General features: G+C 38.4%; 2 protein-coding genes across 2 annotated transcripts; both read left to right on the forward strand.

The window, feature by feature from the left end:
* Positions 1–7,071: 7,071 nt before the first annotated feature.
* LOC107802111 (ethylene-responsive transcription factor 5-like) lies at positions 7,072–8,384 on the forward strand. The gene has a single exon (XM_016625554.2). It carries the CDS (start codon positions 7,307–7,309, stop codon positions 8,267–8,269), a length of 963 nt encoding a protein of 320 aa, XP_016481040.1. The 5' UTR covers positions 7,072–7,306; the 3' UTR covers positions 8,270–8,384.
* A 36,928-nt stretch (positions 8,385–45,312) lies between these two features.
* Positions 45,313–53,167, forward strand: LOC107802110 (plasma membrane ATPase 1-like). Its single transcript, XM_016625553.2, has 22 exons — positions 45,313–45,514; positions 46,225–46,329; positions 46,537–46,656; positions 46,765–46,863; positions 46,954–47,091; positions 47,187–47,321; positions 47,692–47,871; positions 48,073–48,279; positions 48,403–48,522; positions 49,037–49,156; positions 49,398–49,520; positions 49,828–49,932; positions 50,015–50,159; positions 50,269–50,433; positions 50,510–50,748; positions 50,824–50,856; positions 51,000–51,081; positions 51,414–51,574; positions 51,737–51,943; positions 52,065–52,250; positions 52,359–52,537; positions 52,697–53,167. Exons 2-22 carry the CDS (start codon positions 46,270–46,272, stop codon positions 52,791–52,793), a joined length of 2,901 nt encoding a protein of 966 aa, XP_016481039.1. The 5' UTR covers positions 45,313–45,514; positions 46,225–46,269; the 3' UTR covers positions 52,794–53,167.
* Positions 53,168–72,089: the final 18,922 nt, after the last annotated feature.

The following is a 72,089-nucleotide window of genomic DNA, read 5'->3' on the forward strand; positions in this document are numbered from 1 at the left end:
AGGAAGCCCCTACATCACTGGCTTCTCCAACATCATTAATCACCAAAGTGACTGCGGTTGGCTCAAGCGCAGCTTTCTTCACCCTTTTATTCTTGCTCTCGGCCGAGGAAGAATGCCACATTTTTGGTTGCGCGATCTCCGGCCGAGGACTCGGAGAGAAAACCCTTGTACCGGGAGCAGATCTGGTGTCGCCTGTTCGGGTAAAGGCCTCCTTTAGCAACCTCACAACCTCTGCGGTATCATCCAAGACATCCTCCTCGGGGATAGTACCAGAGCCCTGCGGAAGGCCTGAATTCAACGGAAAAAGGAGTTAAACAATTTTCTTATACAAAAAAATGAGATAAAGACAAGATTAGTTTCGCGAGTCAACTTCCATGGTTCTTGGCCTTTCACCCGTATTTGGGGGCTGATTCTTTCCACCGGTGGGTCTCATACGTGGTAATGTCCAGGATCTTCTGAACCCACTGGTCCAAACCTTCAACCCTTGGTCGTGTCCACCGAGTTGCTGAAATAGTAAAGAGATAAGGATCAGTAACAACACAAAACAACCTCTTTTCAAAGAAAAGACAGGCTTTCAACTTACGTGTACAAGTCCATGACTTAGGGAACGATGGATTCATGGCCGGGATGATATCCCTAGTGGAAACAACAATAAACCGCTACATCCATCCTCGATCGTTGTCGTCATCCATGCTGGTGAGCAAAGCATGGTGGTCATATTTGCTAAAGTTTATTACTCCCCCACGAAAAATTATGGGGGAGTAGAGGTTCATCATGTGAGCCAAGGTGAGCTCTTCCTTCGTCTCCTAACACAGTCACCGTAGACAAGCCACCGTTCGCCATACTAAAGGGCCCACCTATGCCAAACAAATCTGGTATATGTGGCACAACTTCAAAATCAAGGGGCCAGTTCCACCTCTCAAAGAAAACGCACCCAAATTAAATGGGTACGTATAAACGTACATAAAGCCCTTTTTAGGGAAGGTTACTCGCTCCACCAGTTCGGGAGCGATGATGTTCAGATCATGACAATCACAATCCTCCTTCACAATAGGAATGCTAGAAAGACGGATAGACGAAGGGTACACGCCAACCGCCCATGTACGAGAGCTTTTAGAAGGAAACTTCTCTTCGAAGTCCTTTGCGATGTTGAGTCTTCTGGGAATGATAGACCGTAGGAGGGGCAGCATTATCGGTGTTTTCTTTATTTTTAAGAGAACTTTAGTTCTTGGATGAGGAAGCCATGGTTAGCAGAAGGAAATAAGGGTTCTTTGAAGAAGAAGAGTGAAGGCAAGAAAGAGTTGAATGCAAAGAAGTTGAGAGAGTTTGAAGAACTATAAAGTGTGAAAGAAGAAGAATGAGGCGTATAAATAAAGAAATAGGCGGCTAAAATCATGGCCATGATTACCTCGAGAAATAGGAAAAATATTGCTAAATCGTGGAATGATGCATGTTCGGGGCATTAAATACAGGGAGACATGCGTCTAATCAAGCGTCAGAAACTTTTCAGAAGGGATCAGAAAATTTCCCGCCAAGAAAGATATCTTCACCAACTTTCCGATGACACAAAGATGTTCCACCGAAAAGCAAGGGAACTATCTGTATAGGGTAGAGTCGGTTCATATTAAATACTCGAATAATAGAGTGACAAGTAGAACCGGGGATAGACGGAAAAGGAGGCAAGTGGAAACCAAGCAGTTTCGGTTGGCACCGGACAGACCCCGAAAGGAATATTGCTAACGAGGACAAATGAATATTTGTCACCCGATGACATTCAATGAAGAAAATTCCTCAGTATTACATACACTATTCGTTACAGAGAATTTTGGCATTCATAGCCTGCCGTTACACATTCATCAATGGCCCCCATAATTATCATTTAAGAGGCGCTTGATCCTAGGACCTTATTACTTAGGTGAAGCTATAAATAGTGACTTCAACAACCATTGTAGGGGGACGAAAATTTCTCACAGGCTGACACTACACATTGTTCTAAGCTCAATAATACTTTATTTTCTATCTTTTGATATTCTTATTGCTGTCTTCGGAAGCCTTGCTCCCGGAACCAAACTATTTGTTGTCTTATCTCGATTTCAACACTAAGTTTATATTTTATTTAATTTATTTATTATTTTGGGATCAAATCAATTTGCTTGTTTATAAACCATGTTGGTAAAAAGGCATAGTTCGTCTTGTTACAACATCAAAACTCAAACAAGTTACCCAAGAAGAAATGGAGTTTCATCAAATCTCCACCAGCTTGAAAAGAGGGAAGATATAGATATTTTGCTTTCATCCGGTCAAGATTAGATTTTGATAAATTAAACAAAAATCCTGAAAGGTTTGTTTTTAACCTTCTTAAGTAGAGTAATTGACACCTATTATTTTCTCTGTTTGGGTCAAAAACAAAATGATATGATAAGTTTGAGATTTACCGCTAACGATAATTCTTTACGTGTCCCCTGGACTAAAACAATATCTCAAAGGACGTCACATTATTATAACATAAAATGTTGGAAGAATTAATTATACTAACCTAAGCGTGAAGTCATCTAATCACGCGACCGTTATTATGTATATGCTATCCCGATCAGATAATGGGAAAAATTGCTTAAGTTAGGTATTTGCGATAATGACTTTTTCTTTTTTTAAACTGCTATTGCTCTATTGACACCTCAAATAAACAAAATTAAACTAAATATGAAGAGCACTGAGATCATTGTCCGCTCTTTATTGAATCCTCAAATGCTCATCCTGAGTATTTGAGTATTTCAGTCAATTTCAATATTCTTCATGTATTAATATTTCTGCTATTCAAGCCGACACATTTATAAAAATGGCTAGAATGAAGCAATGTACGTACTCGTGATATAGATTTAAAAGTTGAACTAGAGATTCAATTATATCCTTTTTAGTAAAATATGTTGTCGTCTTATTTTATACGTCACTTAGTTATTTCTATCTTGCAGATTGTTGTGTGTCACATAGGTGGGGTGTGGATTTCTTGGTCGCCTTATATGGTCTTGGACAATCCACACCTCATGATCTAGCTTTTTGAATTGAAATAGGTCTATGGTCCATTTTCTTATCATGGTATCAGAGTCATATGATCCCTATTCAATTTATTATTTATACGATATTATGGCCCATTTTATATTATTCACGCTCTAGATGTTCCATCCTAGTGATAAAAGACATGTGGTGGATGTCAATTTTCTTAGTTTCTTATATGGTATTGGACAACAGATACAGATGACTTCGTTTAGTGACCCACTTCAGCTTATGAACAATAAGACTTGGTAAAGCTTGAAACTAAGTTTGTACACACTATTAATTTGTCAATTCCGATCCCTAGTTGGGTGGAGACAGCCTATTTTTCAAACACAAAACCCTAAAAATAATATGCGCAGGCCTCCCTGCATGCGATTTTGACGAGGTAAACGGGATTTGCTCCTTACAAATAATTGAGGAAAAAGCACCGCAAGATGGTCGAGAATGCCATGTGCTACTTTTAATTAAGAAACCTTCTAAGCCAGTACCTAATCATCATAGGTTAACGTAAATCATTATTTAATGAGAGCGGCTGTGGAATTCACCATTGCGAAGACTCAAATACTTACTTTACATTAACATAATACGGACCAATACACGACCATTTGACTCCTTCCTTTTCGTCAAAAACCTTATTCAAAGTTTAAACAATTAGCTCAGGGAAAGCGAAAACATTTTTTTACTAATTAGTCAATACTTAAGACAATCTAAATTATTCAGTTTTCAGAGGCGATAACCCTTCGGCTTAGAGTATGCATTTTCACTAAACCTATCTATTAAATTAAATGTAGTAATGTTCAAAATTTTAAAAAGGAAACTGCCATTCTATGCCTCCATCTGATGTAGGATTGATACTATTTGTTATTGGTAGCGACAAACTGTGTAGCACTGTGGTAAACTTGCACTGTATCTTTGAGCTTTGATGGTATGATTCTTTGACTTCTTTCATGTCTAGCTAGGTTATTAAATCTTAACCATAACTTTCTATGTACATGCATGTGTACAAAATCAAGTAATTCAATCTTGGTGAAATTGTTATTCCCAATCACTTTCTTATCAATAACTATTAGTGGTTTCATATTAAATGAGAGGGAAGAGATGTAACCAAAGCTGACAAAGCAAGAACTTACCGTTTGAATGTCTCCCATACCCTCAACTAGTGATGGCAAAATAGATAAAAGAAAATCACTCATATTATCCATTAAAAATAGGTTGGATAATAAACTTTTTTAAAACGGGTCAACAACAATAATAACAACATACCTAGTATTATTCCACATCGTGGAGTCTGGAGAGGGTAGTGTGTACGCACCCCTACCTTGTGAGGATAAAGAGGTTGTTTCCAATAGACGGGTCAAATATGGATAATGAGCTTTTTTAAAACGGATCAAATATGGATAAGAACCATATTATCCACTTAGAAAATGGATAACTAATGGGTTTACTTTTATATTTATAAAGCATCAAATTGGGGGTTACTCAAGTATGGGAGACTAGAAATTCTCTCAAAAGTGATCATACTCAAGAAATCATGGATAATATGGATATCCATATCCATATTATCAGCTGGTTAACTCATTTTTATCCGTATTAAATATGGGTTGGGTCCAATAATTTATCCGTTTTTGCATTACTCGTTTTCGACCCGTCCTATATCCGATCAGATTTGACCTGCCCGTTTGCCACCCCTACCCTCAACAAAGCACCAAGTTTATATTATAGTAAATGTGATTTAGTGGTAATTGATTTCTATATGCCTTCTAGTGAGTCCATAATTTCATTAAAGGTCATAAAACCAGTAACTTCTGAACTATATAATAAGACTTTGTGAAGTCAAATCCAAAAATAACCAACGTTGCGGAATTACGTACACTTTTTCAATTTCTTTTGACCTAGTCCTTGGATATGTTCAAGTGTGAACGTTTATCGTCATACTTCTAGTCTTCTAGACCAACAAATTTTTGCTGTCTTAAAGCACAAGAATTATATTCCTTTTCATTAAAAAGTTTCTTCCGTGTAAACATATCTATAAAATCAAGATTCTTCCTACATTTGCTTGCTTGTGAATGTCAACTTGTGCCATTCCAGAAGCCTTTTAATTCATTACCCCTTCAAATAGAGGCGGAACAAGGATTTAAAATCTGTGAGTTCGAGATTCTAAATCCTTTAAGTTGTGTGGTTCTAAATCAATAATTTATACATATTTAATGAATTAATCAAGGCAAATACATAGTTTAGACCAAAACTACTGGATTAAGATAACGTAGCTTCTACTTTCTCTCCACCCCTACTTTCAAAAGCAAGGAAAATTAACCAATCATGAACCAAATAAGGTCCTCCTGATAATTTCTATCTAGCCGGTTCCAATTAAAATATGTCATATTATCATCTATGCTCATGATGAGCTGATATATATTTGATAATGGAAAAATCGATCCATATTTATTGTCCTATTTCTGAGACATATTAACAATCATGATCAGAATTCTAAATTTTGTATTAGACAAATTAGATAATTGCCGGTAGTTTACAAACTTTGATCGCAACTTTTACATTAAAAAGATGAGATTCCAACTACTTATATTACAATATATAAGAATCCGACTAGCTAGCTAACAAACTTTCACTCAAATACTATAATAGAACATGAACATTAGTACGTAGTCAGTTGAGACGATTTTTTTTTTTTTTTTTTGGCATTTTGAATTCTATGTTTTTTAAGTTTGTTATCCTTCATATTTTACCAACAACAAAAAATTCAGTAATTTTTCATAAAATTGGGTGCGAGGAGGGTAAGATGTACACAAGTCACAACCTTACCCCAGAGGCGGCTCGATGATATTGGAGTCCTAAAGCCAAGCCGTAATATAAGGCCTTAAACTTGTTTAATAATTTTAAATATTTTGTTGAAGTTTATTCCTTTTACTTTTTGAAATGCAATTTCATCTTAACGATGTAACTAACCTCTTTAATCTTTGCTGAGACATTACTAATTTTTGATAAGATTTTATAAAGTTTAATTGTGACCTATTTCTTTTCACATGACCGTCAACATAACTCACTGTATAGCATTGCCTCCTAAAGTAACAATCATGTGAAAATTTGTATGTACAGAGATGATAAATAAATTAACTATAGCTTTTTACGATCTAATTAGCTTGAAGCGTGCCCACCAAGATCTTGCAACAAAATATCTTACAAAGTTAGAGTTGTAAATAAAATTTATTCAAGTTAGAGTAAGAAGAACTAGCTAGAAAGTAATTGGAGATTTAATTGCCTTTCACTTTCATTTGAATTTTCTCAACCAACTCCGGAAAAAGACAATACAAAATATAAAATTATGTTATTAACGATTGGTGACAAGGTAGCAAAAGATGGTTGAAAAAATTTCTTATCACTATTTAATAATAAATATATTAAATATTTAAATTACATATAAAAAGAGTAGCTTTTGGGACCTTTAATTTTGTGAGGCCTAAAGCGGTCGCTTAATTTAGTGGCTTGGGGGTTAAGCCGCCTCTACCTTACCCCTACCCTGGAAGGACAGAAAAGCTGTTTCGATAAACCCTCGGCTAGAGAATGGATGAAAAAAGTAATGACAACAAGTAGGAATAACCGAAGCCAAGATCCTTCACAGTTTACCGTCGATACAAAAGTAGATTAATAACCATTAAAAGAATTTTTAAATAGCATCATATATGTATTTTACTTAACTAGCTATGATTATAACTTATAATAGTCTATAGAAAATAAAAACATACTATACCATAAAGCAAATTATTGCTTAATAATGACTTAAGCACTTACTACTTTTTTATCCAATTGTTGGAAATACCTAGGAAAGAAACGAAACAACAGTACAAAGTACAAACTAACAACTGAAAAGACAAGATGGTTAAGATTTTACCTCATGACAAATATGAACCGTTGATCTTATTTTTCCTCGAAAACCCCAGCTGATCCAACGCTTCAGAAATAAAAGAAGACTTTCTCCTCTGAAAACTATTACAAAGTCGCAACACATTTGACCGAAGCTTCGTTCGTAGAGACCTCAAGCACCAGAAATGAAACTTCCAATATGTAGCGACAAAATTATCTTTAGACGAATTCCTTATCTTCAATTCGTATATATATCTCCACTTCCCTATCCACTCTCCATTGAAAAATTCAGTCTACTCCTACAGCTTCTCTCAATTTCATTATCTTTAATTTCTCAATTTTTGAAACTCTCAAGTTCATATATCGGACCTCTGTAATGGAATGTTTTGATGAATATTTTGCATTGGAAAAAATTAGAAACCATCTTCTCGGGGATTTCTCCCCAAAAACTTTGAAATTTGGGGCGGAATTAACGAGTAGTAGGACGTGTAGTGATATTATGACGGAGAGTTCTAGCTCTCAGTCGGAATCTGCTAGTTCAGACTCTCTTCCCTTCGATTTTCTCTCCGATTCATTCGATTTTGAAGCTGATTTCTTTCAATTTGGAAATGATGTTTCAAATTCGAGCTCGGAATCGGCAAATTTAGTGCATAATTCAACCAATTTCGTCAAATTCGAATTGGAGCCAACGATTTCGAGCTCCGATTACGAGAAATCTCGAGTAATCATTGACCTTACCTCACCTAAGTTGAGTAACGTTAGTGATCGGAAACGTTCATTTAAAATTGATTTACCGCCAGTGAAGAAATTTGAGTGGATCGGTTTCGGTAATTCGACGACTCAGTCGACTTCAATCGTTTCGGTGACTATGCAACAGAAGGGGAAAACTGAAGAGAAGAGGCATTACAGAGGAGTGCGACAGCGGCCGTGGGGAAAGTACGCGGCGGAGATCCGAGATCCGACACGCCGTGGTGCTAGGGTTTGGCTTGGGACATTTGACACCGCAATTGAAGCGGCAAAGGCTTACGATAGAGCCGCATTTAAGATGCGTGGAAGTAAGGCGATATTGAATTTTCCGTTGGAGGTGGGGAAGAACCTGTCGTATTCAAGCTCCGCCGTGGACGGCGGCGTGAAGCGGCGGAGAGAATCGGATGAATGTGGAGAAGAGAAGGAAGTGAAGAAAGTGGATAGGTGTAAGGAAGAGGAGTCATGGCCATTAACTCCGTCAAGTTGGAACTTCCTCTGGGAACAGAATACTAACGGAATGCTTAACCTCCCGCCTTTATCACCGTTATCTCCTCACCCGCCATTGGGCTGTTCGCAGCTTATTCAAATCTGAAGTGACTAAACAATACTTCAATTTTATGAATTTTGAAGGAAACATTAAAAAAAAATAGTATTTTGTATGCATCAAAATCAAACAAATTATATGATAAGTTTCTCAACTCTAAAAAGTAAATTGTTGATTTATTTTATTTCTGATTTGTTGTACAGTACTCACTTCAGAGTCCGACTAATCCTAACGCACATGAGAAGTCTAACTACGGGAGGTAAAACGCTCTCAACCAATTAGTCTATGTTTGTATTATACGGAACAAATAATTTGAACTTGGGTTTATGAAGAAAGTGCCTTGTTCATGTTATTGTGTTAAATCTACTGCCTCAGTACGTATTGAGAATGTTGTCAATTGCTCTCGAACGCTGCAATCTAGTTGCATATGCTTGCTTTAAATTTGTTAGGTTTCTTAAGTTGCTTAGCACGATGCAACCAAGTATTTGCTTATAAGTTCTTGGGATCAATAAAAATGATAAAGTAGAGAAGTTTAAATTAATTGAAAGCTAGCTGTAGCCTGTAAGTAAGTTTTAGTTTTTTTGTACAGTGTTCAGAACATTGGACACAGACTGTATTGAATAAGGAGCACTACTTGCCAATTTTCACAAAACTTAACCTTAAATGTATGATTCTAAATTGTAAAATCATCTCTTCTGAAAATGCAGTGAACTCAAGATTGGCTCTTTATCTCTTGCTATTTAAATTAGCAACTTTGCTAGTGATCTGCCTTTCATATTCGAATTGCTGGATCCATCATATTCGCTTAGTGACTTTTGTTTTTTGGTTGAATTACTCTTTCGCGTCCACAATATGTCATTATCTAATTACCTTTCAATTTTGGTCCAAAATGAGTGATATTTTCTCCAAATTTACCATTGTCTTATAAATATTCTATGCAATTTAATTAGTCAAATAACCCTCTTAATTAATATTATTAAGTGATTTTTTTAAGAAATTTACTTGCCATAGCTAAATCTAAGATCTATTTATGGATGATAATTACCTTTTAATTTAATTACTTTTTATAGCTATAATTTATCCATTATAGCTATGCCAAATACATAGAGTTATTCTACTATATCGATCTTTTCCCTTAACCCCCTCTCTCTCCTTTTTCCCTCTCTCTCTCTCTCTCTCTCTCTCTCTCTCTCTCTCTCTCTCATCTCAACCGTCAGATCCATATCTGAAAATCACGAAGTCGCGATAGGTCCATTACCGGCGGCGAAAACAATGGAGGAGGAAGATCGGGGGCGTCACTATATCTAGATCTAACGGAGATGCCTGAATATCCATGGTTTCTTCTCCTTCTTTGATCTCACATCTTAGTATATTCGTCTGGCCCAAAACTTATTCCTCCACCACTGCTTTTCCCGCCGCAAAAAGAAGCTGCCTCTTTCTCCTCCCTTTCACGCCGAAAAATTAAATACAGTGTATTTCGTATTTCGTCAGAAATTTGTATTTTGTATTTTCGCCAGAGATCCGACGGGATTTGATTGTATTCTCCATTTTTAAATATAGCGTAATTGTACTCTCGTCGGAAATTTGATCGGATTTGATTGTATTCTTTATTGTTTTAGTGTAAATACAGTGATATTTTGTATTTCGCCGAAGATCTGACCGGGTTTGATTGTATTCTTTATTTTTAAATACAATGTATTTTGTATTGTCGTCGGAGATTTAACTGAATTTGACTGTATTATTTATTTTTTAAAATTTTTTTAGTGCAAATATATTCAAATACAATCGAATACATTCAACCTTGCGACATCAAATAAGGTTGGATACAATATAACAGTATATTCAAATACACTCAAATACAGGTGAAAAAAATATATAGATGAACAGCGTATTCAAATACACTCAAATACAACACATTGTCAAAAACTAGCTAAAAATATAAATACATAAAATGTAACTACAGATTATTAAAATCTCCTTAAAAAATAGTCTAATGAAAGTTCCCTTTTTTAATGAGTGCGTTTGCTAAGAAGTCGCTTAATCAGAAAGAATACCTTTTAGTTGGTCGATAAAAAATTCTAATTGGGCTAGACACACTGAAATGTGTTTTTACCTAGTAAATATAGATATTGCCAATTTTCACAAAACTTAACCTTAAATGTATGATTCTAAATTGTAAAATCCTCTCTTCTGAAAATGCAGTGAATTCAAGATTGGCTCTTTTTCTCTTGCTATTTAAATTAGCAACTTTGCTAGTGATCTGCCTTTCATATTCGAATTGCTGGATCCATCATATTCGCTTAGTGACTTTTGTTTTTTGGTTGAATTACTCTTTCGCGTCCACAATATGTCATTGTCTAATTACCTTTCAATTTGGTCCAAAATGAGTGGTTTTTTCTCCAAATTTACCATTGTCTTATAAATATTCTATGCAATTTAATTAGTGAAATAACCCTCTTAATTAATATTATTAAGTGATTTTTTAAAGAAATTTACTTGCCATAGCTAAATCTAAGATCTATTTATGGATGATAATTACCTTTTAATTTAATTACTTTTTATAACTACAATTTATCCATTATAGCTATGCCAAATATATAGAGTTATTCCATTGTATCAATCTTTTCCCTTAACCCCTTCTCTCTCTTCTCCCTCAACTCTCTCTCCTTTTTGCCCTCTCTCTTCGACCCCGACAAGACCACCGTCCAATTCCGCCGCCGCCAGTCATCTTCTTCGGTGGAGCTCTACCGGAGCCCAACCAAATAGTCATCTCTCTCTCTCTCTCTCTCTCTCTCTCTTCCCTTCTCTCATCTCAACCGTCAAATCTGAAAATCATGAAGTCGCGATAAGTCCATTACCGGCGGCGAAAATAATGGAGGAGGAAGATCGGAGGCGTCACCAGATCTGGATCTAACGGGGATGCCTGAATATCCATGGTTTCTTCTCCTTCTTTGTATCTCACATCTTAGTATATTCGCCTGGCCCAAAACTTATTCCTCCACCACTGCTTTTCCCGCCGTAAAAAGAAGCTCCCTCTTTCTCCTCCACTACTTTTCACGCCGGAAAATTAAATACAGTGTATTTCGTATTTCGTCACAAATCTGTATTTTGTATTTTCGCCAGAGATCCGACAGGATTTGATTGTATTCTCTATTTTTAAATATAGCGTAATTGTATTCTCATCTGAGATTTAATCGGATTTGACTGTATTCTTTATTTTTTAATATAAATAGAGTGTATTTTTAAAAGGATTTGAATGTACTTTTCATTGTTATAGAGTAAATATAGTGGTATTTTATATTTCGCCGGAGATCTGACCGGATTTGATTGTATTCTTTATTTTTGAATACAATATATTTTGTATTTTCGCTGGAGATTTGACTGGATTTGACTGTATTCTTTATTTTTTTAAATATTTCTTAGTGTAAATATATTCAAATACAATCGAATACGTTCAACCTTGCGACATCAAATAAGGTTGGATACAACTGAACAGTATATTCAAATACACTCAAATACAAACGAAAAAAATATAGATGAATAACATATTCAAATACACTCAAATACAACATATCGTCAAAAACTAATTACAAAATATAAATACATAAAATATAACTAGAGATTATTAAAAGCTCCTTAAAAAATAGTCATTTATGAAACTTCCCTTCTTTAACGAGTGCGTTTGCTAAAAAGTCGCTTAATCAGAAAGAATACCTTTTAGTTGGTCGATAAAAATTTCTAATTGGGCTAGACACAATGAAATGTGTTTTTACCTAATGAATATAGATATTGTCAGATGTTCTATTTACTTCCTCTTTAGTTTGTTCTAAAATATAATTTATTTTTTTATATATATTTGAAAGTAGTTAATTTAACTTCTCATTCTATTCTTATCTTTATCTTTTGGGGTTGGGGGAAAGCTGGGCCGCACCGAAGAAATTGTTCTCTGATTGGAAAACAAAATGTGAAATCAAATTTCAGCTTTGAAAGGGAGTCTTCATTTGTTGTCATCTTTATTTTTAGCCGACAAGACATTGATGCTTGTATTAGCTTATGGTCGAATCTAGAATTTTTAAAATATGAATGTACTAGTAATGATTTTGGAAAAAAAATTTATTAAATGAGAATTGATTCATAATTCTTTGGATAAATAACTCAGTATTCAATTAAGTGTACCAGTCAAACTTTTTGGAGTATGTGTGCCAGTAGATAACATCACACTAATTCTAAAAATACATACATAAAATATATAGTTTGGTGGAAAGTCAATTGATTCACATGACCCATAAATTAGCTTATAGATCCCTCTCCGGGACAAACTGTCTACATTACACCTATCCCGTCCCTTCTTCGAATTCTACCTGAACGCATGCAGGATTGCATCTGGTTGCCTTTGTTTACAAGCAATTGATTCTAGAAGTGAACCAAAAGTAAAATCTTCGAGAAGTAGTTAAGAGAAGAAACAACAATAATTGTACGTAAATAATTACTTGAGGAAACTGCAACTTCAAAGTCCAGATTTAAAACATTAATTACTTAATTCTAGATTTTAACCTTTTTTTCTTGGCAGTAAGATCGAAGAGCAAAGTGAAATAGATCGTTTGACTGCATTAATTGATATTCAAAATACAGCGTCAAATCCTCTAAAAATCTTAACAAATCAAAACCCTGAAAATAGTCAAATTAATTGTTACTATATATTACGTATATTTCAAGAAAGAAAGAAGAGGTGTATTCTTGCATGGAAGTTACGGCATACGACATGTTCATCGATTTCCTGTCTACGTGCCAATGTTACCATTTTTGCATGTTATTGTCTCTGACTATTTTTTATGATTTGCTGTTTACGTTGTATGAAAGACAACGAGGGTCTTCATGCATGTATTGTTTGATTGCTGTGTGGTCAGAATTTTCCTTTTCATTCCGTTGACTTTAAATTAGTTTGACTTGGACAACACAGCTGTCTCTTTGTTTTTGTTTTCTTTCGGGTATGGATTGACCGAGATTTGACTAAGGGGGGCATTCTATGCAAGGCTTGTGGTTCTCTTTTTCTTTTTCTTTTTCTTAAAAAAAAACGATTTTCCTACAATTTGAATCTTTGATTTTGTATGTCATTTCGGTTATGATGGTGTATATAAAACAAGATATCTTTCATAATTGCCAGACTGACAATCTATTATATAATTGAAGGATTTTTTTTATTTATGTACGATATTTTGACTTAATATCTGAGTCTAAAAAAATAAAAAAAATTTAACTTTTTTATCATAAGCATGTTATAGTATCTATGTGGCTATAAGACTTTTGAAATTTATAATTTTAAACATGATATAATAATCTTAAACTCGGGTTAGGGCAGTGGGAGGAGACTCAGAACACTTTCCGATTATGATGGGGTTGCACCAGGGATCAGCTCTTAGTCCATTCTTTTTGTCCTTGGCGATGGACGCTTTGACGAGACACATTCAAGGTGAGGTGCCATGGTGTATGTTATTTGCTCATGACATAGTTTTAATTGACGAGACGCGGAGTAGTGTTAACGAGAGGCTAGAGGTTTGGAGGCAGACCCTAGAGTCTAAGGGTTTCAAGTTGATCAGGATCAAGACGGAATACTTACAGTGTAAGTTCAGCAACGGTACCCAGGAAGGGGATATGGAGGTGAGGCTTGATATGCAAGTCATCCCCAAGAGATGTAGTTTCAGGTATCTTGGATCTATAATACAAGGTAACAGGGAGATTGATAAAGATGTCACGCATCGTATCGGAGCAGGATGGATGAAGTGGAGGCTCGCTTCCGGTGTCTTGTGTGATAAGAATGTGCCGATGAGACTTAAAGGTAAGTTCTACAAGGTTGTAGTTAGACCGACTATGTTGTATGGAGCAGAGTGTTGGTCGGTCAAGAACTCTCATACCCAGAAGTTAAAAGTAGCTGAGATGAGGATGTTTAGGTGGATGTGTAGGCATACCATGTTGGATAAGATTAGGAATGAAGTTATTCGGGAAAAGGTGGGAGTGACCCCTGTGGAGGATAAGATGCAGGAGGCGAGGTTGAGATGGTTCGGGCATATTAAGAAGAAAAGTATAGAAGCCAGAGTTAGGAGGTACGAGCGGTTAGCCTCGGTGGGTAGCAAGAGGGGTAGAGGTAGGCCTAAGAAGTCTTGAGGAGAGGTTATTAGGCGGGACATGGCGCATCTGGAGCTGACTGAGGACATGGCCCTAGACATGAGGGTGTGAAGGTCAAAGATTAGGGTAGAAGGTTCGTAGGTAGTCAAGCGTTCTCTTTGTCTTACTTAGTTCGCTAGCATTAGAGTTAGTATGATATCGTTTATCCATAGATGGCTATTACTACCTAGAGTTTGACTGCATTCTTGGATTCAAACTTTTTTCATCTTGCTATTATTCCTACTTGTTGCAATTACCTTTTCTTTTTCAGTCGTTCTCTAGCCAAGGGTCTATCGGAAACAGTTTCTCTGCCCTTCCAGAAGTAGGGATAAGGCTTCGTACATCTTACCCTCCCTAAACCCCACTTGTGAAAAACTACTGGGTTTGTTATTGTTGTTATTATTTTTGATATAGTATTTGTATGGACATAAACTTCTCATTATAAGTAAAACGAGATATCTAAAATGAAAGGGGATCTTTACCCAAATAGTTAACTATATTTATTATTTACTTTTTTTAGTCGGTGTATATGAATTATACACTAATTACACATATACACATATTACATATGAATTATTTATACACGATACAACCATCGGCTATTTTAAGTTTAAGTAATTGGGTGGTAGCTATTTAGATTAATTCTTCATTTTTGTACGAACTAATAAAGAAATAATATTGCATACGTAATAGTTTCTGCTAGAGATCTAATTGAAATAAGATAAAAGTAAAAAATTTACTTCTTATATTTGTTTACCCGTAAAAAGGTACAGTTGAATTTATATGTGATTTCTAGACAAGTGAATTAATTTGATCCTGAAATAATACAATAATTGAAGAAATATATAATACTTAGCCTTGAAATATTGATGAAAACAGCAGAGATAACAATTCCTGGAACAGTATTTTCGGGCACAGCGATGATGAGATCAAAAAGCAAGAAAGTAAAATTGTATAAAGCTTTGCATAGAATAAAGTGTAGGTTTCGCCAGAAAATTTATATCCTTTACAATGATAACTGAGCTCACTATTTATAGCTATGTCTAGGGAAGGAAGTCCTAGGATCATGTCCTCCTTTAATTTTAATTATTAGGGTCATTAATGAAGAAGTAACGGTGAGCATAAATGCCAAATTTTAGGTAACAGACCGTCGTCCCATGATTCAACATTTAATGCCCTGAACACGCGTTATCCCATGATTCAACATATTTTTTGCCGATTATCGAGGTAATCATGGCCATGAATTTAGCCGCCAAAATTTTACTTATACGCCACATTCTTTTCCTTTGCGTTTCATAATTCCTCGAGCTCCTAATTTGCATCTTTGTTTTCCATTCTTTCTTTAGTTCTCTTCAAACACAAAACCTTTTCCTTCTTCTTTTTCGATGGCTTCTTCCTCTAAGCGTGTTGGTTTTACAAAGAACAAAATCGAGGACTCTGTTCCTCAAATGGTGGGTTCCATCATCCCAAGAAAACTCAGTACCACAAAGGCCCTTGAAGAGAAATTCCCTACTGCTAATCCCTGTACATGGGTTGTTAGTAAGTATCCTTATTCCATTCGTCCTTCCAGTATTCCTGATGTGAAAGAAGACTGTAGCTGTTATGAGTTGGATATCATCGCTCCTGATCTATCGGAACGAGTGACCCTTCCCAAGGAAGATTTTACATATTTTTACACGTATCCTTTTACTTTTGGTTCATTTTCTTTGAGTGGAGAGCTTGATTCCGTGAATTTGGAGTTTTGCCTTCTCTACCAAGTGTGTTTTGCACAGGTAAGTCCTTCAGTGTGGAGGACGGATGCTTGTCTTCGACATTTGTGCCAGGAAAGTGGAGAGGAGCTAACCTTAGCTCATATGATGAATCTCTATTCCCCCAAAATCTTCCGCGGGGGAATGATAAACCTTTGCAAGCATGGCCACCATGCTTTGTTGTCCAGCATGGATGATGACAACAACCGTGGATGGATGAAACGGTTCGTTGTAGTTGCCACCAACGACATCATTCCGATAACGGCTTCATCATTTCCGGCCGCTTGGAAACGCACTCCTAAGTTCTTTGTTTCATATTTCTTTTTACTAGATATTCTTTTGTGGTCGTATCAACTCATCACCCTTCGCATGTTTCAGCAACTCGATGAATCCCACCGGTGGTGGCAGGTTTGGATTGGTGGGTTCAGAAGATCTTGGATGTCACAACGCCCAAAACTCGTTTGTGGAAAGAACTGGCCCTCAAATACGGGTGGAAAGCCAAAAATCATGGTAATTTGAATTTACCTTGCTTCCCTTTTCTTTATATGGAAAACTTTATTGAACCCTTCTGACTTGTTCACAAAATTAGGTCTACCTACGGTCTCTATTTTTGTCTCCGAGGAGGGCATTTTGGCTGATCCTACTGATGCAGCGAGGCTGCTTCAGGAAGCACTTACTCGAACAGGTATCTCCGGGCCTGTTTCGGGCGCAACACTTCTTTACTGAGTCCCCAGACGGAGGATAAGCAACCAAAGAGAAGACATTCCTACGCGGCCAGGAAAAAGAATAAGAGGGCAAAGACTGATGCCCCCGAGTCATCTCCGGTGGCATTGACGACTGGTCCTCCTTCCGGACCAGTCATAGATACCATGATGATTGATGATGATAAAGAAGTTGTTGATGAGGGATCTTCTTTACATAGAAGGCGACGATCATCATCATCTTAACATGATGTTTTACATGTTGAGATAATTACACCAACTGAAGACTATGTCTCGGCACTTTGGGGAGAATCTGATTTGGTAGAATATGCCAACTCCCATTTTCGGGCCCCAATTACTATAACCGGTGTTGCGGGGCTGAGTATTAGGTCCTTGCCGTCTTTGGTTGGCGAGCATCCAACAACCGGCACTGCATTTGATGCAGCTGCTTCTCATTCTTTAACTCCATCATCTTTATCTCCACCTTCTCCAACACCAGCAACTGCTACATCACTTCCATATTCATCCACTCTTCCACCAGCAGTTGCTACATCACCTCCATCGGCCGCACCTAACTATGAAGAAGGTGTTCCTCTTCCACAGCCCCCAGTTCATGGGAATTTGGGGCAAAATTATGTTGCCCCTTCTGAAGATCCACAAAGGAGGAGGAACGTTACTCTTTCGGTCTCTACCGGATGTAACTTGCTATCTCAGCTGGTGGAGCTTGCTAACTATATAAAGCCTTTGGCTTCAGAAAAAGACTGGGAAAATATTCAGGCACTCTCGAGAGAGTGCTTGTTGAACAATGTCATGCACAACGCCGTATCAGTACGTTCTTTTCTTCCTTCATTACTTCTTCTACTTTTATATGAATGTATTCTAAGTTTTACTTCTTCTTGTCTTGTAGGCCAATTTTCTTTCTTCTAAGGGCCTTCAAAGGTTGATTCGTGAAAAGGAAGAACTTACTTCTGAACGGAATCAACTTTTGGTGGAACGGTACCAAACTGTTCTCCGTCTCTCAGAACTGGAAACCAAAGTTGCTAAGGCCGTTATTTTGGAGGCTCATTTGTAGCAGAGCGAGCAAGAAGTGGTAACCCATAGCCAAGATATTAGCCCGCTTAGGGTTAGATTTGATGAAGCCAAGGCTAAAAGGGCTGAAGTCCAGGACGTCGTTCTTGCTGCAACTGATCGTGAGGCTGCCTCCACTGAAAGAGTGATTAACTTGGAGGAAGCCTTGAACTCCAAAATCGAAGAGCTTGCTGCTCCGGGGGCGAAACATGAATATCTAGAAGAGAAGTACAGGAAAACTATCGAGCATAATAGGCTCTTTAACTCAACTGTTCGCGACCTTGACGTCAACCTCAAATCTGCTAGGTACGCCCGGGAAAGCCTTTCTGCTGAGGTTTCCCAACTCAAAGAAGAACTTAAGCGTCAAGCGGCTTCCCTCGTTGTTGAAAAAACTTATGCCATATACATCATGAGGAAAAAAACTTTGGAAGAGGACAAAGCTGGTATCATTGATTTTGATACCAAAATTGCTAAGGCCCAAGAGCTTAAGTTGGCTGCTAAAAATGGACTCCGACACAGTCTGATGTTTCTGGTTCTTATGGTTATGGTTCTGAATTTTCGGGAACTGAAAAGGGATCGGAAGGCGATGATGCTGAAGACCAAATCGGGGAAAATATCGAGCCATCAGTTGACCCACCTACATCTCCCTAGAATGCGGACACTTCTCTTCCTCCTGGTTCTGGAGGCGCTGCAATTTAGCTTTTCTTTTCTTTTTCCCATTTTGTATTTTTACCGTTTTGGCACATTCTTGTAAATAAATATGTATTTTGCTCAAGTATCATGTGAGTCTTACTTTCGTTTGAATATCAATGCAAGTCATTAACCTTTGCACTTGCTCAAGAATTCTGCGCACGTTTTTCTGTTCGCGCTTTACTATGTGTAGTCTCGGATGAATTCTCTTCGAACCATTTTGGTTCCGAGCATTATCATTTTTACGTGAGGGTTTATATAAGTATTTGTGCAAGTTTACTTTTTGCGACTTTTTTTCGATGACATTTTAGATTTCGGGCATAGATTTTTCTGGTACCAACCATTTAACGTGAGGATTTTTATAAGTATTTGCGCAAGTTTGATTTTTGCGTCCTTTCCATATGAAACCTCGGGTGTATTTTTTTCCGATGGAATTTTAGATTCCGGACATAGATTCTTCCGGAACCAACCCTTTAACGTGAGGATATTTATAAGAGAGGGCCCTCTTATGTTTACAATGCTCTTGAAGAAGGCGTCTCCTATTCATTACAACACTAATATTTGAAGTACTTGTTTAACTTTCAAATGACAAAGTTTATTCATCGTTCAGACAAGAAACAAGATAGAAACAAAAGGATTTCATTTTATTCCTTCTATTTTCAAAAAATACATAATCATTTGCTATGCTAAAAAGAAATTGCCATTACTTGTGGCTATCTTGTACAACTTGTTTCTACGGGGCTGGCAGCGCAGTCCCCGGTCCCGATGATGCGTTCAGTTTCCGGATTTTTGTTCCCCGGTTGATGTGGCAGTCAGTGTTGCCGTATCCTCATATCATCCCCCCAGTGTTTGAATGCGAAGAGTGCGAATTGGAACACTGGAAGTCTTGTATCTTCGAAGATTCCACTAATGAATTTCTAGATAATCCTCAACTTGGTAACACAACTTTACTTCACCTCAGGAATTTATGCTATCGAGCGAAGGAATATCTAACAGCCCTCTAATGGTTTGTGCCCGTGAACGATTGGATAACCTTTGTTTGGTAGCATACATAGCTTGCCCGTGTTTGCTATCGAACCAAAATTATCTAACCGTCCCCGAGTGGAAGCTTGTTTGCTTGCCTTGCTATCAAAGTTCTTATTGCCGCTGTCTTCGTAGTATGTTTTCTATTGCTACTTCGTTAAAAGCCTTTCCAAAAAACCCAATTAGGACAAAAACTGAATGAAGGGAAAAAGAGTGCATCATATTCTTCTCGCTTGATTAATGTTCATGAGCAATAATATCTTTTGAGGTGTACCACATTCCAATTGCTCGGCAACTTGTCTCCATTCTGGATCTTCAACTCGTATGAACCTTTCCCTGTGATAGTTAAAATCTAGTAGGGACCTTCCCACGTTGGATCTAGCTTCCCCGCATTGAGGTCCAGGGTGTTTTGGTTTACTTTCCTCATAACCAAGTCTCCTACTTTGAAATAACGGAAGTTGGCTCTTCGATTATAATATCGCTCAATTCTCTGCTTTTGAGCTACCATTCGTACATGCGCCAATTCCCTGCATTCTTTGTCACGACCCAAATCAGAGGGCCACGACTGGCACCCGGTGCCTACTCAACTGAACTCCATGTACCTTATTATTTTTTTTCTATAAGACTCGTCACGGGCCATGATAGGCCACATCTATATATGTAATTAACAATATTAGAACTTAACTCACATAACTAATTTAAAAAGATTTATATAAATACATAAGAGCCAACAAGGCCGTTGACATGTCATACCTACAGCTATACACAGGACACTGTCTGCAAAACCTCTAAGAAAACATGACCATAACATATAAGTTGGGATAGGGTCCCTAACATCCTCATAAAATAAAGTAACATATATAGAACGTGACTCGGCAATACTCCAGGAAGATGTGGAGCTCACCAGCCAAAAGATGATATCTGGAGGCAGCCTACAGTAGATGGTCCTCACCTCACCTATCTACACCTGCGTGGCATGAAACACAGTGCCCCAGAAAAAGAGGCGTCAGTACGAAGAATGTACCGAGTATGTAAGGAAGCAATGAAACGTAATAATAATAATATACTATCTCGGGGAGAGATAAAAGTCAACTCATAACTTCTGACTTGCCGTTGAGGGCCGTAACATATAGAATAAAACCTATCTCGTATATATAATAAAACAACAATATAATAGTTCTAGTTACCTCAATTTTGTGACGTTGACTGCCCAACTGATCAGTGGTAACTGCCCGACCGGTCGTAGCTCGGTGGTAAATGCATAACTACCCAACCGGTGGTAAATAATAATACATAACTGACCAACCGGTGGTAACTGTAACTGCCCAACCGGCCGTAGCTTGGTGGTAGATGTATAACTGCCCAACCGGCTGTAGCTTGATGGTAAATGCGTAACTGCCCTACCGGTGGTAACTATAACTGCCCGACCGGACGTAGCTCGGTAGTAGATGTATAACTGCCCAATCGGCCGTAGCTCGGTGATAAATGCGTAACTGCCCTACCGGCCTTAGCTCGGTGGTAAATATGTAATTTCCCAACCGGCTGTAGCTTGGTGGTAAATAATGATGCATATAAAACCATTATGAACATTAACCTCTTTATCAAATACCTCAATAGGGAACTAGATACATACTTAGACATGCTTGAATATCAATTTACGGGAATGAATAACATAGACATTCTTAACTGCAAAGAATAGAAACACTTATAAAATAGCATTACGTTTACGTTTACGTATCGTTATTTGGATCATGCCAAAAGAATGAAAGAATAGCCTTAACATACCTGAGTCAATTCTCTTGAGAAAGATTACACAATACTCCCTTAATATTGTAAAATCTCACGTTAATTTGAATTGTTGAAGGCTTGGGCATTGCTTATGTGATATACAATATGCAGATGCATATTAGAGAAATGATTTAACGTACTTTTTTGTAAGGAAAGCTTGCTGAACTATGGCTTCATAACTTGGAACAAAAATTCTTAAAGCTTGCTGAACTCTTTCTTTAAGAGATAAGAGATAACCTTAGAAACAATGTTACTTTTGCTGAAATAACAATAGAAAGAAGGTAAGGAATCTTGGTTGGAATTCTTAGAAGGAACGTTACTATGTTCCTTTCATAAGAGACTTGAAGATAACTTTTAATTAGGAAAGTTATCCTTAATCATTTGGTGGCCTTACCTAATTAATTCTTTGGTGTCACATTTCTTTCAAAGTATGACACCTTGCATCATTTATTACTTAGTTACTAAATTGATAGGGATGCTTGCCACGTTGGAAAATCTTATCCCACTCTTTAATTAATTACCCAATAATTAAACAATTACCCACATAAATTATTTAAAACACTACTCATTTTTAATATACTTTATACATCATACTATCACGGTCATATGGTACCCTGTATGATACTAGTTTATAAATATCGGGTATTATAGCTCGGACCGTATTTTATCCCAAAATAACAAACTTCGGCGATACTCAATTTCTTTGATTCGTTAACCCTCTGACCTTTATAATACTTACTTATCACTTGTTACAAATAGCATAAGTGATTATGATCTCAAAATAATCTCATTCCCGAGTCTACGTCGATTAACTTATGACGAAACTTTAGCGTACGAAATGCGGGATGTAACATCTTTCCCCCCTTAGAAACATTCGTCCTCGAATGTTTAAACTTGAAAGATGTACTTACATACTCGTCAATTATAAATGTATTAATCTTCCCGTGCTATACTCCAATGAAACAAATATCAGGCTCTCACGGGGTCAGGACGTCGTCCCTCCCTAAAACTACTTCCTAATCCATTCGTCACCTATGATTCTGCTAATCTATCTTCTAGGAGCTGACAGCTACTAGTTGTAATCTTAATAACCGGGTTCCTACTTTGCTTTCAAGCTAGCCTTGGTTTCCCTTAACCCTTCAGACGTATTGCCAACTCAATCTTATATTAATTATATTAACTGGACAATTTGCGTTAATAAGATAGAACATTACCCATAGTCACAGTACCTGATATATCATCCGATGTAGCCTCTGGGTCTTGATGACCTGCCAAAGCATATATGCGGTTCTGACTACCGCCGGAGCTAGATGATCCACCCCTGCCTCTACCTCTACCAGCTGATGCCTGAGGGCCTTGCTCCTAAGGGCATATTGAAGAGGAGGAGACTGTTATAGATCTGGTGGGCTGAACCATCCCACTTCTGTCATTAATAGGACAATCCCTCATGTAATGACTAGGGTCTCCACAGGTATAGCATAAATTAGACCCCTGACGACATTGTCCAGAATGAGCTCTACCGCATTGACTGCACCGCGGAGGGGGCACCCTCATTTGTGCTGAATCCCTCCGATTATGAAAACCCAAAATTCTCGAGCCCTGACCTGACTCAGATTAGATAGATCCCTCATAATATGACTTCTGTAATTGTCAGACACTTTCAACAGGGTATGGTGACATAGGATCGCTCGGAAAATCCTCAGGCCGCCTAGCAGACCTAACCTTCTTACGCTGACCCCCATCATGATTATACTATTGCTGTCATTTTTGATCTTCCAAATTCTGAGCATAAGCCTGGATGCGGGAAATATCCATACCATCAAGCAAAGCGGCCGTGAAGCATTCATTAATCAGGTGTGGCCCAAGTCCTACCACAAACCTATGCACTCGGTCACTCATTTCAGCCACAATCGAGGGGGCATACCTCGCCAAGGAATCAAACTGGAGGCTATACTCCCGCACACTCATATTCCCTTGTTTAAGAGCCAAGAACCTATCTACCCTTGCCTGACGAATCTCTGCCGGCAAGTAATGATGCAAGAAAGCCAGTGAGAACTCTTCCCATACCGCTGGAGATGCATTTGTACCTCTAGACAATTCCCAAGTTTCATACCAATGAACCACAACATCCCGCAATCGGTAAGAGGCCAACTCTACTGACTCAGTGTCTGATGCATGCATCACCCTCAAAGTCCTCTACATCCTATCAATAAAGTTTTGCGAGTCCTCATCCTTGTTGGATCCGGTAAATACTGGAGGGTCCAGGTTGATGAAGTCTCGAACTCTCGCGCTAATAACCATGTTAACGTGACCAACACTTGTACCTACCTGGCGCTGAGCCTGAGCAGCTACTAATCTAGTCAACAACTATACTGCACTCCGCATATCCATATCCTCATCTTGAACAATAGGTGGAGGTACTGAGTTCCTCCTCATCTCCTCGGGTGCTAGAAAAATTGGAGAACTATGCAAGGGTGTCGTATTTCCCCTCGGGGCCTCACTCTGGCCCTCACTAGACATTGGTACTCTACTCATGCCCTCACCTGCCACTACTTTACCCTTTTGACTAGCCGTAGCTTTCCTGGTCATAGGCATTGTGCTAAAACAAGTCAAAGGTCAAGGGCTTTATTCCTTATGACTCTGCTCTATTGCACGATCTAATATCAATAAGGAAGGGTAACCGGTTCCTAAATGCCCTATAGTTTCTTGTTTATACAACGTGGTGCACGACACATTTATAAACAAGACTCAACTAGACACAGCTTGCAGACAACCCTAGGACAGAACTGCTCTGACACCACTTTGTCACGACCCAAATCAGAGGGCCACGAATGGCACCCGGTGCCTACTCAACCGAGCGCCACGTACCTTATTTTTTTATTTTTTTATTTTCTATAAGACTCGTTACGGGCCATGATAGGCCACATCTATATATGTAATTAACAATATTAGAACTTAACTCACATAACTAATTCAAAAAGATTTATATAGATACATAGGGGACAACAAGGCCGTTGACATGTCATACCTAAAGCTATACATAGGATACTGTCTGCAAAACCTCTAAGAAAACATGACCATAACATATAAGTCGGGACAGGGTCCCTGACATCCTCATAAAATAAAGTAACATATATAGAACGTGACTCGGCAATACTCCAGGAAGATGTGGAGCTCACCAACCAAAAGTTGATATATGGAGGCATCCTACAGTAGATGGTCCTCACCTTGCCTATCTACACCTGCGTGGCATGAAACACAGCGCCCCAGAAAAAGAGGCGTCAGTACGAAGAATGTACCGAGTATGTAAGGCGACAATGAAACGTAATAATAATAATATACTATCTCGGGGAGATATAAGAGTCAACTCATAACTTCTGACTTGCCGCTGAGGGTCGTAACATATAGAATAAAACCCATATCGTATATATAAATAAAACTACAATATAATAGTTCTAGTTACATCATTTTTGTGACGTTGACTGCCCAACTGATCAGTGATAACTGTCCGACCGGCCGTAGCTCAGTGGTAAATGCATAACTGCCCAACCGGTGATAAATAATAATACATAACTGACCAACCGGTGGTAACTGTAACTGCCAGACCGGCCGTTGCTCGGTGGTAGATGTATAACTAACCAACCGGCCATAACTCGGTGATAAATGCGTAACTGCCCTACCGGTGGTAACTGTAATTTTTCGACCGGCTGTAGCTCGGTGGTAGATGTATAACTGCCCAACCGGCCATAGCTCGGTGGTAAATACGTAACTGCCCTACCGGCCGTAGCTCGGTAGTAAATATGTAACGGCCCAACCGGCCGTAGCTCGGTGGTAAATAATGATGCATATAATACCATTATGAATATTAACATCTTTATCAAATACCTCAATAAGGAACTAGATACATACTTAGACGTGCTTGAATATCACTTTACGGGAATGAATAATATAGACATCCTTAACTGCTAAGAATAGAAACACTTATGAAATAGCATTACGTTTACGTATCGTTACTTGGATCATGCCAAAAGAATGAAGGAATAGCCTTAACATACCTGAGTCGATTCTCTTGAGAAAGATTACACAATACTCCCTTAATATTGTAAAATCTCACGTTAATTTGAATTGTTGAAGGCTTGGGCATTGCTTATGTGATATACAATATGCAGATGCATATTAGAGAAATGATTTAACGTACTTTTTTGTAAGGAAAGCTTGCTGAACTATGGCTTCATAACTTGAAACAAAAATTCTTAAAGCTTGTTGAACTCTTTCTTTAAGAGATAAGAGATAACCTAGAAACAATGTTACTTTTGCTGAAATAACAATGGAAAGAAGGTAAGGAATCTTGGTTGGAATTCTTAGAAGGAACATTACTATGTTCCTTTCTTAAGAGACTTGAAGATAATTTTTAATTAGGAAAGTTATCCTTAATCATTTGGTGGCCTTACCTAATTAATGCTTGGTGTCACATTTCTTTCAAAGTGTGACACCTTGCATCATTTATTACTTAGTCACTAAATTGATAGGGATGCTTGCCATGTTGGGGGATGGGTTAAATCATATCCCACTTTTTAATTAATTATCTAATAATTAATAAATTACCCAAATAATTTAAGAATTATCTCAAATTACTTAAAATACTACTCATTTTTAATATACTTTATATATCATACTATCACGGTCATATGGTACCTTGTATGATACTAGTTCATAAATATCGGGTATTATAGCCCGGCCGTATTTTATCCCAAAATAACAAACTTCAGCGATACTCAATTTCTTTGATTCGTTAACCCTCTGACCTTTATAACACTTACTTATCACTTGTTACAAATAGCATAAGTGCTTATGATCTCAAAATAATCTCATTCCCGAGTCTACGTCGATTAACTTATGACGAAACTTTAACGTACGAAATGCGGGATGTAACAGTTCCTCGAGCAACTCCAAGTTGAGTAACATCGCTTTGTTGTTCGATTCTTCATCTGCTCGAAAATATCTCAAAGTAGGAATACCTACTTCCATCAGGATTAGGGATTCAACACCGTACACAAGAAAAAAAGGAGTTTCTCATGTACTCGATTTTGCCATTGTTCGGTAGGCCCACAGAAATTCGGGTAATTCTTCGGGCCATTTGCCTTTTGCCGCTTCCAACCTTTTTTTGAGCTTTTGAATAATCATTTTATTTGTTAACTCCGCTAGACCATTTTGCGCTCGGATGATAAGGGGAATATGTGATCCTTTTTAGCTTCAAATCTTCGAGGAACTTTGTAATTTTTGCACCGATAAACTGTGGCCCATTGTCGCATGCTATGTCTTTCGATATTCCGAACCTGCAAATTATATTTTCCCATAGGAAATAGACTACTCCTCGTTCTCCGATCTTCTGATAAGGACCTATCTCCACCCATTTAGAAAAATAGTCAGTCAAAATCAAAAGAAATCTTACCTTACCGGGAGCTGGTGGCAGCGGTCTGACGATGTCTATCACCCATTTCATGAACGGACATGGGGACAGAACTGAATGTAAGGGTTCTGCCGGTTGATGTACTAGTGGTGCGTAGCATTGGCACTTATCACATTTTTGTACGAAGTCTTTGGCGTCTTGTTCCATGTGAGGCTAGTAATATCCTGCTCCTACCAACTTCAGCACCAAAGAATCTATGCCCGAGTGATTGCCGCATATCCCTTCGTGGACTTCTCTCATGAGATAATTAGCTTCTGACGCTCCTAAGCATCGGGCCAAGGGTCCTTGGAAGGATTTTCTGTACAATTGGCCTCTCTTGAAGCTATAACATGCAGCTTTGGCGCGTAACTCCCGTGATTCTTTGGGGTCTTCAGGCAATTTTCCGTGCTCGAGATAGTTGATTATTTCATTTCTCCTATCCCAGACCAGACTAGTCGAATTTACCTCATAGTAACCATCTGTATCCAGGACTGAGATCATCAATTGTACTACCGTTTCGGATTCCGATCCCTTTATTTTTGTTGATGATCCTACGTTTTCTAATGCGTTATCCTCCCTCAGAATGTGAGTAATGGACCACTCCCGAAATTGCGCCAAAAGAGCCTGGATCTTTACCACGTATTGTTGCATACGTTCTTCTTTGGTATCAAAGATCCCGTAGACTTGATTTACCACCAACTACGAGTCATATTTAATTTTGATAACCTTGGAATCAAGTCCCCAGGCCAATTCGAGCCCTGCAATCAAAGCTTTATACTCTGCATCATTGTTAGTTAAAGTGATCGTGATTAAGACTATTCAAAGTCCAAAACCCTTTACGTTAGAAGCTCCGCCCGTAAATAAGGTCTAGACCCCCAACGTCGATTCTAACACCATTACTGACTCCTTGGTTGCCAGAGGCAGTAGTCCCAGACTGAAATCGGCCACGAAATCAGCCAAGACTTGCGACTTAATTGCAGTCCTTGGTTTATATTCTATGTCGAATTTACTCATTTCAATAACCCATTTGGCCAATCTTCCCGAGAACTCGGGTTTGTGGAGGATGTTCCGCGAAAGGAAAGTAGTCACCACAGCTATCGGGTGACATTGTAAGTAGGGCCTCACCTTCCGAGCAGCGACTACGAGAGTTAAGGCCAGTTTTTCTAAATGTGGGTAGCGACTTTCTGCTCCCGTTAAAATTTTTCCAACGTAATAGATGAAATATTTTGTACCTTCGTCCTCCCGGACTAAAACCACACTTACCGCAACTTCTGAAACCGCGAGGCTGACTGGTAGTGTTTCACCTTCTTTTGGTTTTGAGAGCAATGGAGGGCTTGATAAGTATTTCTTCACATCCATCAGAGCCTGCTGGCACTCTGGTGTCCATTCAAAATTATTCTTCTTTTTGAGCAGTGTGAAGAAGCGATGATATTTTTCCGATGATCTGGAAATGAATCTACTCAAAGCTTCTAATCTTCATGAAAGCCTTTAGACTTCCTTTATGTTCGACAATTGATCCGGGATATCCTCTATGTCCTTGATTGTGTCGGGGTTTACCTCAATTCCCCTTTGTGAGACCAGAAATCCTAGAAACTTACCAGAACTGACCCCAAACGCGCACTTCTCGGAATTAAGTTTCATGTTATGCTTCCTCAGGATGTTGAACGGTTCTTGTAAATATTTAAGATGGTCACCTGCATTCAAGGACATAACAAGCATATCATCTATATAAACTTCCATTGTCTTTCCTATTTACTTTTCGAACATCTTATTTACGAGCCATTGATAAGTAGCTCCAAAATTTTTCAACCCGAAGGGCATTACATTGTAACAATATGTACCAAAATTCGTTATGAACGAAGTTGTTTCCTGATCTTCTGGGTTCATCTTGATTTGGTTGTACTCGGAATAAGCATCGAGGAAACTCATCAACTCGTGCCCGGCCGTGGCATCAATCATTTGATCGATATTTGGTAGTGGGAATGAGTCTTTCAGGCACGCCTTATTAAGGTCTTTATAGTCTACACACATGCGAAATTTATTGTTCTTTTTAGGAACTACTACTACATTGGCTAGCTAGTCCGAATATCTTACCTATCAGACCAAACCGATTTTAAGTAAACGGGTTACCTCTTCTTTGACACATTTATTCCTGGCCTTGACAATGGGGCATTTATTCTACCTTACCGGAGGTATATTGGGATCCAAATTCAACTTGTGCACGGCTATTTCCATCAGGATACCTGACATATCCTCGTGCGATCATGCAAAACAATCAATATTAAATTTAAGGACAATAAAACCAGACCTGAGCTCCGGGTGCAGTCCTGTACCCAAATGGAATTTTCTTTCTAGGAATTCCTCGAACAATGCAACTTGCTCCAGTTCCTCCATCATAGACTTCGTTTCATCCGCCTCTTATGAAACTTAGAAATATCTTGGCACCTAATATCGTTCTGATAATTTTGTTTCCGAGCTAACTCCTTCTAGTTTGGGAATACGTGTTGGTTCTTGTAATTGCTATGCCACGTGTTCCTTCCCTTTGCAACTGGAAACTGAGATTGCATTCATCTCCCTTTATGCCGGTTGATCACCTCTTATATGCTTGATTCCTTCGGGTGTTGGAAACTTCAGCAATTGGTGATCTGTTGATGGTACAGCTTTCATCTTGTGTAACCATGGTCTTCCCAGAATAATGTTGTATCCCATGTCACCATCTAATACTTCGAAGAGAGTTGTTTTTATTGCTCCTTCAGTGTTCGTGAGTAGCAAGATCTCTCCCTGTGTCATCACTCGCAAAGTTGAATCCAGCACGGAGCTTTGTTGCCGGAATAATACTTCTTGTGAGTTTAATTTGTTCCAATACTCTCCATTGTATGATATTGGCCTAACTCCATGGATCCACTAGAACACGTTTAATCTTAAAACCTAACACATTTAAAGAGATTACCAATGTGTCGTTGTGTGGTAATAGCAATCCGTCTGCGTCCTCCTTTGTGAAAGTGATATCGTCTTCTCGGAGTCTTTTACTATGAGTTATCGATACTTTCATTTTCTTTGCTGCCGAAAAGGTGACCCCGTTAATGTCATTCCCCCCAAAAATCATATTGATCGTTTGGCATGGGGATTCTTCTCCTGCTTTTGGAAGTTTCGCGTTGTCTCTGTTACGACCATAATTATTCTTAGCTGAGTCACTCAAGAATTCTTTGAGATAACCATTCATCAATAGTGTTGCCACCTCCTCTCAGAGGTGTCGGCAGTCCCCTATCCGATGACCGTTCGTCCCATGGTACTTGCACCATAAGTTGGGATCCCTCTAGCTGGAATAGGATCTCATAGGTCTTGGGAATTATGCCTCTTTAATGTTTCTCATGGCTGATACCAGTTCCACTATGCCGGTGTTGAAGTTGTATTCCACTAACTTGGGGTAAGAAGAATCTCGAGACCCCGACGTCTCTTTATTCTGGAGTGATCTGTTATTTTGACCACGATCGGTTCCTTTGTCAATGATGAACTTTGTCTATCCCCTGAAGTTTGTCACGATCGGTTCCTTTGTCACGATCGGAAGTTCCTGCCACAGCCTTCGGTCTGATCTTAAGGCAAAAACCAACCCCCTGAAGTTTGTCTATCCGAGTCGTAGTCATCCTTTGATTTTTCTCTACTCTTCTCTCGTCCTTTAGTTGATGATGTAGAACCGACCTGGTCATCCTCGATACTTAACTTTGACTCGTACTGGTTGTGTACATATGCCCAAGTTATTGCTTGAAACTCAAGCAGGATCTCCTTCAGCTTCCGGGAAGCATTTGAGCTTCTTGGATTCAATCCTTTGGTGAATGCTTCAGCTGCCCATTCATCGGGGACGGCCGAGAGAAATATTCTTTCTTTCTGGAAATGAGTAACAAACTCTTGTAATAATTCGGATTCTCCCTGTGCGATCCTGAATATATCAGCCTTCCAGGATTGCACTTTTCTGGCCCTGGCATGAGCCTTGATAAAAGCATCTGCGAGCATCTCAAAGGAATCTACGTAATGCTCGGGTAATAATGAATATCATATTAGGGCTCCCCTCGTGAGAGTTTCTCCAAATTTCTTTAGCAGCACATATTCAATTTTGTGAGGAGGTAGATCATTCCCTTTTACCGCCGTTGTGTAGGTGATAATATGCTCTTGTGGGTCTGAAGTCCCGTCATGCTTTGGAATTTCATGCATCTTGAACCGCTTCAGGATTAGTTTTGGTGCCGCACTCGACTTGTACGGTAAATGAATATACTTCTTCGAGTCTAGGCCTTTCAATACTAGCGGCGCGCTGGGGATTTGGTCCATGCGGTTGTTTACTACCTTTATGAATCGTAAAAGTTCATTCTTGAATGGGTCGTTCTCGTTGTTGAGACCGGGTCCGTTCCCCAGCCCCGTCGGAGCCAACTTCACCCCTGGGAGTGTTGTTGTCAACTCTCTGTGTTGTTTGATTTGCGGGAACACCAGGAGGAATTGGATCTCGTATGTTTGCATTATTCGAAGCCCCGATAGCGCCTGCTTCAGCTCCGTCATAACCTTATCATGCCGCGTGAGATGGCTTAGAATGATCGCTTGTTGCTTCCACGACATGTTCCTCATCAGCATCATCGGGAGTTGTATCTCAAACCTATTGAGGGTACTGCTTGTCATACACCGGTGTGGTGTCGTTCTCCTCATTGCGGGTGTCACTAATTGAATCCTCGAAATGAGTGTGATTCCCTCGAATTTTAGGGTTGTACGCGTTGTTAACTGTGATGACCCGATAGGTCATCTTATATTTTAGAACCTAATTCTGCTCTTTGAAGACTTAAATACCTCATTTTAGCTTTTCTCGATTTGCGTGCACAGTCCGAATATTTTTTCGGAGAGCCTTTATGTTAAAAACTGAGCAAATATAAAAATTTTGCCTTAAAATCCATTTGAGTTGACTTCGGTTAACATTTTAAGCAAACAGATCTGGATTCATATTTTGACAGTCTCGGTGGGTCCGTATCGTAATTTGGGACTTGGGCATATGCCCGGAATCGAATTCAGAGGTCACTAGCCCGAGTTATCAGACTTTGTTAAAATTTGAAAGTTTGAAAGTTTAATGACTTTGAAAGTTTGACCAATGTTTGACTTTATTGATATCAGGTCCGTATTTTGGTTTCGGAACCTGGTATAGGTCCAATATTATATTTATGACTTGTCTGTCAAATTTGGTGAGAAACATAGTTGGTTTGACGTGATTCGGACGCCCGGTTGTGAAAATAGAAGTTTTAAAGTTTTCTTGAAAATTTCATTTGATTTGGTGTTCAATTCATAGTTTTAGGTATTATTTTGGTGATTTGATCGCGCGAGCAAGTTTGTATGATCTTTTTAGACCCGAGTGCATATTTGGTTTAGAGCCCCAAGGACTCGGGTGAGTTTCAGATAGGCTATAGAGTGAAATTGGACTTAGAAACATTGCTGGTGTGTTTCAGTTCTGGTGCAGGCCTCTGATCTTGCATTTGCGAGGTCAGGCTTCGCATTTGCAACCTCTGACAGGCTCGCATTTGCGAAGAGGGGTGGGTTAGCACTGAGTTCACATTTGCGATCATTTGGTTGCAATTGCGAGGAGGCTATTGTTCGCATTTGTGAACAAGTCATCGCAATTGCGATGATAGCATGAATTGTGAGACTTCGTATTTCCGAAGAAAATCTCGCATTTGCGAGGTTCGCAACGCAATTGCGATACCTTCAACTGGTCTAATAGCTGAAAGATGGGATTTTCTCCCATTCTTCAAATTTTCAAAACAAGAAAACCCTAGAGGCGATTTTTCAAAGAACTCTTCTTCTCCAAATCATTGGTAAGTGATTCTAACCTATTTTCTTTTAATCTTTCATTATGTTTCCTAAGATTTCAACCTAAAATCTAGTGTTTTCATGGTGGAAATTGGGGGTTTTGGTTAGAATTAGAGATTTTTCTAAAATGGGGATTTAGACCTCAAATTGAGGTCGGATCCCGAAATAAATTGCATAACCGGGATCGTGAGTGAATGGGTATTCATATTTTGTGACTTTTACCCGATTTCGAGACGTGGGCCAGGGGAGGCTTTTTGGGGAGATTTTTAAATTTCTTGTTTTAGCTTTGATTTCATTAATTAGATTAGTTCCTTATAGTTGTATTTATTGTGTGTAACTCATTCTGGCTAGATTTGGACCATTCGGAGTCGGATATTTGTGAAAAAGGCATTGTCGCCGATTGATTGAGCTTTGTTCGAGGTAAGTGGCTCGCCTAACCTTGTGTGGGGGAAATCCCCTTAGGATTTGGTACTGTTGTGATATGTGAGCGCCGTGTACGTGAGATGACGAGTACGTACACAAGCTATTTGTTGTAAAACCCGATTTATTTTAGTGATTAGCAACCTGTTTTTCCTTTAATTTGAGTTATACCGTTTAAATGAGTATTAGTTTATTTTTATTCTTAATTGAGCTATTCCAATATCGCATGTCTACGTGCTTTAACTACTTATTTGAACTTTGTGAAGCATGCCTAGTTGATTTCCTGCTTTTCCTTGTTCTTTATCAATATAACTGTAGAAATCATGTTGTTAACTGTTGTATTTATCGGTTTGAGCTGTGTGTTTACTTTTGAGACTACGAGGCAGTTCCTCGGAAGTTCTCCCTGCACATTTACTTTTGATACTACGAGGCGGTTCCTCGGAGGTTCGAGCTGTGTGTTTACTTTTGGGACTACGAGGTAGTACCTCGGGAGATCCCCCTACATATTTATTTTTGCTACTACGAGGCTGTACCTCAGGAGATCTCCTCGCATATTTACTTTTGGGACTACGAGACGATATCTAGGGAGATTCCCTGTTGAGTATTTATTTCCTTTTGACTACGAGACGGTATCTCGGGAGCACCCCTGTTGTTATCACATTGTGTTGTGTTATTATTTCTCTGTGAATTCTTTTTGTTAAATTTCCCGTTTTACTTCATTTTATTATATAATTTGTCTTATTATTATATCCCCAGTAGGTCCCGGACCCGACCTCATCACTACTCTACCGAGGATAGGCTTGGCACTTACTGGGTACCATTGTGGTGTACTCATGCTACTCTTCTGCACATGTTTTATGTGCAGATCTAGGTGCTTCTTATCAGCCCCACTATTAGTTGAGAGTGCTTGTTGTTGTACGGAGACTTCAAGGTACATCTGCTGCGTCCGCTGACCTCGGAGTCCCCCTCTATTCTCTCCTATGTCATTTACCTTGTGCATTTATTTTATTAGACTGGTATATAGAGATTCTAGTTTCCTTCTGTAGCTTGTAACTTATGATGTTCCGGGTTTTGGGAATATTGTGTATTACTAGAGTCTTCGTTATTGTACATGCCAAGCGGTATTATTACCAGTTATTAGTTATCTGTTGTAGTTAGTTGTTAAGTTTTACTTCCAGTTTGTTATTTCCGCATTTTGATAGGCTTACCTAGTCGTAGAGAGTAGGTGCCGTCACAACGTCTTACGGAGGGAGAATTGGGTCGTGACAAGTTGGTATCAGAGTTCTAGGTTCATAGGTGTTAAGAGTCACAAGCCGGTTTATTAGAGTCTCGCAGATCGGTACCGAGACGTCTATACTTATCTTCGGGAGTCTATGGAACTGTTAGAAAAAATTATACTTCTTTGATTCCTTGTCGTGCGAAATTTGTTGACATCAAGAATTCTAAATTTATGTATTCTACTCTCTCACAGATGGTGAGGACACATACATGCGGATCTGATGACCAGGCACTCGTACCCTTGCTAGAGCCGCGAGAGGCCGGGACCAGGGTAGAGGCTGAGGACGTCCATACGGTGCAGCCAGAGCACCCGCACGAGCTGCTACAAAGGAGCCCCCAGTAGCTCCAGTTGGAAGGCAGGCACCTGAGGTACTTGTTGCTGCACCAGCCATCCAGGAGACTGTAGCCCAGTTTCTGAGCATGTTCAGCACCTTAGCTCAGGCTAGATTGATTCCACTTGCTCCTGCCACATCTCAGGCCGGGGGAGGAGCACAGACTCCCATCGCTGATACCCAGAGAAGCAAGTTCAGGTAGACCAGGTTCCAGAGATCATACCAGAGCAGTCGGTAGCTCCAGTTCAGCCTGAGGTTAGGGCAACAGTTTCTGAGGCGGAGCAGCTCAGACTTGAGAGGTACAAAAAGAACCACCCTCCTACCTTCAGTGGATTGGTGTCAGAGGATGCCTAGGGTTTAATGGAGGAATGTCACCATATTCTCCATACTATGGGCGTAGCGGAGTCGAGTGGGGTTTCTTTTATTGCATTCCAGCTTAGAGGAGCAGCCTATCAGTGGTGTCGTGCTTATGAGTTGAGTAGTCCGACTGAGGCAGATTCCCTTACATGGACTCAGTTCTCGGACATATTCTTAAGGGAGTATGTTCCTAGAGTCTCAGAGACGCATGGCGCACGGAGTTTGAGCAGTTATGCCAGGGTACTATGATTGTGTCAGAGTATGCAGTTCGCTTAAATGATTTAGCCCAACATGCACCGTCCTTGGTTGCCACAGTTCGAGAGAGGGTTCGTCGGTTTATTGAGGGGACTCCAACCCAGTATCAGGATTAGTATGGTCAGGGAGATGGATATGGATATGGATATTCCTTATGAGTAGGTTGTGAGTATTGCTAAGAGATTGGAGGGCATGCTCGCTCGGGATAGAGAGGAGAGGGAGGCCAAAAGGTCTCGAGAGTCTGGCACTTACAGTGGTACTCGTTCCCCATCTGTAGTTCGCCATGGTAGGGGTTATGTGAGTCACCCCATTCATTCAGCTCTTCCAGCTGCCAGTGGTATTCCGTCCCCTTCTAGGCCCCAGGAGCCTTATTATGCACTGCCAGTGTTGAGTGTGCCTCCTGCACGGGGTGCTTTTAGTGGTCAGTCCAGCAGACCTGGCCCGAGCTAGTCACAGTAGCCACGCTCTCTGAGAGCTTGTTTTGAGTGTGGCGACACCTGCCATATGGTGAGGGATTGCCCCAGACTTAGGAGGGGTGCATCTCCATAGACTTCTCAGCCATCGCATGCTCCACTGGGTCCTCAAGCTATGATTCCAGGACCATCTACCACCCCACCTGCTCAGCCAGCTCGAGGTGGAGGTCAGGGAGGTCGAGGTCACCCTAGAGGGGGAGGTCAGGCCAGATATTATGCTCTTCCGGCTCATACAAAGGCAGTTGCTTCTGACACTATCATTACATGTATTGTTCCGGTCTGTCATAGGGATGTGTCGGTCTTATTTGATCCAGGCTCTATATATTCCCATGTGTCCTCTTATTTTGCCCTGTACTTAAGTGTATCTCGAGATTCCTTGAGTTTCCCCATTTATGTGTCTACTCTTGTGAGAAATTCTCTTATTGTGGACCGTGTGCAATGGTCGTGTTTGATTGCTCTTAGTGGTTTTGAGACCAGAGCCGATTTATTATTGCTCAGTATGGTAGACTTTGATGTTATCTTGGGCATGGACTGGTTGTCGGCCCATTATGTTATTCTTGATTGTCGCACTAAGATCGTGCGCTGGCTATGCCAGAATTACTGCAATTAAAGTGGAGAGGCGCCCTTAGAGTATACTCCTATAGAGTTATTCCATTTCTTAAAGCTCAAAGAATGGTTGAGAAGGGGTGTGACGCGTATCTAGCTTATGTGAGAGATGTCAGTATTGATGCCCCGACAGTTGAGTCAGTCCCAGTAATGAGGGACTTTCCAGATGTGTTTCAAGCTAATCTTCCGAGCATGCCGCCCGATAGAGATATTTATTTTGGCATTGATTTGTTGTCGGACACTCGGCCCATCTCTATTCCTCCATATCGTATGGCTCCTCCTGAGTTGAAGGATCAGTTACATGAATTTCTTGATAAGGGCTTCATTCGGCCCAGTGTGTCACCTTGGGGTGTTCCTATCTTATTTGTGAAGAAGAAGGACGGTTCTATGCAGATGTGTATTGATTACCGCCAGTTGAACAAAGCCACAGTGAAAAACAGGTATCCATTACCTCGTATTGATGACCTATTTGATCAGTTACATGGTGCCGGGTGTTTTCCAAGATTGATTTGCGTTCCGGCTATCATCAGTTGAAGATTCGGGAGCCAAATATCCCGAAGACTGCTTTGAGGACTCGGTATTATCACTACGAGTTCCTTGTGATGTCATTTGGGATGACTAATGCCCCAGCAGCATTTATGCACTTGATGCATAGTGTGTTCTGACCCTATCTTGATTCATTCGTCGTTGTGTTTATTGACGACATTCTGGTGTACTCCCGGACTCGGGAGGATCATGAGAAGCACGTGATGATTGTACTTCAGACCTTGAGAGAAAAGAAGTTATATTCAAAATTTTCAAAGTGTGAGTTTTGGCTAGACTCAGTGGTATTTTTGCGTCATATAGTTTTGAGTGAGAGGATCAAGGTGGATCCGAAAAAGGTTGAAGCAGTGCAGAGTTGGCCTAGACCGTTCTCAGCTACAGAGATCCGGAGTTTTCTTGGTTTGGAGGGGTATTACCGTCGATTTGTAGAGGGTTTCTCATCTATTGCAGTACCTATGACCAGGTTGACCCAGAAGGGTGCTCCGTTCAGGTGGACAGAGGAGTGTGAGGAGAGCTTTTAGAAGCTCAGACAGCTTTGACTACAGCCCCAGTATTGGTATTGCCTTCAGTTTCGGGGTCTTATACTGTATATTGTGATGCGTCGCAGATTATTCTCAGTGCGGTGTTGATGCAGGACAGTAGGCTGATTGCCTACACGTCTAGACAGCTGAAGGTGCATGAGAAGAACTATCATGTCCACCACCTTGCGTTAGCAGCTATTGATCATGCCTTGAAGATTTGGCGGCACTATTTGTATGGTGTCCCTTGTGAGATTTACACCGATCACCAAAGTTTGCAATATCTCTTCAAACAGAAGGATCTTAACTTGCGTCAGTAGAGGTGGTTGGAGCTGCTTAAGGATTATGATATTGCCATTTTGTACCATTCCCGGAAGGCCAATGTGGTGGCGGATGCTTTGAGTCATCGGGCGGAGAGTTTAGGGAGCTTAGCATATCTACCAGCAACAGAGAGGCCCATGACATTGGATGTTCAGGCCTTAGCTAGCCAGTTTGTGAGATTGGATATTTTTGAGCCGAGTCGAATATTGGTTTGGGTGGTCTCTCGGTCTTCTCTTTATGATCGTATCAGGGAACGTCAGAATAATGACCCCCATCTGCTTGTTCTTAAGGACACGGTCCAACAAGGTGACGCTAAGGAGGTCACCATTGGGGATGATGGTGCATTGGGGATGCAGAGCAGGCTATGTGTGCCCAATGTAGATGGTTTGTGTGAGTTGATTCTCCAAGAGGCTCACAGTTCATGGTATTCCATTCATCCGGGTACCACGAAGATGTATCAGGACTTGAGGAAGTATTACTGGTGGAGGAGAATGAAGAACTACATAGTGAAATATGTAGTTCGGTGTCTGAATTGCCAGCAGATAAAGTATGAGCATCAGCGGCCAGGTGGATTGCTTCAGAAGTTAGAGATCCCAGAGCAGAAATGGGAGCGGATCACTATGGATTTCGTTGTTGGGCTTCCACGGACTCAGCGGAAGTTTGATGCAGTTTGGGTGATTGTGGATAAGCTGACCAAGTCAGCTTATTTTATTCCTGTGATGAATACATCTGCCGCATCCGCAGACCTCGGAGTCCCCCTCTATTCTCTCCTATGTCATTTACCTTCCGTATTTCTATTATTAGACTCTAATGTATAGAGATTCTAGTTTTCTTCTATAACTTGTGACTTATAGTGTTCCGGATTTTGGAAATACTGTGTATTACTAGAGTCTTGGTTATTGTAAATGCCAAGCAGTATCGTAACCAGTTATTAATTATCTGTTGCAGTTAGTTGTTAAGTTTTACTTCCAATTTGTTATTTTCGCATTTTGTTAGGTTTACCTGGTCGTAGAGATTAGGTGCCGTCATGACGTCTTACGGAGGGAGAATTGGGTCGTGACATTAATAGTGTTATCTGCCTTTTTCGTGATTTTTTCTAAGACAAAAATAATCAAATCGCGTTAGTAAAAAAGACAAGGATTAATTTAATTGCACGGCTGTCTAGTTCCACTACGGTGGGCGCCAAACTATTTACCCGTAAAATGGTACGGTTGAATTTATACGTGGTTTCTAGACAAGTGAATTAGTTTGATCCTGAAATAATAAAATAATTAAAAAAATGTATAATACTTAGCCTTGAAATATTGATGAAAACACCAGAGATAACAATTCCTGGAACAGTATTTTTCGGGTACAGCGATGATGAGATCAAAAAGTAAGAAAGTAAAATTATATAAAGCTTTACATAAAATAGAATGTGGGTTTCGCCAGAAAATTCATGTCATTTACAATGATAACTGAGCTCACTATTTATAGCTATGTCTAGGGAAGGAAGTCCTAGGTTCATGTCCTCCTTTAATGTCAATTATGAGGGTCATTGATGAAGACATAACGGTGAGTATAAATGTCAAATTCTTTGTAACGGATCGTCGCTCTTAATGCTGCAGAATATTCCCTACTAAATGCTACTGGGCGCAAAGTATTTAACACACCTTTATGAACGTTATCCTTTTCGGTGACAAGCAGAATGACTGCGTTCGGTCTTCGGTCATTCCTGTCTTGGGTTCCACGTATCCTTTCTTTAGACGTCTACATGTCATATCATATTTCACCCTATACAATATTTCAATTCATCCAGTTTTTAATATATTTCTTATAAATTTTGCACTTTAATCATTTTAAATCTAGTTTTTATTTTTAAAATAAAAAAAATAAATTTCTTGCTCATTGCCCGCCGCTTAAAACACCGATTCCAAGTGTTACACCCAAACATAGGTATGTATACAAGGCTTACCACCGCTTCACCATGCATAAATGTCTTGCTCATTGCCCGCCGTTTAAAACACCGATTCCAAGTGTTACACCCAAACATAGGTATGTATACAAATTGCAATATTACCTAAGAATCTGTGAATTATAAATCAAATGTAGTTTTACAATCATTTACGGTTTTGTAAGTGTTACATCATTGTTTATTGTAACAATTCTATTTATTTTTTAAAATTTAATTATATATGTAATAAAAACTATAGACCATTTTGATTTCCACCGTGAATTTGATCACTGGTCATGCTTATTCCATATGAATTAGTACTGCTTCGGAATTAGTACTGAGAAGCATATTATGTCCTATCACCCTAGTAATGACACCAAAGATAAAACAGTCCCAATATGTTTGTGGTTAGTGAAGAACAACAATCGAACCAATTTTGTCCTAAAATTGAGATTATCGTTTCCCTTCGTAGAAATGATAAATAGTAGTAATTCTAAAGGACTGCTATTTAAGAATTAACCAATTAATTCTGAATTTTAGTTTTTCGGTTCAATATTTTTGGACACAAATGTCCTGAATTGTCCTAAAATTAAGATTTTTAATTCAAAATTTCAGGATAAAATAAGTATTGGTCTAACCCTAAATAGCATCCCTAAATGATTGTTTGTGCACTTCTCCATTTCCTACCTTATCTCAGTGGGGCCTGCAGGACTTATCTATTGGAAACAAGAAAAGTGTGTTTGGGGGTGGGGGAGGAATATGGAAAGCCCAAGGTAATACTAACACATTAACATTAGAAGAATTAACCCAAATAGCCGTGCATCCAACCACTTAAATTAAACATAGTCGGTGAATGTATAATATATGCATAATTTATGTATTATATGTGTATAATTATATATAATCAATATATATGATTAGAAAAAGTAAACAATGAATATGACCGGCTATTTGTGTAAAAATCCCTTGACATTATGACTTTGTGCCAGCCCAATTTGGCTCATAGACAAAAGTCTTATCTATGGGCTGCACTAAATTGAGTTTGGGCTGAGCAGGAAAGCAATATTTAAAGGGAAAATACGAGTTATGTCCATTTATAAGTGGCTTATTATAAAAATTGGTCAATTTATAAAATATTATTAATATTAGACAATTAGCTCTTTATAGTCAAAAAAGTCAATTTTTTATTTTCTTTTGAGTGAGTGTTATTAGAATAGATTGGGTACATCTTAAGGAGCTTGAATCTCAGTTTTGGGATGATTTGGTGGAGTTTTGAGGTGGTTTGAATTGAAAATTCGAAGTAAGAGATGAACATGAAAAAAAATGACATGTGTATCACACTGTGTATCAATTGTGTCTCTGATATATGTCATATTTGTAATAAATGTGTATCACATGTATATCCATATATACCTGCATGTGAGATACATGCATGTCTGATACATGTGTCGCAGAAGAACTTTTTGAACTCGATTTTAACTACAAATTTTGATACAAATTCAGTCCAAATCACCTCCAATCTTTCTCAAAGTTTGTATATTGACTAGCCTATATGTTTTCAATGAATATCAACCATACCCATTGAAAAAAAAATATTTCTTAGATTTTTGGAATCTTATATATATATATATATATATATATATATATATATATATATATATATATATATATATATATATATATATAGTATTTCATCACCTTATTTGCTACCTCATCTATGAAATTTTCTTTCCGTCTTGCATCTAATGCTACTAATCACGCTTAAAAATATGGAAAGAGATCTTTGTGTGTGATTCTTGGAGAGAAAGAACCTTATTTCTTTGGGTTTTTAATTTTTATGTGTTTGGCTAGTTTTGGTAAGTTTATGATTAATGGCTAGAGGTTAGTAAGTTGGGATTTTTTTGGACATTTCTGCAAGATTCCCATATTTAAACACACTTTGGAAGGTTTTCTTTTCTTTTCATGATAATGTTTGATCTAACTATATAACTTTTCTAATTAATATTCAATATATTCTTAACAAAATAGATGTTGAGATTTTGATTTTATTGATTGACTATCTTGGAATTTCTAAGCAAAGAGATGGGTTCCCCATACTCCTTGAAATTTTGATTCCCGTTTCAATAATTTTCCTTTAATTAGGATTTAAGCCACATGTTAGTATACCACAATGCCTTTTAATATATCCAGATAACTTTCTCCTTTGATTAGTCTTTATTTGTTTATTAGATTAGTCAAGTAAGGCTGAGCAAACATATTGGATAATCAGATGCTTAACAAAGATTTAATGTCCTATTTTTCGTCTTATTGATCTACAACAAGTTAAGAATTATATTTGCAATTTCCTAACGCATATTGTGTCTTAAATTTGTATGGTACTACTCAACAAGGATCGATGAAAATTAATATAACTGATGAACAAAAGCTCTAAAGAAATATTATTATCTCGTTGTGCCAATCATATTTTAAAAAGAATCCATCATTGAATCTCTCTAGGAATTTCTTGTTACGATTTCTGTGTCTTTTTCTCCTTATTTTATTTCCTAGCAATTCTCCCCATATTTAAATGATATTCGAGGCTTGTGTTATAAATGTTTTTGTTTCATTCGTATTAAATTAATACATGTAGTTATAATAAATTCTAATAGCAGCAGACTTGAGATTCTGTTAAAGTATTGTTCATCACGATAACGTACAACTGTGTACAGTTTACTACGTTTTGTACCATTTAGTGACATTCTTGAAGATAGTGAAAAATAGTTCTAGATTGACTGCAAGTACAATCGTTCAGTTTGGAAAATTAATAGATAATTTTCTATTTTATATCCATTTACCCATCTTATTAAGTATTACTTATTTTCATTTCATTTTCTAATATATAATAAAAAAGGGTGACATAGTAAAATTATTCATATTATTTATTATTTTATAAAAAATGTGTAAGTTAATAATGGACAAGTAAATTTGGACGGGAGAGTATATGAGTTAGGCAGCCAATGAAAAATCTTTTTAAAAAGGATGAATATTTAAATAAAAGGACCCCAAGAATGTTAGAATATGTCCTTTAGCAAATTGTGTTTCATTGATTTGGTCATGAATATGTATTGGATACAAAAGATTGAAAATATCAAGTACCAGTATGTGTAAATTTTTGCATATATATATATATATATATAGAGAGAGAGCGCGCGCTAACGTACTTAACTGTCTGTTACAATAGTAATATGTGGAGAGATATTAACATCCACAAAAAGACAGTAGTCTATCGCTATATTAGAGATATTACAATCCCTTGTCTTTTTTTCAAAAATAGTTTCTAGGATGTCTGCCCATATTGCTAATTCATTGACAAACACAGGAGAAACTATCAAAAAGTTTGTTGTTATTTCTATCATCTTTCCTGCTTCCTTGGCCAGCTTGTCCGCCACCCTATTGGCCTCTCTGTAGCTATAATTTACTTAAGGATGCCCTAGTGTTGTTAGAAGTGACCTATATTCATATATAATATTTTCATAGAAATATTATGAAAATATTGGCCTCTCTATATGTTTGAAGTACTCATAGAAATATTTCAAACTCACACTAATAAAAATTTTCACATTAGATGAAGTGAATGAGTTATTGCCTTCCCCTTGTTATGCAGAAAGATCTTAAGTGGTCTATATACGTAATTTACAAGGCCGTTTAATTTAGTTATCACACTTGAACGAGGAGGGCGACAAGAACATTATACGGGTTGATTTGGAACTCTCCAAGAGTCGTTGTAATTTGAGTATTGTAGGCCGATTAGAATTGGGGAGGTTGAGGGGGTTATGCGTAAGATGAGCAGGGGCAAAAAGTGACCGGACTGGATGAAATCCCGACGGAGTTTTGAAAGAGTGCAAATAGGGCGGGCATGAAGTGGCTCACTAGGTTATTTAATGTCATTTTTCGAACGAAAAAGATGCCCGAAGAGTGGATATGGAGCATGATGGTTCCTCTATATAAGAACAAGGGTAATATCTAAAATTGCAATAACTATCGGGGTAACAAGTTGCTTAGCCATACTATGAAAGTTTGGGAGAGGGTGGTGGAGCTAAGGGTGAGGAGGAGTGTGTCTATTTTCGATAACCAATTCGGGTTTATATCGGGGCGTTCGATTATAGAAGCCATTCACCTTGTTAGGAGATTGATGGAGCAGTATAGGAGAGGAAGAGGGACTTGTATATGGTGTTCATCGACTTAGAAAAGGAGTACGATAAAGTTCCAAGGAAGGTTTTGTGGAGATGTTTAGAGGCTAGAGGTGCATATGTTGTCTACATTTTAGCGATTAAGGACATGTATGATGGAGCGAATACCCGGGCAAGGACAGTGAGAGGGAACTCAGACCATTTTTCGGTCATGATAGGGTTGTACCAGGGGTCGGCACTCAGCCCTTTTTTGTTTGCCCTCGCGATGGGGGAGGTGTCCTGTTGCATGTTATTTGCAGATGATATTGCATTGATTAACAAGACGCGAAGCGGGGTGAACGCGAGGTTAGATGTGTGGAGGCAGACCCTGGAGTCTAAAGATTTCAAGTTGTGCAAGACTAGCACATAATATTTGGAGTGTAAGTTAAAACTCAAGGAGGGGAAATGGAAATGAGGCTGGACTCACAGATCATTCCTAAGAGAGAAAGTTTTAAGTACCTTTGGTCTATTATATAGGGGATGGGGAGATTGATGAAGATATCATATATTGTACTGGCGGGATGGATGAAATAAAGACTCGCTTCCTGTGTTTTGTGCGACAAGAAGGTGCTACCAAAACTTAAAGTTAAGTTATACAGAGTGGTGGTCAGACTGACTATGTTGTATGGGATCGAGTGTTGGCCAGTCAAGAGCGCCCACGTCCAGAAGATGAAGGTAGCAGAGATAAGAATATTGATCTAGATATGCGGGCATACCAAGTTAGATAAGATTAAGAATGAGGTTATTCGCGACAAGGTGGGTGTGGCTCCTAATGAGGACAAGATACGGGAAGCAAGGTTTAGATGGTTTGAACATGTAAGGAGGAGAAGCACAGTCGTCCCGCGCGAGCAGGTGTAAGAGGTTGACATTGAAGGGCCTAAGAAGAGGTAGATGTAAGCCGAAAAAGAAGTTGAGTGAGATGATTAGGCAAGACATGGCACAACATCAGCTGACCAAGGACATGACCCTTGATAGAAAGACGTGGAGTTCAAAAATTAGGGTAGTAGGGTAGGTGGTCAAAGACTGTTCATACCGAACGCATGAGCACGTACTCTCAAATTCTGTTGGACTAGTTGTCATTTCTTTCATTTTGGTATTTTTAATATTTTATTATTTTTTTATGTTAATTTTACATAACTTGTGAGTGTTGTCCTTTTTTGTCTGTCTTTTCATTAACGTGGTTAAAAACAGTCTCTTTATTTTTACAAGGTAAGTTTAAATTCTGCGTACACATATTGTTGCTGGACTTGAAGTAATAATAGTCTTAAACCAATTTGCACTTACCAAACAACCTTTTAAAAAGAAATATTCGCCCTTTCCGTTTATGGTAATACCGACAACTGTAAAAAACTGAAAGAAACGCCTTGTGGCCTCATGGATGCTACCATTGATGCCTTGTTGACGGAGCTTAAGAAGCTGTGTACGGTAACTAATTATGTGTTGTCCTTGAGATCATCCCTAAGTGTTTCCGAAGATACAAACAATGCAATGTTTTTGCTTATTTATTCCATGGAGTTTCATACTTCATTCCTCCTCCCACTCTCTCTTCTTCGTCTTCTCCACACCTTCTCAAGTCACGAGGGTAAGCCATTTTTTCCTTATACTGTGCATGCAATTGAAATCCCTTGTTTCAATATTTTAAAGTAATGTTTGTGTTAATGTGCGAACAAAGTCCCACATTGCTAGTTGAAAAGGTTGAGAAGCCTACATATACAAGGCGTAGTGATCTCTTATTGGTGTGAGGGAAAAACCGTGCAGGCTTGTCCCAATACAAACAATATCACATCATGTTAAGAGTATCTTCGGACTGGTTAAGTCCAACGGTTTGTATTTTAAGAAAGATTTTAGTTACATACACAACATTAGAGATTTTTTGTACTATAGTCTAATTTAAATGTGATAGTGCGTTGTTACCATTTTTATCTGGTTACTAAGTATATATTTATTAAAAATATTTAGCTGCAATTACCTTTTAAATGACTTGACTGTCGAGATACTTATTACATTGTTTGTGCTATGGAGTCTTGGTATTATTTGTTATGAAATGCATTTTCATCAAAAAGTGCTAGAATTTGATGCCTTTAGAATTTTGAGCTACAGAAAATTGTGTAGTTTTTAAGGTATTCTCTCAAGATTAAAAAGCAATTACACATAACTTTTTGTAGTAAGCATAGATTGGTAAAACTACACCTGATAGTGTGTGTCGATATTGTCTTCTTTACCATTCATGTTCCTCAACATGTTGCAAGTTTTCTGTGAAAAGTGATTCAACGGAACATTTTTCAAATGTAGATCTTTTCCCAATTGTTGGCTGGGGGTCCAAGCAAGTGAGCTACAATGGTCACAGAAAACACAACCACTACTCTTGAGGCTATCAACAATGAGACTGTTGATCTGGTAAAATTTAGTTTTAAGTCTTACAAAGCAATGAATTGTACTAAATCTTGTGATATGTGGACTGCAGTGCAAGTAAAAGTTCAAAAAATATGAGGCAGACTAATATATTATGACTAACTCTCAATATAAGTATTAGTCCTGATGAAAATTCTGTCGCATTACGAATGAGAATGTTCTAACCTTAATCGCCTATTATTCACGTGACAGGAAAATATTCCTATTAAGGAGGTTTTCGAGAACCTGAAATGTACAGAAGAGGGACTCAACTCTACAGAGGTTGAGAAACGTCTAAATGTATTTGGTCATAACAAACTCGAAGAGAAAAAGGTATCTCTTTTTCAATGCTGCCTCTACTTGTTTTTACTTGCCGCCTTCAAGAAAATCATCTTCTAATTTGCATATCTTAATAAATATCTTTTCCACCTCATTTGACAGGAAAGCAAAATACTGAAGTTCTTGGGATTTATGTGGAATCCTCTTTCATGGGTAATGGAAGCAGCAGCAATCATGGCTCTTTTTCTTCCACACGGAAAGGTATATTATTTTGTGTTTATTTGCAGATACATCATCAAGAACATACAATAATTTGGAAACTGATTTCTGTTGAACATATTTTGGTTACAGCACAAGGAAATTGATTACCAAGATTTTGTTGGCATTGTTGCACTACTTATCATAAACTCAACAATTAGTTTTATAGAAGAGAATAACGCTGGAAATGCAGCTGCGGCTCTTATGGCTAGGTTAGCTCCAAAAGCCAAGGTCAGATAACTAGCTGCAAATAACATGGCATCTTCATGTAATTATTAAGGTTGCAATAGATTAATAGTACATGAATGTTTAATCATATATATCAGGTTTTACGGGATGGGAAATGGAGTGAAGAGGATGCAGCTGTCTTGGTTCCTGGCGACATCATTAGCATAAAGCTAGGGGATATAATTCCATCTGATGCACGTCTACTTAACGGTGATCCTTTGAAAATTGATCAGGTATCAGTTCAACCAATTGGTCTATGTCACAAGCAACTTGACCTGAACGCCTAATCAGAAGAGAGCCTAAATATTTCCTGTTGCTTAACTAACAGTCTGAATGTCCTAACACTCCTAAGTCAGTATGGAAGATGGACTGAAAATGAGAAGGAACAATTGGCAAAACTGTAAAACAAAGCAATTCAAATTGATTGACATTCTATAACAAAATGTTGCATAAAAGCAATGAAGGGAATTGTTAGACATCCACTGAAAAAGTAATCTGTTCAGCTTTGGGGTTACAGGAAATTTTTAAAAAATGGCTATTCAAGCAATTTGATGCAATAGACAACTCAATATTCTGGTTTTTGATTAAGTATATGTCCTGCAGTCTGCTCTTACCGGAGAGTCACTTCCAGTTACCAAAAATCCCGGTGATGGTGTATACTCTGGGTCAACATGCAAACAAGGTGAATTAGAAGCTGTTGTTATTGCTACTGGAGTTCACACTTTCTTTGGAAAGGCTGCTCATCTCGTGGAAAATACTACACACGTTGGACATTTTCAGAAGGTGAGGAGCATTATATCCTACTCGTTATTCCTTCACTACTTATTCTAGTACCTAAAGGTCATAATGTCCAGCATTTCAATTTGGTTGATATTGCCATAATACCAAACTAGTCAGAGCTAATTCTAAGAGTAATCGGGATGCATTGAAGTACGTGATGGGGCAGGTATTAAGAAGAATTATCAATTTATTTGATGGTTTCAGGTATTAGCCTCAATTGGTAACTTTTGCATCTGCTCAATTGCAATTGGTATGGTCATTGAGCTCATTGTAATATTTGGGGGGCAACATCGACCACCTCGTGAAGCCATTGACAGCCTTCTTGTTCTGCTCATTGGTGGTATCCCCATTGCCATGCCTACAGTTCTCTCCGTAACTATGGCCATTGGTTCTCATCGACTATCTCAGCAGGTGTGTTGAGTACATGATTCAATATATTGATTTAGGAGATATGAAGAAAGTTAACACTCTTTCTAGAGTAATGAATATTTTAATAACTGGCAAGTAGTAACTGATAACACCCCTTAATTGCAGGGAGCTATCACAAAAAGAATGACAGCTATAGAGGAGATGGCTGGCATGGATGTCTTGTGCAGTGATAAAACTGGCACTCTAACTCTAAACAAACTATCAGTGGACAAAAATCTAATTGAGGTTGTCCTTAAACCCTCTTTTAAGAGCTTTTATCAGCTGTGTGTAAACAGCTAAACTGATAGAATGATGGTCCTAGTCAGATCAGGGCATAAAGATGGTCTTATAAAAATGTATCATTAGATTGGAATGTCTTTCAACTTTTGCAACTTCAGTTCTGGAACACAACTACACAAGTATCTGAAATCCTATATATAGTACTGACATAGAGCAAAGATGTTATATAATCAGTACCTATTTGGTACTTTTTTTTGTATTGCATTGAGCAATCAAAATGTCAATATTAGTTGTATAGCACTAAGCACATTGACGATAAAAATGACAACCTTCAACTCATGTCATAAGAGAGTTCTTAGATTTGTACGTCCAATAAGTGGATCAAGCAAACACTTCATGATTCAGAACTAATGATGCAGACTCATGGTAGATAAAAGAGCTCTTAGGGGGCGAGTAAATTGTTCATGATATGAGCAGTCATTTGTGAACCAAAAGTTGTTAATTTCATCAATTTTTATAGGTTTTTGCCAAAGATGTTGAAAAGGATACAGTGGTTTTGATGGCTGCAAGAGCTTCAAGGTTGGAAAATCAAGATGCAATTGATACTGCTATAGTATCCATGCTTGCCGACCCTAAGGAGGTAATGCATTATTCCATTCTCTTCCATGCAACTCTTTTCAAAAAGAGATGAAAAATGAAACAAATTCAAGCATTACTTAGTTAATAGTAGAACTTTTTCAAAGCAGTTTTGATGAATTTGAATGGTCAAGAACCCTCTCACCCAAGTCTCACTTTAGCAACTAAACTTCTATAACACTCTTTTATCATTTTGTTATTGTGAAATGGGATAATATTGTTCTGTTTAATTGATTTCTTTTAAGGCACGAGCTGGTATTACAGAGGTTCATTTCCTTCCATTCAATCCAACTGATAAGAGGACAGCTCTTACCTACCTCGACACCGCTGGTAAAATGCACAGAGTGAGCAAAGGTGCCCCAGAGCAGGTAGATAATATATGCTTTTAATAGATAAGACTCTGAGAAGTGAGAACATTTGCCATATAAATGCTTTTAAAGTTTGAGCTTTTCCATTCTAAGCTCATGGATCAAATAAAGAACTTGATAACATACTTGCATAATTGATCATCACTAGTCCTAAGTTTTCAATCAATTTAGAGCAAGTGATGGTAAAGTTTGATCGCTTTGGTTCATATTCATCAGAAAGGTGGAATGTAGCATCCATAGTTATTTCAGAACTTGGTAGTCAACAGATTAAATAAAACTCTTCTGATATGTTCTCTGTAACTTTTAGATTTTGAACCTGGCATGGAACAAATCAGACATTCAAAATAGAGTGCATACGGTAATAGACAAATTTGCTGAACGTGGGCTTCGATCTCTAGCAGTTGCTCGCCAGGTAATTAGGCCCCTTGACTTGTTCAATTTGAATGAAGTTTTTGCTCTCAAAATGATGTCAAGTGAGTTTATTTTTCTTATAGGAAGTACCAGAAGGTAAAAAGGACAGTCCTGGTGGCCCTTGGGAATTTGTTGGTCTTCTCCCTCTCTTTGATCCACCACGTCATGACAGTGCTGAAACAATCAGAAGAGCTCTCGAACTTGGAGTTAGTGTTAAGATGATTACAGGTTTTCTCAACAGATAATGCTTTTACCTTGTTACATTTTTCTCGTTATTAGCACTTTGAGCCAACTCCTATTATGTAAATAAGCTGTCACTTATTCGTACTTTTACCAGGTGACCAGTTGGCTATAGCTAAGGAAACTGGAAGACGTCTTGGAATGGGCACAAACATGTATCCTTCATCGTTTTTGCTTGGAGAACAAAAGGATGCTTCAGCTGCAGTCCTTCCAATTGAAGAACTCATCGAAAGCGCTGATGGATTTGCCGGTGTCTTTCCTGGTAATAAAGTTAAAGAGGCAAAAGGCTTTAATATTCTTCATTTTTTATTATAATCTAAATATATTATTCCTTGCAGAGCACAAGTACGAAATCGTGAGAATCTTACAAAGCAGGAAACACATTTGCGGTATGACTGGTGATGGAGTCAATGATGCACCTGCACTGAAGAAAGCAGATATAGGAATTGCTGTGGCAGATTCAACAGATGCAGCTCGAGGCGCTTCGGATATAGTTCTGACTGAACCAGGACTAAGTGTTATTATCCACGCTGTTTTGACAAGCCGTGCCATTTTCCAGAGAATGAAAAATTACACAGTAAGTAAAACTCCCTTGCTTCATCCACAAAGATATCTTAACATGGTACTAATGCTTAAGCTTTCTTTTGTCCAGATATATGCAGTGTCCATCACAATCCGTATTGTGGTAAGTTATGCTTGGTCATTATATTCTGGAACCTGAACTATATTCTTGATGAAAAAAGAGAATAACTTCCTCTCTCTCTCTCTCTCTCTCTCTCTCTCTCTCTCTCTTGCAAAATGTATCTCATGTTTGTAATGACCAAACAGTTGGGGTTCATGTTGCTGACTGCATTTTGGAGATTCAATTTTCCCCCTTTCATGGTCCTTGTCATTGCCATTCTTAATGATGGTGAGGGTTCACTAGTCTCTTCCGTTCCGTGGTTGCATTGTCTTGTACGTTTCATAATTTTGGCAAAGATATGATTGATGTTATGTTCTTCATGTAAAAAAAAAAAAAAAAAAAAAAGAGGCAGCCCGGTGCACAAAGCATCCCGCATTCACGCAGAGTCCGGAAAAGGGCCGCACCCCTAGGGATGTGATGTAGTGGCTTCTTCCACGGCTCGAACCCATAACCTATAGATTACACAGAAACAACTTTACCGTTGCTCCAAGGCTCCCCTTTGATGTTATGTTCTTCGTGTATATTCGCTTACTTATTGAGCAATTGGTAATTGTTTACAGGCACAATCATGACTATATCCAAAGATAGAGTCAAGCCATCCCCACTTCCTGACAGTTGGAAGCTCAGCGAAATATTTGCAACAGGAATTGTGATAGGCAGTTACCTTGCCTTGATGACTACTTTATTCTTCTATTTAACTTTTGAGACCAGCTTCTTTGCGGTAATTGCCCCTCTAATTCTTTCATGTAACATAATATTATGCATCTCCATATACTGAGAGGAAAACTGTTGAACGATGAATGAAGCTGAGCGATTTGTACGTTGGCCACTCAATATTGTATTTGGGCAAGATTAATCACTTATCATGTTCCTTTCTCCTCAGAATGCCTTTAACGTGGAAGATTTCAACAAACATATTCCAGCAAACAAAGTCATCTCTGATTCTCTAAATGCAAAACTAGCATCAGCTGTATATCTCCAAGTTAGCACCATTAGCCAAGCTTTGATCTTTGTTACACGGTCCAGAGGGTGGTCATTCATGGAAAGACCCGGCCTTCTCCTTGTTGCTGCCTTTATTGTTGCTCAGATGGTAAGTATTTACCTTCTTTTTTTCTTTACTTCCCCTTTTGGGAAGTTCCATATCTAGGTGACCAACTCCAGGATTAATCTATAGGAGTCTCATTTTCCCTCCTTGTTTCTCTTGCTTACAGGTTGCAACCTTTATGTCTGCTATGGTAACATCGGTTAAATTTGCTGGGATTGAGAAGATTGGATGGAGATGGACTGGTGTGATCTGGTTGTTTAATATTGTTACCTATTTTCTGCTTGATCCCATCAAATTTGCTGTTCGATATGCTCTCAGTGGGAGAGCCTGGGGCTTACTACTGAACCAAAAGGTGAGCAAAAAACTAAAACTTTGCTGTGTTAAACTGCATATTCTTCTTCACAAGGCCAAATATTTCCTTGGTTCTAGCCATATAATGTAACATATTTGCAATTACCAGACGGCTTTCACCAACAGAAAGGATTTTGGTAAGGAAGCACGCGAAGCAGCATGGGCTGCTGAACAGAGAACAATTCATGGCCTTCAATCCGTAGAAACTAGAACGTTTCCTGAAAATTACACTTTCAGGGATATCAGCTTGATGGCTGAGGAAGCAAAAAGGCGCGCAGAGATTGCAAGGTAAGAATATCTTTTCTCTAAGGATTCCTGTTAAGTTTTTTAATCTCAAAATAGAAGCTTTACTTTGCCTATATTTTACCCTTTCAACAATGCAGCTAAAAGTTTGTGTTGTTCCTGATAAGCTGATATTTGGTTTAATTGTGTTCTTTTACTTGACAGGTTAAGGGAACTTCACACACTGAAAGGGAGAGTAGAATCCTTTGCAAAGCTTAGAGGATTAGATGTTGATCATGTCAATCCACATTATACTGTCTAACGAAAAGAGAGTCCTACACACACTGAAAGGGAGGGTAGAATTATTTGCTTTAATTAAGTTTGCTATTTTAGTTTATGATTTAGCTTGTGCAAAAAGCTTAACCATCTGCACAAGATTGTCAATAAAACCAAGGGTTTCCAATTCCAGTCTGTCTGCTGCAGCAAAAGTGCAAGTTTGAGTTAGTCCTTTAATTCTTTTGTAGTTCACAACAGCTGTGACAAGAAGAAAGAAGAATAAGAAGCACCATTTTGGGTGCATGAATATTGGGTCTTGGGTTGATGTAATGAAGATTCATGGAGAAAATTATTGAATTGTAGCAGATTTTGGAATAAAACTAAGTACTTGATTAATCTGTATGAATGTGTTGTTTGTTCTTTACCTCCTATCCATACACTGTTAATCTGAGTTTCTGAGTTGGACTCAAAGATACATAATAACAAAAGCAAGACTAGCAAATAGACCCTTGTGATCCGGTCATTTTCCGATCTCGCGTATAGCGGAGCTTAGTGCATCGGACTGCCCTTTTATATATTCAGGAATCTGATACAAGCAGCTATGACTATGCCAAAGCATTCCATCAATGGCAATTTCTTTCATTATTATTAGATTGCACTTTTATGTATTTAAGTACCTAATAATACCATGTTATATTTATCTCAAAAGTCCACGTGCCATAATACCATTGTTATCCATGGACAAAACAATTGTGTGATTGTTTAACAAGAGTAAAGAATGTCAAAATTCTTCATAAGATGCTAATTTGGTGACTTATAACTTCACTTGTTCCAAGAGTTTCTGCTAGTTCGCGTCAAGCTATTTGATCAGGATACTATTAGGGTATGTTTGGTATGAAAGGAATATGTTTTTCAATTTTTTCATGTTTGGTTGGCTTAAATGCTCGTGAACTCATTTTCCTCCGATTGGAGAAAAATATTTTCCCTATCAAGAGAAGGGAAAACATTTTCCAAAACTCTTTTTCAACATTCCCCAAATCTATTCCCCATCCCCACCAACCCCCACCAATTCACCCCCACCCCATGCCCCCCACTCCTACCCTAAATAGAAATATTATTAAGGAAAAAGGGTCAAAATTACCCTTCTACTATGCGAAAATGATCATTTATACCCCTCCGTTATACTATTGGTCCACTCATACCCCTGACGTTACAAAAGTGGTGCAAAAATACCCCTCATCCGTTAGGGCCCTCCACCATGGCCACCATCATCCCACGCGGACTGACATTTAGTTGAGGTGGACGCCACGTGACATGCCATCTCACCGTTCCAACTCCATTTTACTCCTCCCTCCACGTTCTCTTTTTCCACCACTATCTCCCCCTTCACCCAACCATCACCCAAAAAATGAATATTTAAATGAAAAAGTAAGATTTACTGATTACTAATTTCTGCCGATTCTTAGAGGCATTTGATTTTTCATGCCAACTTATACTAATTTGTACCAGAAATTCTTCTTATTTTCTATGATGAATTTAACTTTCATTCTGCATGTGATTCATAGTTTTTCGGTATGCCGAAGTCGTGGATACACTGGTACTATGATTTTACTTTTTATCCATGGTTTGGTTGTGACTATAGCCTGATATGAAAGGTTTTAGCTTTTTACTATTTAGGATTTGAATTCAATTATTACATGTTAGTATATGAAACTTTTTGTAATAGTCGGATCTTAGTTTAATGGTTCTTAATGTAGTATTCCAATGGATAATTTGCTTATAACTGATATATTTCGCTTAATAGAGTAAGAGAACGGTGGCTGGCATTTTGTTTGTTTGTTTTCCTTCAATATGATAGACGCCAAATGTTCAAAATTAATGTGAGATGCGGCAATTTAGAAAGAAGATGTGGCAGCAGTAATGGAACTATGGAAATAAGGTAGTGGTCTTTGTGATTTCTTTTTGAATTTAAAAAGAGAAAAAGAAAAATGTGGCAGTGGTGGTTGGGTGAGGGAGAAGATGGTGGTGGAAGAAGAAGAAGTAGGGGGAGAGGGTAAAATGGGGTTTGGGATGGTGGCGGGGCATGCCATGTGGCGTCCACCTCAGTGAAATACCAGTCTGCGTGGGATGATTGTGGCCATGGTGGAGGGCCTTAACGAGGGAGGGGTATTTTTGCATCACTTTTGTAACGTCGAGAGTAAGGGTGAACCAAAAGTATAAGGGAAGGTACAAATGATCCTTTTCTAATAGTAGAAGGGTATTTTTAACCCTTTTTCCCTATTATTAATAGTACTTTTTTTCATGTTATGAATATAGTACTTTTTTGTTTTTCATTTCAACAATTGATTATTTTCTTTTCATGATATAAAAAAAGTACTTTTTTCATGATTTAGAAAAAGTATTTTCTTTCATTTCAGCAAAATGATGTAGTAAAAAGTATTTTCTTTCATTTTAATAAAATAATATAAAAAGTATTTTTTTTCATTTCAACAAAATGATGTGGTAAAAAATATTTTCTTTCATTTCAACAAAAAGAGTATTTTCATTTCATGATGTAGAAAAAATATTTTCTTTCATTTCAACAAAATGAGTATTTTCTTTTCACGATATAGAAGAAAATATTTTCTTTTGTTTCAACAAAATGAGTACTTTATTTTCATATTGTAGAAAGAATACTTTATTTTTCAACCAAAAAATGATTATTTTCTTTTTAGTTATGGAGCACAAATTTCAACATTATTTTTGCGTAAAAAAAGTATAGCAACACATTAGTTTCTTTGGGTTTGTGTGAATTTTTAAATTAATAATTAAATTTTTGAGGCATATAGAGTCCTGAAAATATTGAGTATTTGGGAGGGGGGAGGGGGGCACATGAAACATTGGGACTTGGGGGAAGGGTGTTGGATTTGCATCTGCTACTGCTACTGTTTTCTAGAATAATTAGTTGTTTAGTTTTAGGAGGAGTCTGCTAGAAGATTCAGAATTTTAATTATAGTAAGAGTTTAGTAATTCAGTTGTAGGAGGAGTATACTACTTTATTTATTTTGCTATTTAAAGCCCTATGATTAATAAAATTTTAGAGACAGTTTTTCAATCCTATTTTCAACCTTCTTGCTGCTTGCATAGTTTTTCTAAAATCTATAACAATGGTATCAGAGCCTCCATTGATCTTGACGGATCTCTGAATTCGCTGAAAAATAACAAATTTCAACCACTTTTAAACCATACGCATTTTTACCCATACCAATTTTTAACCAAATTTTTAACAATGGCAAGCAGCGGTCTCTCTTTGAATACCCCACAAACTTTAACTGGTGAAAACTATCAGATTTGATCAGTGAAGATGAAATCTTATCTTGAAACTTATGATCTATGAGAAGTTGTAATGGAAGACAAACGTATACAACCACTTCCTGCAAATCCTACCCTTGCCCAAATCAAAGCTCATTCAGATGAGAAAACCAAAAAATACAAAGCCAAAACTATAATTCAAAATTCAGTTGCAGATTTAATCTTCTCTAAAATCATTGCATGTGAGACAATAAAAGAAGCTTGGAAAATACTCAAACAGAAGTATCAAGGAAGTGAACGAGGCAGACAAAATCAGATTTTAAATTTAAAAAGAGATTTTGAATCTCTTAGAATAATGAGACCATCACTAAGTATTCTGACCGAATTTCTTTAATTATCAATAAAATCAGGTTACTTGGCGAGGATTTCAAAGATGACAGAATAGTTGAAATTTTTTTTGTGACAATTCCCGAGAGATTTGAATCCGAAATTTCCTCTCTGGAAGAGTCTAAAGATCTCTCTACCATCTCTGTTGCAGAATTAATAAGTGCTCTTCAAGCACAAGAGCAAAGAAGGGCCTTCATATAAGACAAAGTTACTGAGGGTATTTTTTATGCGAAACACTAAAAAGAAAAAGTCGATTATCCTTATTGCAAATATTGCAAAAAGAAAACACACTTAGAAAAAATTTGTTGGTGGAGACCTGATGCATTATGTGGAAATTGCAAACAAAAATGTCATGTTACAAAAGTGTACAAGTTCAAAGATGCTCATGCACAAGCACTAATAGCAGAAGAAGGAATTGAGGATGATCTACTTTAGACTGCAGCAACAGAAGCAAGGAGGAGTGTTGGATTTTGCATCTGTTACTGCTACTGTTTTCTAGAATAATTAGTTGTTTAGTTTTAGGAGGAGTCTACTAGAAGATTCAGAATTTTAATTATAGTAAGAGTTTAGTAATTTAGTTGTAGGAAGAGTCTACTACTTTATTTATTTGTCTATTTAAAGCCCTGTGATTAATAAAATTTTAGAGACAGTTTTTCAATCTTATTTTCAACCTTCTTGCTGCTTGCATATTTTTTCTAAAATCCATAACAAAGGGGGAGTCAGGAGAGTAGCATAAAAATTTATTTTTCCTAAAAAATATTTTTTACTCTCTAACCAAACACTAAAAAATATTTTCGAAAAAAGTTTTTCACTCACCAACCAAACAAGAGAAAATAAGTGATAAAATCACTCATTTTTCATGAAAATATTTTTTAGGAATACACTTTCCTTCATGCCAAACACACCCTTAGTGTATATTTCTTTTCTTGTCCATTTTACTTCATGATATCTGCGGTAATTTGGTTATACAAATCAAGAAACTTTATGAATATCAACTGATGATGGTAAAGAGTTGCAACATGTTGGCTATAAATAGTAGACCATTCCCTCAAATTTTTCTTACGAAATTTCTGAATTCTCCTTTTCCTTTCTGCATTGTTTTCTTATAAAACAAATAACGTAAGTGTGATTTTCTGCCGCCATTTGTGCTCGTTGAAACATTGGGGTTTGAAGTACCGCTACACCAGTGTATAATCTATTCTATCCTGGGAGAAAATAATCCACAACCTCGGGTACTAGGAGGGGATTAAGTTCCTTAAAGAAACACTATATATTCAGTGGGCTCGGATTAAATTTTGTTTCTTCTACATTTCTATTTATGCATTATTTTTCCTTCTCCAGAATTATTTTACAAATACAGTACACTAACAAGCTTAAGGAACTTAATTTTATATAATGTATTTGTATTATACATACTGTTCTGGAGACTAAAACCCGTATGGTTTTCTACTCCCGTTTTGGAGATTAAAGCCTTCGTGGTTTTCTACTCTATTTGTTTACTTTAACGTATATTCTGTTTTGGTTTACTATCTGTTATTTGGAGATTAAAATCCTAGCAATTTTCTACTCTATTGGAGATTAAAATCTACGTGATTTTCTACTCCAGTTTTATTCGGTTTGAAGATATAAAAACTTCGTTGTATATTAAACGTTTGTTTGTGTTATTCTTTTACAGAAATGACAACTGAGAACGGAAACCAGGTTGTTCTTATGATGACTATGATAAGTGAGAATTTTGACTACTTATTTGCGCCTTTTAGCTTTCGTTTTAGTCCAAAAGCACTTAATTGTATTCCCGAAAACTGATGAAATGTACTTAATTGCAGGAATATTGGAAGATAAGCTCCCGAAATAAAATCCAACTGAAGAAGGAGTAATCTGAACTCAAGGACAAAAACAGGCATAAAAGCTCAAAGTGCGGACCGCAGAATATCATCTGCGGCTGCAGGTCGTGAAGCAATTCCATCAGAGAGTGTTGCAAGATGTGGACCACACACGAATTGTGCCACAGAAGCTGGGTAAGAGCAAAAGTTCAGAGAACCTGCACCTCCAGTCCAACACAAGTGCGGACCACACAATTATTATGCAGCTGCAGAAGAAGAGCTACGCGGCCGCACAATTTCATGTGCGGACAGCAGAAGAAAAAAGTGCGACCGCAGATATTATTGTGCGGACCGCAGAAAGAGGGCAGTGCGGCCGCACTTCATTATCACGCGGCCGCAGATTTCCAACCTTTCCAAGTTGAAGCAAAGTCCGGACCGCACATGGAATTATGCGGCCGCAGAACATCTGAAAGGGTATTTTTGTCTGAAAATTCCAACTTTGTATAAATAAAAGAGTTTTACTTTTTTAGGTCACCTTTTTACATCAACTGCTACAGTAGAAGGTTTCTTTTACTCTTTTTAGTAGTTTTTGCTATTTTGAGCTTTTTGAATATTGATTTCATCATTTTAATTATCAATATGAGTTTAATTATAATTTCTTCTCCTGTTTCTTCTAGTTTAAGCATGAGTAGCTAAATTTTTACTAGGGTTGTGACTCAACCCTAGTGTGTAAACTTAATGGGTGTTTGATTTATTGCTTGTTTATGGTTTGGTGTTTATTATCTAGCCTTGTTCTTGTTTTTATTTGAAGAATTAATGGTTGCAAACATTAATTCATGCTTATTTGACTTAGTCTCTACTTGAGAAAGAGAGAGATAGTCTAGGAAAATCTGGCTAGCAAGACATTGGGTCAATCGAGAGATTGATCAACCCAATTAAAGGGTTGAACCTAGAGATAGTAAAACCCGATTTGAGCTTCTTATCAACTATTTTGTTCAATATCCATTTGGACTTGAGAAAGCCAAATTGGGTAAAATCACTCTCTGACCGAGAGGTATTGAGTGGGTTTTTGAGTGTTAATAGCTATAATACACCCTGACCAATAAAATAAGTTGTAAGTTTATAACTCATTAGGCAAACACCTAGGTGAATGTCATAGCCCTAGGCCTTTTATATCATTTGGAAAATAATAAAAACAATTTTCTAGTTTCATTAATTGAATCGCAATCGTAGTTTAGTTTAGATTTTTAAGCAAACCCAAATATTTCGGAAGTGCAAATTTACATATACAAACTCACGCGCTAAGATATACTACTAACACCCATTCATATAGCTCCCTGCGAAATTCGACCCCGACTCTTGTTGGGTATTACTATTGCATCGACCGTTTTTATAACCTCAAAGTGAGGAGTGAAATTGGACAAAATCAGACTGTCAATGCATCGAAAAGCCGAACAACACCGGCATTGGCACCGACAGAAAAGCCCGAAAATTTTTTCAGAATTGATTTCAAGCGGTGGCAACAAAAGATGTTTTTCTACTTAACGACTTTAAGTCTACAGAAGTTCATTAAGGAAGATGTTCTTATTCACTCTAGAAAATGAATGCTTTCTCGTGACTGAGGCGTGGAAGCATTCTGATTTTTTGTGCAAGAATTACATTCTTAGAGGGTTAGAGGACGATCTATATAACGTCTATAGTAATGTGAAGACGTCAAAAGAACTGTGGATTGCGCTTGAAAATAAATACAAATCTGAGGATGCCAGGTTGAAGAAATTCGTTGCCGCACAATTTTTGGACTACAAAATGGTAGATCCTAAGTCTATTATTACCCAAGTCTAGGAATTGCAAGTGATTATTCGCGATTTTTTTGCTGAAAGTATAAGTCGAATTAATACTTATGTTGAAAATATTAATTATATTATTATTACTAATAGAATTTTCATTAAAGGTCTTGTCATCAATGAAGCATTCCAAGTTGCAGCGATGATTGAGAAGCTGCCTCTTTTGTGGAAGGACTTCAAAAATTACTTGAAACACAAACGCAAGGAGATATCGCTCGAAGATCTCATTGTTCGGTTGAGGATCGAAGAGGACAACAAAGCTTCTGAAAAGAAAGGTCGTGGAAACTCAACAATAATGGAAGCAAACATTGTTGAGGATTCTCCACAAAATAATAGAAAGAGGAAGAAGCCTTCTGGACCAAAAAGCAACTCAAGCAAGAAGCGGTTCAAAGAAAATTGCTACAACTGTGGGAAAACTGGACATAAATCTGCAGATTGTTGTGCTCCAAGGAAAGACAAAAGGAAGGGTCAAGCAAACATGGTTGAAAAGCATGAGGATATTGATGACTTATGTACTATGCTTTCTGAATGCAACCTGGTGGGAAATCCTAAGGAATGGTAGATTGATTCTGGAGCCACTCGCCATGTTTGTGCTGTTAGAGAAGCGTTTTCTACTTATGCTCCCGATGGACCCTAAGAGACGCTTTCTATGGGAAATTCTGCAACGACCAAGATTGAAGTATGTGGCAAGATATTTCTGAAAATGACTTCCGGCAAGGTGGTGACTCTGAACAACATCCTTCATGTTCCTGAAATTAGGAAGAACTTAGTCTCTACTGCACTTCTCGTCAAGATCTGGTTTAAGTGTGTTTTTGTATCTGATAAGGTTGTAATAAGTAAGAATGAGATGTTTGTAGGGAAAGGTTACCTCACTGAAGGCCTTTTCAAACTGAATGTAATGGTCGTTGAGAATAATAAAATTTCAGCTTCTTCTTACTTACTTGAGTCAAATGATTTATGGCATATACGTTTGGGACATGTCAATTATAAAACCTTGCGAAAAATAATTAATTTGGAAGTATTGCCTAAGTTTAAATGCTACAAATCGAAATGTCAAATATATGTGAAATCTAAGTATGTTAAACATTCTTATAAGTCAGTTGAAAGGAATTCAAATCCTTTAGACTTAATTCACAAAGATATTTGCGACATGAAGTCAATACCATCTCGCGGTGGAAAGAAGTATTTCATAACTTTTATTGACGATAATACTCGATATTTCTATGTTTACTTACTTAATAGTAAAGATTAAGCAATAGAGGCATTCAAACAATACAAAAATGATGTTGAAACACAACTTAATAAGAAAATCAAAATAATAAGAAGTGATAGGGGTGGTGAATATGAATCTTCTTTTGAATAAATATGTTTGGAATATGGAATTATTCATCAAACAACGGCCCCTTACACTCCTCAATCCAATGGGATTACGGAAAGAAAGAATCGTTTATTAAAGGAGATGATAAATGCCTTGTTGATAAGTTTTGGTTTGTCACAAAACTTGTGGGAGGAAGCCATTCTTACGGCTAACCCGATACTAAATCGAGTACCCCATAGAAAAACGCAATCCATTCCATATGAAAAATGTAAAGGAAGGAAGCCCAACTTGAATTATCTTAAAGTGTTGGGGTGTTTGGCAAAAGTGCAAGTTCCTAAACCCAAAAGGGTAAAGATAGGACCGAAAACTGTTGATTGTGTTTTTATAGGATATGCAACCAATAGTAAAGCATATCGATTTCTGGTTCATAAATCAAAAAATCCTGACATTCATAATAATACAGTTATAGAATTAGATAATGCTGAGTTCTTCGAAAATATATATCCGTATAAAAATGAATGTGAGTCGATTGTTGAAGGATATAAACGACGTCGGGAAGAAACAAAATAAAGTACGTCTAATCAGGAGGATCCAAAACGTAGTAAACATCAAAAAACGTCTACTTTATTTGGACCAAATTTTGTGAATTTCTTATTAGAAAATAAGTCTCGGATATCTAAAGAAGCTATGTCTTCTTCGGAATCATTATTTTGGAAAGAGACAGTCAATAGTGAAATAGAATTCATATTGAACGACCATACATGGAAATTAGTTGATCTTCCTCCCGGAAATAAACCGTTAGGTTCTAAATGAATTTTTAAGAGGAAAATAAAAAATGATGGCACTATTGATAAATATAAGGCAAGACTTGTGGTCAAAGGGTATAGACAACGAGAAGGTCTTGACTATTTTGATACTTACTCTCCAGTTACAAGAATTACGTCCATACGAACATTAGTAGCATTAGTTGCAGTTTATGGTCTTGAAATTCATCAAATAGACGTTAAGACGGCCTTCTTAAATGGAGATTTGGGGGAAGAAATCTACATGGAACAACTTGAAGGGTTTGTGATTCCAGGTAAAGAAAAGAAGGTACGTAGACTTGTTTAAGTCTCTTTATGGACTAAAACAAACACCCAAACAATGGCATGCGAAATTTAACCAAACAATGTTGTCAAATGATTTTAAGATAAATGAATGTGATAAATGTGTACATTAAAAATATTCCAAATCATATAGTCATTATTTGCTTATTATATGTGGATGATATGTTGATAATGAGTAATGACGTTGCTAATATAAATACGACTAAGTGTATGCTAACTAGCAACTTTGATATGAAAGACTTGGGAATTTCTGATTTAATTCTGGGTATTAAGATCCATAAGACTCCTCAAGGTCTGGCATTTTACAAGCTCATTATATTAAAACAGTATTTGGAAAATTCAAGCACTTAGATTTTAAAGTTGCAAAGTCTCCAATTGACGTGAATCTTGCACTAGCAAAGAACAAAGGTCAAAACATATCACAATTGGATTATACTCGTGTGTTGAGATGTTTAATGTAAATCATGAATTGTACACGACCAGATATAGCTTGTGTTATAAGTAAATTGAGTCGATACACGAGTAATCCAGGTCAATCTCATTGGATGGCAATGAAACGAGTTTTGGGATATTTAGAACATACCCAGGACTTTGCTTTGCACTACAATAAATATCCTGCGGTAATTGAGGGATACTGTGATGAAAATTGGATCACCGGTTCAACTGATTCTAAGTCCACAAGTGGATATATATTCACTATTGGTAGAGAAGCTGTATCTTGGAAGTCGTCCAAATAAACTTGTATTGTCCGCTCTAAAATGCAGGTTGAGTTCATAGCCTTAGATAAAGCCGGTGAAGTAGCTAAATGGCTCCGAAATTTCTTGGAAGATATTCCATTTTGGTCCAAGCCGTTGGCCCCAATATGTATACATTCCGATAGTCAAGCGGCAATTGGAAGGGTTGAGAGCGTTTTGTATAACAGTAAATCTCGTCATATACGACGAAGGCATAAAAACATTAGGCAATTACTCTCTAGAGGAATTATCATGATTGACTACGTAAAGTCAAGCGATAATGTGTCGGATCCACTTACGAAAGGCCTAACTAGAGAGATAGTTGATAAATCATCGAGGGGAATGGGACTATGGCCGAGGACAAGTTATTGTGACGGTAAGTCTACCTAGAAGACTGGAGATCCCAAGATTTAGGTTCAAGGAGATCAAACAAAGTCATTAATGACGGTTCAATATTGTCAACTAAAATTTGGGTCCATTCTTGTGATGAGATAATATTCAGTACCAAGGATAAAGCATTAAGGCTTTTTAATGGTTTCTAAATTTGGTACGGGGTATATCAAATAGTGTATCTACGAGATGGCATATTTAGGAATCACCTATGTAAGTGTGAAGTATTAGTCGCTTCAAGGAGAATTTTGTAAGGCCAGTTCTCTACGCACTTATGAAACCAGGCGGTATTCATGGCTGAAACGAACACAACAATGAGAACCAAAGATGGTTAAGGGTTGATTGTATGACTTATAGTTGTCGAGGTATACTCCAAAGTTCGACGGTTCAAAGATATCAAATTTATCGATTGACCGAGTATATCCGACATAAGTTTACTACAAAAAGTTCAAAGGGAAACCTACTTATCTAGATGTAATTAATCATTGCTTGCAAATCACACAGTTTTTCATGCATATTTCTGTGATATAGCCATTCCCCATTCATGTGGGGGATTGTTGGATTTTAAGCTTAGTTTATCTTAAAAGAGGATGAATTGGGAAATGGAGGGAAAAATAAAATTTTGATTTTCCCTCCTTGACAAAGGGACATTGTCCCATATTGGAGGAGGAAAAGACTTTTGATGGGTATATATACAATTGCTCTTTTTCTATCTCTTAAAGAGTTAAGAAGAAGGCAAGCCTCGCCCCGTCGCCGTCGTCGCTCGGCTTGGGCTTCGGCTTGGGCTTCGGATTCGGTCAAATGATCGATTGATTAATTTTTTGGACTAAATTTATTTGTTAATATTAAGATTAACGTAATATTATTTTAATCCAAATTAGTCGTTTCCCCGTTTTGATTTCCCGTTTTATTTTGCGTAAATAGCCATTTACGTAATGGCCATTTTACGTGAATAGTCATAACAAATATTCTGAAGAGTTGAACCTCTTCGTTTAAACTCAACATGTTGGTTATAAATAGCAGACCATTCCCTCATATTCGGATTTGGATTCGGATTCGGATTCGGATTCGGTCAAAGTGATAGATTGATTGATTAATTTTTTGGACTAAATTTATTTATTAATATTAATATTAACGTAATATTATTTTAATCCAAATTAGCCGTTTTTATAACGATAAATTAATTTTCATCCGCGTTTTGATTTTCCGTTTTATTTTGCATAAATAGCCATTTACATAATGTCCATTTTACGTGAACATCATAACAAACATTCTGAAGAGTTGCACCTCTTTGTTTAAACTCAACATGTTGGTTATAAATAGCAGACTATTCCCTCAGATTTTTCTTACGAAATTTCTGAATTCCCCTCTTCCTTTCTGCATTCTTTTCTTGCGAAACAAACAACGTAAGTGCGATTTTCTACCGCCATTTATGTTCGTTGAAACACTGGGGTTTCAAATTCCGCTACACCAGTGAGTAATCCGTTCTATCCTGGAAGAAAGTAATCCACAACCTCAGGTACTAAGTGGGGATTAAGTTCCTCAAGAAAATACTATGAATTCAGTGGGCTCGGATTAAATTTTATTTCTTCTACATTTCTGTTTATACGTTATTTTTCCTTCTCCAAAATTATTTTACAAATACAGTATACTAACAATAGCTAATGAATTAGGTATTACACATCATACCATCAACCAGAAAGATCAGTCAATTGTTTTTTCTTTTACAAAATCTTGCTTCAAATCGAACGAAAAAAATCCATATATAAGCTATAACCATTGATTATCTACTCAACAATAGAAAGTCCTGTTTTAGTTGTATATCTTAGGAGTCTGCATAGAAATCGGAAAATGAAAAACCGGATCAAACCGAAGACAGTTCGATGCACTAAGCTCCCGCTATGCGCTAAGTATTTCGATTTTTTTGATTTTCGGTATATTCTTCAGTATTTTGGTATTTTGGTTCTTCTGCGCCATCTTGGGTATTAGGGTACCGATATTTTGGTTCTTATATTCGGTCTTCGGTATTAAGGTATCGGTACACCAAAATACTGAACTTTTCTAGCTTCTGCGTTAACACTGTTTTATATGTGCTTTGGCAACTAAACTTGATTGGGAAAGAAACGTGCTGATGATTTCAATTTTCACTTTACTCAAATTGCCAAAATGTGTTGCTTTTCATCTTTCCAGTTTCCACGTCCTATTAAAGATCAAATAATGAACCTGACTATTTGTCCATTTGATTGTAAGTCTACGTAATTCATTAGTATTTTTTATAATGTAATTTAATTCTACTACATATTGCCACAGATGACCTACGTTACTGTAATGACCCGATCGGTCATTTTGCTTTTTAGAACCTCGTTCCTCTAAATAAGACTCCCCTAGATGCTTTTACTGTTTTATGACTTGCGGGGATGGTTAGTTCAGGATTGGGAAGGGTTCGGGTTGAAATCGGAACACTTAGTTTCATGGTTTGACTTTAAAAGGCTAAGTTTGACTACGGTCAACGTTTTGAGTAAACTACCTCCAAATCGGGATTTGACGGCTCCAACAGGTTCGTATGACGATTTCGGACTTGCGCGTATGTTCGGATCGGGTTTTGGACGACCCGGGAGTATTTCAGCGCATAATAGTAAAAGTTGACTCTTTGAAGGTTTTAAAGTTCTTTAAATTTGGTTTGAAGTAGGATTTGACGTTATCGAGGTTCAATTGGAATTTCAAGACCGTGAATAGTACCGTATGATGATTTAAGACTTGCACGCAAAATTTGGTATCATTCCGAGTAGTCTAAGTATGTTTCGGCGCATTCGGAGTAAGTTGGAAGAACTTGAAGTTCATAAGTTGATTCGAATTGGTTTAGGGTGTGATTCTTAGTTTTGATGTTATTTTACGCGTTTAGAGGGTTCGAGCGAGTTCGTTTTATGATTTCAAACTTATTGGTATATTTGGGCAGGGCCCCGGGGGCCTCGGGTGTCAATCGGACTAGGCACGGACCAAGTTTGGACTTGGAAGAAGAGCTGAAGCACCAGGTTTCTGGTGTAATCGCACCTGCGGAGGGCTAGCCACAGGTGCGAGCTCGTAGAAGCGAGCCATGGACCGCAGAAGCGGTGTAGCCCAGGCTGTCCAGTGTTCGCAGAAACGGCAAGGTGACCGCACCTGCAGATGTGCAGGTGCGAAGAGGGGGTCGCAGAAACGAAAGGGGTCATAGGTGCGACAAGCTCACCACAGAAGCGGGACCGCAGAAGCGATCTCCTGCCCGCAGAAGCGAAACCAACCAGCCTCAGGCACCTCCGCAGAAGTGATGCCGCAGATGCGGCCTAGCGAACGCAGGTGCGAAATCGCTGGAGGCAGTGTAGTTCTTTTAAAACAGGACTTAGGCTATTTTGAGTGCATTTATTGCACACTTGGGCGATTTTGGAGCTTCAAAAAGGGGAATTTCAACCTAGTTATTGAAGGTAAGTAATTTCTATCTAATATGAGTTTAATACATAGATTATAGGTAGATTTTAACATGCATATTTGTGAAAAATTATGGGTTTAGATGAAAAACCTAGGTTTTTGATAAAAATGGGATTTAACCACTAAAATGATTATGAAATTTAGAGAAAATCATATATTTGAGTTCATGAGGTTATGGGTAACAACTTTCTTCAAAGATTTCTGGAATTCGGGCACGTGTGCCCAAGGTGAAATTTATGAATTTCTTCAATTAGGGTTGGAAAATTACTTTAATAGTTAGGATATGAACTTTTGAACATGTATTGATTATTTTATATAACATTTGACTAGTTTCGAGTCGTTTGGCACCAAGTTGAGGGTATAAAGCACAATTGTAGACCGAAAAGTAAGCTTTGAGACGAGGTAAGTCTCTTTTCTAACCTTGTAAGAGGGAATTAACCCCATAGTTGAATTGAATAAATATGTGCTTCTAATTGTGGGGGCTACGTACGCAAGAGGTGGCGAGAGTTCGTACGTAGCTACTAATCATGAGTATGTTCGTTAGTTTAGGATCCAAATCATGTTATACTTGCGGTGTTTGAACCCTATTTGTAATTTAAGTGCCTAAACCATATTAGAACTTGATAAAGGAATTGTAGAAGGCCGAATTTCATTTACTTGAGTTTTGGACGGGTTACTTGACCGTTAATGAGAATTTGTGTTTTCTTTGAATATTAGCCTCTTAAAAATCTTTGAATCGGTTATTTATAAAGTATTTTCTCTCCTTGTGGAGCGGGCCGAATGCCTAGGTAATAGAATAGATGCATCTATGGTTCGTGTCGTTCGACCCTCGGCAATGCGCAGTTTATATATTTGTATGTGTGATTGGCCGTACGACCTCGGCATAATTCGTGCGTAAAAGTTCTTGGAGCCCAATTGTAATCGATATTGTTTCATTGGCTTGAGAGATAAATTGTTAAATGATGGAAATTAATTGGGATTTACTACTAGTGAAAGAATTGTTTATTTATTTCTTGTATTTAGTTTTCAGCTGTATTTCTATAATCCATGCTTAATTATAATTTTGATATTTATTGTTAGCTCATAGTAAGTATCGAAGTCGACCCCTTATCACTACTTCTTCGAGGTTAGACTAGATACTTACTGGGTATATGTTGTATATGTACTCACGCTACACTTCTGCACTAATCGTGCAGGATCTGAGGCAGGTGCATCTGGCTATCAGTCCGGCGCGCATCCTTGATTTCTTCGAGACTTAGCGGTGATCTGCCTTCCGAGCCCGTTTTGCAGCACCCGAAGTCTTCCTTTTGTTTTTACTTTTTGTCTATTTCACTTCAGACAATAGTGTAGTATTTTTTGTACATTCTACTAGTAGCTCATATTGTGACACCTGGTCTTGGAGATCATGCTAGTAGACACATGATGATTTTTGGATATTTACTCATCTCATTTGCTCTTAAAATTATTTATCTCTCATTTTATTTAAACTTTTATTTCCTATTTATGCACTAAATAAAAATCAGTTATTTCTAAAATGTTAAAAGAAACAATTCACATGGTTAGTTCATTGTTGGCTTGCCTAGCGGTAACGTTGGGCGCCATGACAGCCTATAGGAGGAATTGGGTCGTGACAATATGATATAAGAGCACTAGGTTCATGTAGGTCTCACAAGTTATGATCAGGCCTAATAGAGTCTTGCGGATCGGTGCAGAGACGTCTATACGTATCTTCGAAAGGCTATCAGGTGTTAGGAAACTGCTCTTTCTCCATCTCCTATCATGCAGTTGATGTTATACTAAGTATCTTTCTCTTATTCTCTCACAGATGGTAAGAACGCGCAGGGCGGATGTTTCGAACCCAGGAGGAGCTGCTCCCCCTGTTGCTAGAGGTCGAGGCAGAGACTGGGGGAGGGCACCGGTCCGAGGTAGGGGACGAGGACGCCCTAGAGTGGCCCCAGCCATGCCACCAGTGGATCCGGTAGAGGATCCCATTATTGAGGAGCAGGGTGAGGTGCCTGTAGCAAAGCCAGCCCCAGTAGATTTCATGTCAGCATCGGGCTTCCAAGAGGTCATGCGCCGTATACTACTGTTCATGGATACTATGACCAGGCCGGTTTGTTTCCAGCAGACCCAGCCACATCTCAGGCTGGAGGGGGAGCACAAACCCCTACTACTCAGGCTCCTGGGCATGCAACTGTTGTATATCAGACCTCAAGCACACTACCCGTGGGTGGAGCCCAGCTAGTGGCAGCACCCATGCCTGAGCCCAGACCAGCTGCGGCCGGTGAGCCGCAGAAGCTATTAGACAGATGGACTAGGCTACACCCTCATGTCTTCGGATACGAGCGACATGAGGATCCCCAGGACTTTATTGATCGGTGTAGGGACAGACTGCATAATATGAGGATATTAGAGACCCACGGGTTGGATTTTACTACTTTCTATCTGGAGGGCAGGGCCCGTAGATGGTCATAGTCTCATATTTTTGGAAGACCAGCAAGTTCTTCTCCCTTGACTTGGGATCAGTTTACATGCATTTTCTTCAATAGGTATATTCCATCCTCCCAGAGGGAAGAGTTGCGGTTTTAGTTTGAGCAGCTAACAGGTTCAGATGTCAGTGACCGATTATGAGGAGAGATTCTCTGAGTTGTCTCGTCATGCACTTATGATACTTCCTACTGAGGCAGAGAGAGTACAGAGGTTTGTTGCGGGGTTGCACTCCGGTATTCAGGCCACTATGGCCCGAGAGGTTGAGATGGAGACTTCTTACTAGCTAGTTGTTGAGATAGCTCGGAGGATTGAGGGTTATCGTCAGCGGGGTCAAGAGAATATGCCGCGGGGCAAGCGGTTTCGTTATTCTGGAGGGTTCAGTGGTGCTCCGTCTAGGGGTAGAGGTCAGTTTGGGAGGGGTCAACCTAGTAGGCCCACATATCCAGCACCGCCTCCTCCTCGGGGTGCTCTAGTTTGACCTTATTTCAGCGCCATGCCAGAGAGCTCCTACCACCCACTAGCTATTCAGGGTTCCTCCAGTGGGTATTCAGGCCATCAGGGTCAGACTTCAGGTCAGCAGTCCTTCGTACCGATAGGTTGTTACGAGTGCGGGGACTTCAGCCACGTACGGAGGTTCTGTCCTAGGCTTCGGGGCAAGGCAGTGCAGTAGAGTTCTCAGCCTATGATTACAGCACCAGTAGCCACACCAGCCGTCCGGCCTCCCAAAGGCGGAGGGCAGGTGGGTAGGGGCTATCCTAGAGGTGGAGGCCAATCAAGTGGTGCTCCAGCTAGATTCTATGCTTTCCCGGCTAGACCAGATACAGTGGCCTCAGATGTCGTGATCACATGTATTATTTCTGTCTGGCGATGCCAGAGTTGCCTAGATTGGAGTGGAAGGGTTCGTCTGTCAGCACACCTAATCGGATCATCTCTTTTATGAAGGCTCGACACATGGTCGAGAAGGGTTATTTGGCTTATCTAGCTTATGTTCGGGACACTACCGTAGAGACTCTAGCGATCAATTTTGTACCCGTAGTCCGAGAGTTCTCCGATGTGTTTTCCTTCTGATCTTCCAGGAATGCCACCAGATCATAATATCGATTTATGCATTGATTTGGCTCCAGGTACCCAGCCTATATCTATCCCACCGTACCGTATGGCTTCAAAAGAGTTGAAGGAGTTAAAGTAATAGCTTGAGAAGTTTCTAGCAAGGGGGTTCGTCAGGCCAAGTGTATCGCCTTGGGGTGCACCAGTGTTATTTGTAAAGAAGAAAAATGGGACTATGCGGATGTGCATTGATTACCGCCAGTTGAACAAAGCTACCATTAAGAACAAGTACCCGTTGCCGCGGATTGACAATTTGTTTGACCAGTTACAGGGTGTTGGGTGTTCTCTAAGATCGACTTGAGATCGAGGTACCATCAGTTGAAGATTCGGGATTCGGATGTACCGAAGACCATTTTTCGGACTAGATATGGCCATTATGAGTTTCTAGTGATGTCCTTCGGTTTGACTAACGCCCCAACGACGTTTATGGCTTTGATGAACAAGGTGTTCATTCCATACATTGATTCGTTCGTCATTGTATTCATTGATGACATTTTTATCTATTCGCGCAGCATGGAGGAGCACGAGCAATATTTGATAGTGGTGCTTCAGACCTTGCGGGAACAGAAGTTATATGCTAAGTTCTCCGAGTGTGAGTTTTGGCTAGATTCTATAGTATTCTTGGGGCATGTTGTATCAGGCGATGGTATTAAGGTGGATCCCAAGAAGATTGAGGTAGTTCAAAGTTGGCCTCGTCCTACTACGGCGACTGAGATCAGGAGCTTCTTGGGGTTAGTAGGTTATTATTGCCGGTTTATGGAGGGCTTCTCATATATTGCATCACTTTTGACTAGATTGACCTAGAAGGGTGCTCCGTTCCATTGGTCCGATGATTGTAAGGCGAGCTTTTAGAAGCTCAAGATAGCTTTGACTACGGCACCGATTCTTGTGTTGCCCTCCTGTTCGGGGATGTATACTGTGTATTGCGATGCTTCACGCGTTGGTTTGGGTTCTGTATTGATGCAGGAGGGGAGAGTTATTGCATATGCTTCACGTCAGTTGAAGCCCCATGAGAAGAATTACCCTGTACATGATTTGGAGTTGGCCGCGATTGTTCATGCTCTTAAGATCTTGAGGCATTATCTTTATGGGGTATCCTGTGAGGTTTACACCGATCATCATAGCTTGCATCATTTGTTCAAGCAGAGGGATCTCAATTTGAGGCAGCGCAAGTGGTTTGAGTTACTAAATGATTATGATATCACCATTCTTTATCATCCGGGCAAGGCGAATGTAGTTGCGGATGCCTTGAGCATAAAGATAGAGAGTATGGGTAGCTTGGCATTCATTTCAGCAAAGGAGAGGCCCTTAGCTTTGGACATTCAGTTCTTGGCTAACAGACTTGTGGGGTTGGATATTTCAAAGCCCAGCCGAGTTCTTGCATGCGTCA

Source organism: Nicotiana tabacum, chromosome 23 (assembly GCF_000715075.1).
Source record: "Nicotiana tabacum cultivar K326 chromosome 23, ASM71507v2, whole genome shotgun sequence".
Classification (NCBI taxonomy): Eukaryota; Viridiplantae; Streptophyta; class Magnoliopsida; order Solanales; family Solanaceae; genus Nicotiana; species Nicotiana tabacum.

Excerpts from the sequence above, each read along its gene's own strand:
- LOC107802111 (XM_016625554.2), top strand. The coding sequence starts at position 7,307 with ATGGAATGTTTTGATGAATATTTTGCATTGGAAAAAATTAGAAACCAT.
- LOC107802110 (XM_016625553.2), top strand. The coding sequence starts at position 46,270 with ATGGTCACAGAAAACACAACCACTACTCTTGAGGCTATCAACAATGAG. Across the intron at positions 49,521-49,827 it reads GCAAAGGTGCCCCAGAGCAG|ATTTTGAACCTGGCATGGAA; the intron begins GTAGATAATATA and ends TGTAACTTTTAG. Across the intron at positions 51,575-51,736 it reads TTGAGACCAGCTTCTTTGCG|AATGCCTTTAACGTGGAAGA; the intron begins GTAATTGCCCCT and ends CTTTCTCCTCAG.